At 31.5% G+C, this 72,089-nt stretch overlaps 5 protein-coding genes across 8 annotated transcripts; 2 read left to right on the forward strand and 3 right to left on the reverse strand.

Annotated features, from left to right (window-relative positions):
• The first annotated feature begins 25,811 nt into the window (after positions 1-25,811).
• LOC107628883 (glycine-rich RNA-binding, abscisic acid-inducible protein-like) lies at positions 25,812-27,236 on the forward strand. Its single transcript, XM_088508738.1, has 2 exons — positions 25,812-26,267; positions 26,579-27,236. The coding sequence occupies exons 1-2, from the start codon at positions 26,154-26,156 to the stop codon at positions 26,987-26,989; spliced, it is 525 nt and encodes a 174-aa protein (XP_088364864.1). The 5' UTR covers positions 25,812-26,153; the 3' UTR covers positions 26,990-27,236.
• Positions 27,237-28,155: 919 nt separating this feature from the next.
• Positions 28,156-31,780, reverse strand: LOC107628880 (Per1-like family protein). 4 transcript variants are annotated; one of them, XM_016331506.3, is made up of 7 exons: positions 31,430-31,780; positions 31,246-31,292; positions 30,848-30,942; positions 30,255-30,516; positions 29,957-30,153; positions 29,037-29,224; positions 28,156-28,640 (listed from the first exon to the last, which is right to left on the reverse strand). In XM_016331506.3, the coding sequence occupies exons 3-7, from the start codon at positions 30,940-30,942 to the stop codon at positions 28,354-28,356; spliced, it is 1,029 nt and encodes a 342-aa protein (XP_016186992.1). In that variant the 5' UTR covers positions 31,246-31,292; positions 31,430-31,780; the 3' UTR covers positions 28,156-28,353. The 4 variants fall into 4 exon arrangements, with proteins under 4 accessions (XP_016186992.1, XP_088364862.1, XP_016186991.1 ...); XM_088508736.1 differs by having other exon boundaries at positions 30,255-30,406; positions 31,430-31,680; XM_016331505.3 differs by lacking the exon at positions 31,246-31,292.
• Positions 31,781-33,793: 2,013 nt separating this feature from the next.
• Positions 33,794-36,653, forward strand: LOC107628881 (NmrA-like negative transcriptional regulator family protein). Its single transcript, XM_016331507.3, has 5 exons — positions 33,794-34,183; positions 34,266-34,400; positions 35,094-35,337; positions 35,428-35,631; positions 36,207-36,653. The coding sequence occupies exons 1-5, from the start codon at positions 34,004-34,006 to the stop codon at positions 36,371-36,373; spliced, it is 930 nt and encodes a 309-aa protein (XP_016186993.1). The 5' UTR covers positions 33,794-34,003; the 3' UTR covers positions 36,374-36,653.
• Positions 36,654-39,763: 3,110 nt separating this feature from the next.
• On the reverse strand, positions 39,764-42,829 carry LOC107628879 (transcription factor bHLH49). Its single transcript, XM_016331504.3, has 7 exons — positions 42,485-42,829; positions 42,056-42,283; positions 41,836-41,970; positions 41,667-41,738; positions 40,846-41,091; positions 40,644-40,755; positions 39,764-40,016 (listed from the first exon to the last, which is right to left on the reverse strand). Exons 1-7 carry the CDS (start codon positions 42,695-42,697, stop codon positions 39,973-39,975), a joined length of 1,050 nt encoding a protein of 349 aa, XP_016186990.1. The 5' UTR covers positions 42,698-42,829; the 3' UTR covers positions 39,764-39,972.
• Positions 42,830-69,956: 27,127 nt separating this feature from the next.
• LOC107632290 (uncharacterized) lies at positions 69,957-70,760 on the reverse strand. Its single transcript, XM_016335988.1, has 2 exons — positions 70,522-70,760; positions 69,957-70,422 (listed from the first exon to the last, which is right to left on the reverse strand). The coding sequence occupies exons 1-2, from the start codon at positions 70,758-70,760 to the stop codon at positions 69,957-69,959; spliced, it is 705 nt and encodes a 234-aa protein (XP_016191474.1).
• Between the last annotated feature and the right edge of the window lie 1,329 nt (positions 70,761-72,089).

Here is a 72,089-nt window from a genome sequence, read left to right on the forward strand (position 1 = left end):
GACTATATATATATACATTAAAAAATGGAAGGATTTTATAAAAAATAAATAAATAAAAGTTTTGAATATCATCATATAGTAAATACATATAATTTATTTTAAATAGAATCATCTCTTTTTTTTATACATTTTTAACAAGTATACTATATACTCAATGATCTATAAGATTTTGGAAAAATCATCCCCACAAAAACTAGCTCATGGTGTTGGTCTTCCCATATGTAGGATTTTTGTTCATATTTTAGTTCCAGCAGGCATATAACATAGCATCCCCTTTTAAGAGTTGGCGTTTCGATGGCTTCACTTCACTTTTTGTCCGTTAGAACCTTTCACCCTTAATTTGCAGATAACCCTTTTCAATGAAAGCACCAATTTAATAAGCTACAAAACATTGAGAGAATTATCCTCACAAAAATTAGCTCATATAATGGGAGAATTCAATATCTTATAAGACTCGTTTTAAGTACTGACTTCTCAACTTAAGACCTCTTTTAGGTATTAATTCTATGAAATTTGTAACATACTCATTAGTAAAAATTATAATTAATATTACACGTTGAACTTTTTGTTAAGCTAGACAGGGATATTAGTTTTGATTGACAATTCTGCTAGATAGACAACGAAAAAATTCTATTTAACCAAAAATTCTATCACAAATTATTCTTTAAAAAATTCTATTTTTACCTTTTACACTTTAACCATCCATCTTTTAACATTTTTAACGCTGCATATCCCCTCTCCAAATCCTCATTGCGCTATCGGTCCCTCCCTCACTAGCCAGCTTCAGTGCTGCCGAGCTTCTTCTCCATTAAACCGTCGGTTTAAAATGAAAATAATCATCTACATATCTAGTAAAATGAACATCCAGCAAAATTTATTGTATCTACTTAAATCCAATCCAAATTAAATAAACATCTACTTTAGAATGAAAATAACTATCCACATACCTAATAAAATGAACATCCAGCAAATTTCATTATATCTACTTAAATTCAATCTAAATTAAATAAACACCTACTTTAGAATGAAAATAACCATCTGCATACTTAATAAATTTTCATGGGTCCGAGTTCGAGTTCTTTGAAGCACACGTTTAAGTGGAGAGAAGTGGTGGATGAAGGAGGATCCAGAAGACGTGTTGTACAGTCAGTGTTTCTTCCGGTTGGAGAGGGACTTGACCTAACACATGTTTCCGGTGTTGGTAGAAGTCGTGGTGGTGCAAATAGGAAGAGATGGATTAAGCATGTTGATCAGAGATCTGGGGATGTTCACATTATTAGACGATGAATCAATGATGTTGGATTCGTGCACGTCAAATTTTCAATGCCGTTAGTTTTTCAAATAGGAAATATAGCATGAACATGGAAGGTATGGGTTTCGGCTACTGCTGGGTCTGCACAGGCTGCGAGGGGATAGCGGCGTCGGCGTGATGCGGCGGCATCGGACGGGTTGTGGGTTTCTACTGCGTCTAAACAGGGTGAGGGGAAACGGCGGCATTCTGCTACGTCTGAACGGTTGTCTCCAACGACGACGACTTGTGGGCGTGGACTGGAGAGAGACTGGATGGACTATGTCGCAGACATCAGAAATAAGGTTATGGTGAAATTGAAAGTAACCGTACGTAGTATGAATGTGTTTAATTACTAATCATAATTTTTTTAATTTTAAAATCTGATATTAATTAATTAATTAAAAATCTGAATTTTAATTTTAATTTTTTTAATTTATTATTCATATTGTTTATAATCGTTGTTTTCTGTACTTTCTCTTTGATTTATTTATTTACTACTCTGAAACATACATTTATAATTTATAAGAGGTTGAGAAATTTTATTTGGCCATCATTCAAAATCAAATTGATTGCCCTTTTTTTATACGAAATATTATGAAAATATCTAATTGATTTTATAAAGAGGAAAAACTCGAAGATGACTTTTCAAAGCAAGTGGATCAGAATTCTAAAACTGCAAGTTTGATATTTGTTCCTCAATTTATCTTTTTATTTAATTAAAAAGACAGCCGGAAAAACAAAAGATTATAGCAAATAGAAATTCTTTCCCATCTAATTAATTAAGGTCAAACAAACATATTATGTAGCTTTCAAAATGAAGGCCTTTCCCAAGATTTTAATTTTGTAGGCCTTTCCCAACATATTATGTAACCAATCTACGTCTTAGAAATGTAAAACTTATTTCTATTTTTAACATTTCATAATTAAGGTTCTTGAAAAAAACACTATTATTATTACTGTTTTTATATTTTTTTATATGAAATTATGAAAACGTGTATATATACCGAATTAATTAAAATATTAAAATAAAAAGTGAAAGCAAAAATCTATTTCTCTGGGTCAAATAATAGAAGATCAGATCATAAAAAATTCAGTCATCTATAAAAATTAATAAATTAGTGTAATTCAGCCTAGCCCGGGTTGATTGAGTATAAACAATAAACTTTGAAAACACATGCAAAAAGTCCAATATAATTAAGAGTTTAATCGCTAACAAGGGTCTTAAAATAGCTATTGCGTATACAATACATAGAAAAATTTAATAAAAATATAATATGTTTATATGTTCAAATGCATTAACATTGAATATCTCTAAACATTGTTTAACTAACTTCTATAATTAATATTGTTATGCTATTCGTTCTCAATCTCTCAGTCAACCACCAACTTTGGTCTTTCTTTTCTTAACCGTCTTTTTTTTTTTTTTTTGGTGTATGAAGATGGAAAGAAACAAAGCAAATACTATTTTATATTTGAGTGAATAATTTGTTGGAGATCAGCACAAAGTTCAAATCAAATAATATGATTAGAGTTATTTTTAGCATCATATCTAGCCATCTAATCATCAGCTCTATTTACTTCTCGAGACACCCACTCAACGTGAACAAGCCAAGAACAAGATAAAAACTCATAAATCTTGTGAATCAAATCTGTTACTTTAGATGAGTACATACCCACTTGTAAGCTCATGCATGATGGGCAGAATGTCAAGGCAATCTGTTTCACATATAATATCCATCAAACCGCAATCCCAAACTAAAACCAGCCCCCTCCAAGCAGCAAATAATTCACATCTGATGATAGACCAAAGAAAAATGCTTTCAAAGCAGCCCGAGATCCAATCTCCCTTAGAATCTCTAATTGTTTTGATATTATTTTTTAATTTTGTTATTAATTAATAAACTGATTGTATAACATATACCGTAAAAAATATTTTAATATTTATAATCAGGGACGGATCTATTTTTATAGATGTAGGACAAATATTCTCACTATAATTTGAAATTTTATTGAGTAGTATATAATAATAATATTTATTTGTCCCTATTAAATTATTAAATTTGATCCCACAATAATTTTTTATTCAACTTTCGACACTTGATAGTCAATTTGAGAACTTTATATTAGATATCCATTATAATGATCAATGTTCAAATTTAAATAAGATTAATGTTCTTTCTTATAAATCGACTCGAAAGAATATTATCCATCCATTTGTGTTTTTCTTTTGAAATTAGCTTTAATTTTTTTCATAATAATAACTACACTAATTGAATAAACTTTTTTAACTATGAATATCATCAAGAGCTAATTATATGAAAATTAAATTTTAAATGATTGTTTAATAACATATAAAGAAAAGAAGACATTTTGATTATATTGTCGAGATTTTAAAATATAAAATATAAAAAATTAAATTTTAAATTATATGTTATATTATTTAAATTACTATTTTAATATTTTAATTTGTAATTAGATATTTTGAAACCTAATCATATTTTACAATAACAAAATATAATTATAACAATAATTATGCTACGTATATATAAAATAATTATTTGTACAGAATAAATCTTAAAATACAAATTTTTAAATACAAAACACACATTAAAAATAAGTTAAATAATATATGTATTTATGCACAAATTTATAATAGATAATTTGATAACTAATTTTTTTTATAAACGTAATATTTTTATTATAAAAATTAATATTATGTTATATATATTTTGTCCCACTATCAAATTTTTTTGAATTCGTCACTGTTTAAAATGTTATTTATTAGTCACGGATAGAAATTCTATTTAAAAATTTGTCATTAACTAATAAATTGTTATATACATAAGACAAAATTTAAATTATTAATACTTATTCTTTTACGAATAATTTTTTACGAGGGGGCCGGGGATGCAGAAATGTAGAATTACAAGAAATCTTTGTTTTTCTGTCCAGATTTATTATTTTCAGTAATAATTATAAAAAGAAAAAGTTACATTTAATGTACATACTTATTATTCAAAATTCGTTGCTGAATGTTGGCTGACTTGGCTCCTAAGTCATTTTTTATTTTTCGAATAAATAATGTAACGAACTTTCAATTTTCAAATATTTATCCAATATCCATCTTCCTGCCAAAATAGACCAGGCATGCATGAAATAACATTTGTATTATCAACTATGTTAGGTATATATTAAAATTAATCATTATAATCAGCTATTAGTATAAAATATATATTAAAATATAAATATACATTAAAAATAAATTAAACTATATATGTATTTATACACAATATATTAATAACTGATTTTAATATGTAAAAAACATTTTTGTTGTACTATATATGTTTGTTTAAAGATAATATTAATTAGTGTAGGTATATCTTTAGAAGCCTCATACCGAAGCAATGTTCGAAATTCATATTCAACATTTAATTTTGTGTTGACTAATGAAAATTTATAGTTAGAAGCCTCTACCAGAAACAACGGCAGAGAACTGGTCCGAGTGGAAATGATTTGGGAACTTAAGTATGTGATTTTGTGTTTAATTAATTAGGGAAAATATTGTAATAGCAGTAAAAGTGACTTTTTAAAAAATCAACTGAATGATAATGTATTTTATATTATCAATTTGTTAAAATCAAAATACAAAATTAATTATGTATTGTCGTATTAACAAACTAACTAATTTCTAAACTTATTATTTAAAAAGTTATTTAATACATGAATATGATTGAATGATTATATAAAAAATTTCATTACGATCTATCAAAATTAAACTACTTAAAAATAAAAGAAATATGCCAAATGGGGTCAAAATTAAACTCTTACCATTAACAATTTCTAAAAAAAAAAAACACTTAAACAATATAGTGAATTGAATAAATTCTCTCAATTTTCTCTTTTTTTTAATATTTAATAAGGTTAATTGTGACTATATATATATATATATATATATTAGCAGATTGTTATTTATTTACTGCAGGCAATTAGTTAGCCTTATTTAGAGAATAATCTTTTTCATTAGATTAGGGATTTGTTAGTTTGTTAGCCTAGTCTATTAGTTTGTTAGACTGATGTGTGTATGTATATATATTCCACCCAAAGCTAATAGAGATGCAGCAGAAAATCATTTTTCAGTATCAATTTTGGTTTCAACATGGTATCAGAAGAATTTCTCATACTTCTATGCGTTCTTCTCTGATCTTCTTCCCTCTTTCTCGAACCTTCTTTTCCCCTTTCACTTTCCCTCTCTTCTCGAACCTTCTTCTATTTCTTCTCTTCTCTCCAACCTTCAATTTTCTTTCTGCAATGGCGGCGATCGATGAAGCCGATCCTTTTCTGCTCCATTCCTCCGATCAACCGAACCTTGCCTTGGTCTCGCAAGTGCTCACCGGTGACAATTATCCTTCATGGAAGAGATCGATGGAAATGGCGCTCAATGGCAAAAACAAACTTGGATTCGTTAACGGCACGATTCCACCGCCTGAGGAAGGTGCGTCTCACTCTTCCAAGCTCCGCTGGCGTCGTCTGAACGACATCGTCAGCACCTGGATTCTCAACTCTGTCTCCAAGGAGATCGCATCGAGCTTGATCTTTGCTGGTTCTGCTCATGAGATTTGGATAGATCTAGGTCACCGATTTCAGCAAAAGAACGGTCCTCGAATCTATGAACTGCGAAAAGAGTTAATCAATCTGAAACAGGATTCTCTCTCTGTCTCTCAGTTTTTTACTAAGCTGAAGTGTGTATGGGAGGAATTATGCCATTTTCGACCTTCAGTACGCTGTAATTGTGGTGGTGCTCGTGAATTTTTAGCTCATGCTGATGAGGAATATGTTCTTGTCTTCTTGATGGGGTTGAATGATGTGTACCATCAAGTTAGGAGCCAAATTCTGTTGATGAAGCCTTTGCCTAGCATCTCTGAAGTTTTCTCGCTAATCGTTCAAGAAGAGCGGCAACGAGGACTGACTCTTGCTCCTCCAACAAGCAATGAGACGCAACTGGCTTTTGCCGTGAAGAACACACAGTATAACTCCAAGATCCGTCTAGGGAAGAAAGATAAGCCGCTCTGTGCTCATTGCGGTTTACTCGGCCACACCAAGGATAAATGCTACAAGTTACATGGTTATCCACCTAATTACAAGAAGCAAAGTCCAGCCACAGTTCGGGTCAATCATGTGGACACAAGTCAGGACATTCCTCTTCAACTCACTTCTCAACAGTATCAACAATTAATATCACTCCTATCTATACAAGTTCCATCCACAATGCCCCCTATTATCACTGCTGAAGCTTCAAGCGCAGGGGAAGGTAAACTTTTCTCTGCTGCTTTAATTTCTGCACTTTGAGTTAAATCATGGATCTTGGATTTTGGCGCTACTTGTCATGTGACCTGTACTTTGGACAATTTCAAACCTTCAATTTGGTTTGCAAATAAGTTTGTGGTTCTGCCTGATCATACTCGCATACCTGTGCTTGCTTCTGGTTCTGTTTCTTTATCTCAAACCCTCACACTCACTGAAGTTTTGTATGTGCCTTCATTCAAAATTAACCTGATTTCAGTGAGTTCTTTGTTGTTAAAGCAACATTTTTATATTCTTCTTTCTGATGTTGATTTTGTGATTCAGGACCACCTGAACTCCAAGATGATTGGGAGAGGTGAATTGAAACACGGATTGTATGTTTACACACACACACACCAGTTGTCAATGTTAATGAACCTACATGTAGTAGTGCCGATTGTGCCAATACGTTAGTCATTTATGATTCTTGTAATGCAATAAGTGCAAAATTGTGGCACCATAGATTAGGCCACCTTTCTTTCCCTGTTTTGCAACATTTGCCCTTGAATTGTAATTCTTCATCTTCTAATAAAAATTTCCTTTGTGACATATGCCCTTTGTCCAAGCAAAAACGGTTGCCATTTTTTTCCAACAATAATCATGAGTCCGAATGCTTCTCATTGATACATTGCGATACTTGGGGTCCTTATCATGTTGCTACGCATTTGGGGGAGCGATATTTTCTCACTTTGGTAGATGATCATAGTCGATATACCTGGATTTATTTGTTGAAAGCCAAATCTGAAGCTACGACCATCATTAAAGAATTTTTTGCCATGGTTCACACTCAGTTTGGCGCTGTGATTAAGAAGATTTGGTCTGACAATGCACCTGAGTTATCTCTTACTGATTTCTTAAAATCAAAAGGTTCTCTTCACCAATTCAGTTGTGTTGAGCGACCACAACAAAACTCGGTGGTGGAACGGAAGCATCAACACCTTTTGAATGTGGCAAGGAGCTTGTATTATCAATCCGGTGTCCCAATTTATTTCTGGGGTGAATGTATTGCTACTGCAGCCTTTTTGATCAATAGATCTCCCTCCTCTACTCTTGGCTGGAAGTCCCCTTATCAATTACTTACAATAAGGCACCCACATATGAAGACTTGAAGGTGTTCGGATGCCTTGCCTATGCTTCGACTTTACCTTCCTCTAGGAACAAGTTCTCACCAAGAGCCATTCCAGCAGTTTTTCTTGGCTACCCACGAGGTTACAAAGGGTACAAACTCTATGATCTCAAGAATAGAAAGTTCTTTATTTCAAGGGATGTGATTTTTCATGAATTGAATTTTCCCTTCAAGCTTGGCAGCACTTATTCTTCCTTACCTGATCCTTTTGATGATCATGTCCTTCCTAAGCCAATTGAAGTTTCCCTTAATACACCTCAACTCGTTGCTCCGGCTACACCTGTCCCTATTGTGACACAGCCACGAGCTGAGAACCCACAGCCTTTGAGAAGAAGTCAGCGACTCCATAGGGTATCTACCTATCTTACAGACTACCATTGCAATAATGTGGTGAATCCTTTGGCGATGGTGCATTTTTGTTCTTACGAGAGATTGAGTCCAGCATATAAGGATTATTGTATGCAAGTTTCCGAATTTTATGAACCCCAATTTTATCACCAAGCTGCCAAGTATCCTCAATGGCAACAGGCTATGGCTGAGGAATTACAAGCTATGGAGAATAACCGTACATGGGAGGTAGTTCCGCTTCCGATCGGAAAACATTGTATTAGTTGTCGATGGGTATATAAGGTGAAGCGCAAGCAAGATGGGTCAGTTGATAGATGCAAGGCTCGTTTAGTTGCTAGAGGAAACACTCAACAATCTGGTGTAGACTATAAGGATACTTTTTCACCCGTTGCCAAACTCACCACTGTTCGTTTACTCCTTGCTGTTGTTGCTGTGAAGAATTGGAAATTGTTGCAGCTAGACATTAATAATGCCTTCTTGAATGAGGAGGTATATATGCAACTACCTCAGGGATATGCCAGCAAGGGGGAGAAGCTTGTATGCAAACTAAACAGGTCAATTTATGGCTTGAGACAGGCTTCGAGGCAATGGTTTACCAAGTCCTCCACTGCTTTACTTGGTGCTGGTTTCACTCAGTCCAAATCAGATTATTCTCTATTTCATAGAGGAACAGGTGATTCACTTGTTATGGTGCTTGTATATGTCGACGACATCATTGTTGCTAGTAAACTTGGTGACATGGTTGCCCAAACTCAGCAAACTTTGCAGGGTCTTTTCAAACTCAAGGTGCTTGGCCCCTTAAAGTACTTCCTTGGATTGGAGATAGCAAAATCTAAGGAAGGCATTTGTTTGTCTCAACGAAATTACACCCTTTCTTTGCTTGAAGACACTGGTTTTTCGGATTGTAAACCTGCCTCTGTACCCTTGGATCCAAACATAAAACTTACTGCCACTGATGAGGATTTGCTCGAGGATGCGGGACAATATAGGAGGTTGATTGGCAGGTTGCTTTACCTCACTATTTCAAGACCGGATATTTGCTTTGCTGTGAACAAGCTGAGCCAATACATGTCTTCTCCTCGCACTACCCATTTGGATGCTGTCTATCATGTTTTTAGGTATTTGAAGGCTGCACCTGGGCAGGGCTTGCTTTTTTTGGTTTCTTCCCCTTTATCGGTCAAGGCATATGGGGATGCTGATTGGGAAAGCTGTACCGAAACCAGACGATCCACTACCGGCTATTGCGTCTTCCTTGGCGATTCTCTAATCTCATGGAAGTCGAAGAAACAAGACACCGTTTCGAGGTCCATGGCTGAGGCAGAGTATCGAGCACTTGCCAATGTCACTGCTGAAGTTGTGTGGATTATGCGGATGCTTCAGGACTTTGAGATACAAGTTGATCCGCCTTTCATTTTCTGTGACAGCAAAGCTGCAATCCACATTGCAGAAAATCCCACCTTCCATGAGCATACCAAGCATATCGAAATGGATTGTCACTTTGCTCGAGAATGTGTACAGGACGGTACCGTGAAGCTGGTGCATGTGAAGTCAGGACATCAGCTTGCTGATGTTTTAACAAAAGCTGTACAGCCTACCTTGTTTAAGAACTTGATCAGCAAGTTGGGAATCATTAACATTTTTTCACCAACTTGAGGGGGAGTATTAGCAGATTGTTATTTATTTACTGCAGGCAATTAGTTAGCCTTATTTAGAGAATAATCTTTTCCATTAGATTAGGGGTTTGTTAGTTTGTTAGCCTAGTCTGTTAGTTTGTTAGACTGATGTGTGTATGTATATATATTTCACCCAAAGCTAATAGAGATACAGCAGAAAATCATTTTTCAGTATCAATTTTGGTTTCAACAATATATATATAATTTATTTTCTCACATATGTTTTTAGATTCTATTTAAAAGTTAAATAGACAATAAATTATTCTTACACCTTTTCTTTTAATATCAAGTTAAAAAGAGCAAATTCATTTCTGTAAAACCACAGATCAAATAAGATAACACTATATCATTGAATTGAGAAAGCTATTCATAAAGGTCTAGTGTATTAATCGGTTAATCCTATCAATTCAATTCATTTGTAAAATAATAATAATAATAATAATAATAATAATAATAATAATAATAATAATAATAATAATAATAATAATAATAATAATAATAACAACAAATTTAAGAGTAAATATATATATATGTATTAAAATAAAAGAATCATGAATTTAATTCTTGCTTAGAATTAACAACATGTTTTTTTTTTAATTATATAGATGAAAGGTATTCTTTTGGAAAAAAAAAATTTTAATTTTTTTCATATCTCTATGTTATAATAGATCTTATTATATTAATGTAAAATGTAAGATTTGGTAACTAATTTAAGTTGGTCTAGTAGTTAATTTACTGATATGCTTAACTCTTGAATAGAATTTTGATCGATAACAAATTAGTCTTTAGTTTTCAGGATAAAAGATAATGTGAAAAATAAAAAACATATATTTATTTATTGGTACCTCATGAAATTTCCATAATTAGTGCATGATGTAGGCTTAGTTATTATAAGTGGAAAATGAGACTACAAACACATATTCAGCGGCAAATCAGTTTATTGTAATAATAAATATTAAATAATATTACTGGGGCCATCAAACTAGTAGCAATAGTTTAATATTCCATTATTAGAGCCATCATGCATACATGTAAATTAAAATAATTAATTCCCTCATATGATCACAACTGTAGGTGTTTCATTTGTTTAATGATATAATTTGGACAACCCTTTTAGCCCGGTATGAACTTTGAAGATCTCATTTGTTTAATTCATAGTTAAGGATCAGGCCAATATCGTTGACTATATGTCACACATGCATGACACGTAATTATAGTTTGAATGATAGTAATATTACTTCTATTTTGATAATGTTACATTTTTTATTTTTATAAATTTATATAAATATTAACATAAAAAAATTATATGAAGAGTATTATTATAAAAAATAAAAATGATATTATTATTTTCCGTATATTATGTATTAATTAGTTTGTAAAATAAACTGAAATGATGAAGAGCAGTAATATTTATAGAACAACACATAATTAAAAGTAGTAAAGAAAAAAAAAATACCAAATTCATTCTTTAGCTCCTTCCTAATGGCTTGATGGCCGAGTTTGAAGAATTTTAAATTCTACAAAAAAAAAATTAAGTGAGACAATCTACAAAATAATAAAATAAAAAGATAATAATTATTAAATTTATAATATTTATCTTGTAAAATTTTCATAATTTTGATTTTTTTTGTGTGAACATAAATCTAAAAAATAGAAAAAATAAAAGGAAAAACTACCAAAAGTAACCATGAAGTTTATGAACACTGACAAAAGTACCCATAAATTAAGAAAATTAACGATGTACTCATGGAAGATGGTTTCTGTATGACAAAAGTATCCAAACCCTAATTTTTTGTTGATTTTTTAATAAAATTTCCAAACTACTCTCACCCTCAACTTCAACTCACTTTTTCAACATTCCATAACTCAACATGCACCTTTAAAACCCTTGTCATGGAGTCCAAACTACTCCAACAACAGACGAAATGAACCTTTATGGTGAGAGTTTTGGATAGTAACGCAACAGAGGATTGCAGCACCAAGATTAACAAAAGAATCAATCAATACCGATGAAGAATCAGAGAAAAAATCATAAAGGAGCAGTTTTTAATCGTTTTAGTTGTTTTCTCCTTTTTTTTTTCTTAATTTGGGGGCTTTCTTTGTGTGAAGGGATGTGGTAAAAAAAATGAAAAAGAGCTCACCATACTAAATTTATCTGCCAAGAACCGGTCGAAGTCCTCTACCACCACCACCATTGATTTCGGCCTGATCTATTATAGAAGTAATTTTGGACTCCATGACAAAGGTTTTAAAAGTGCAGGTTGGGTTATGGAAGGTTGGAAAAGTGAGTTGAGGTTGAGAGTGGGGGTAGTTTGAAAATTTTATTAAAAATTCAACAAAAAATTAGGGTTTGGATATTTTTGTCATACAAAACCCATCTTCCATAGGTACATCATTAATTTCCATAGTTTATGGGTACTTTTGTCAGCGTTCGTAAATTTCATGGGTACTCTTGGTAGTTTTTCCAAAATAAAATAAGAAAACATAACAAAGAAAACAAGAAACAATGATGAAACTCCTAAGTTATGTTATCTATGACCAGTTAAATCAGGATAGGTGATAGTTATAACCAATCTTTTATTTCGTAGTTACTATGAGCCTCAAATTTTGCCAACCAGTCATCTATGGTATTTAAATTTTGCTAGATCAGCACAAAACGAAACTCCCAACTTATGTTGTTTTTGAGCTCGAAAATCTTTTGAAGCAAAGTCTTCTCGTCATGTTCGACAGAAAAGTACCAATGACTAATAAGAAGAAATGCATTCATCGAGTCCAGTTCACATATAATATTTTTGGTAACAACTTCTGAAACCATCAACAAACCGTACCAAATCACCCAAATTTCTACATAAAGGACACTCACCCCAGACAGGTCCCTAACCTATGGTGAATCCAAATGTCATCTTCACCTCGGAGAAGGAGAACACATCCAAATTCCGTTAGTCCTTCTTCATTGAATACACTTTGTTGCAATTCAATTTCAGAAAACCATCCTCTAGACTAGACCAAGAGATGGGAGGCAATTTAACGAGTTTACATGTGTTAGAAATCTCCAAAATTCTAAAAGTTTCGGCATGGCTCGTACTTTGAAGCTCACCTAAATAGCAAAGGAGTCTTTGTTTGAAATGAATTCTTCATTTTGGTCCAAATCACTTTCTTAAAATGAAATTGACGAACAACTAATACCATTAATAGTGTTTATGAATGTCGAATAAAAAAAATGTCCAAATTCACCACAAACCCGCCACAAATATGTAAAAGTTGTTACTTCCGAACCTCGAAGGATCCAGTTCTTGAAAGTCTACTCATTGAAAAAAGTTAAATTGGCAAGTTCCAAGAGATTTCATATAGCTTTAGCCTTTGAACAGTCCCTTAAACAATAAATGGTAATTTCAGGGTGAGCTTGACATCTAAGATAAAGATCTGACAAAGCCAATCTCCTGTGAGGTCGAAAAGTAGCGGTAGGGAGCGCACTATGAAACCCCAACCAAAAAGTAAGCCTGAATTTTTTTGGAATCTGTAGCTTCCATAACCACCTCCAATATTCTCTAACATCCCAATCAACAAGCTTATTCAATAGCCAAATATCACTCTTTGCAGTATACGTCTCTTTGACCCATCTTCATCCATACTCAAATTCAGCATAAAAAAATGCCTGCTAATTCAAAATCTCATTTCTTAGCTTTTCTAACATATTGGGGAATATACGATTTAATTGTCAAAAGTTATCCATAATGACATCTTTTATCTTGAAACCAGTTTCAATTATCTCAATAACATCCATCTTCCTACCAACTATTCCAGATTTCATTCAATGATAAAACCAAAAAGAGTTATTCAAGGACTTAATTGACCAAGCAAGACCATCCTTTAGAGTAGCTGCTGCTTTAATAATAGCTTTTCAAATCTAGGATGATTGATTTCCTACTTCTATATCAAATATGTTTTTATTTGATAGATGCTCACTTCTCAAAATTTGAATCTAAAGTTTGTCTTGATTGTGAATAAGTTGTCAGATTAATTTTTCTAGCATTGTTAAATTAACAAGATGAGAATTTCAGAATGCAAGACCACCAAACGTCTTGGGAGTAATAAGAGTTTTTCATGAGCTTAGGTGTAGATCCCGGGTGTTGGCTACACCACTTCATACAAATTGTCGCACCAATTGATCAATCTCGTTACAAGTGGCGATGAGAAAATAACTCACTTGCATTCTATAATTAGGAATGGAGGCAATGATAGACTTTACAAGACAAGTTCAGCCAGCTATGTTGAGAAAACTGTCCTTCCATGAAGCTAGTCGCTTTCGTATTTTATCCAACACATCATTAAAATTAGCTTTAGATGGTCTAGAGTATCCGAGTACTATCCCAAGTATTTTCCAAAGGAGCTGAAAAATATTATAGAAGAAATGCTTGTGAAAATATCATTTCTCTGTCTAAAAATATTTTGTAAACAAATTGCTATAAATTTTTTAAAATTTATCTTCATTCCAGAAGTTTTACAAAAGGGGTTTAAGATCTGAAGTGCTTGTTGAACCTATATTCTGATTGCCTTACAAAAGAGAATCAAGTCATTAGAAAACATTAGGTGTGAGACAACTACTAGTTTTCACAGTCTTTGCTCTACCCATTGAGTAATATAACATCCTAGTCTTTCCATGTACATCCCAAAGAGATAAGTCTTTCCATGTACATCCCAAATAGATAAGGTAATAAGGGGTCTCTTTGGTGAAGTCCTTTTTTTGGCTGAAAGTTGTTCAACTTATTATTATTTCATATAATAGACAAAGAGGATGACTTGCCGCATGACATAATGAATCTAGTTATGACTCTGGAGAAACCAAACATAGCTAGAGTTAGCTCTAAAAAGTCTCAATTAACTCTATCATATGCTTTCTCCATGTCAACTTTGAAAGTTAGAGTTTTCTTTTTGGACTTAGTATTCTTTATAAAGTGTAGAGCTTCTTGTGTTAGGATGCTGTTATCTGGGGTACCCCTTCCCGAAATAAAGCTACCTTGTAGTGATGATAAAATGATCTCTATCAAATAAGGCTTCAACCTGTTCACAATCACTTTTATAACTACCTTGTATATAACATTGAAAAGATTGATTGGACGAAAATCTTTCATCCTGACAGGATTATTAGTCTTTAGAATCAGAATAATCAGAGTACCAAAAAGAGATACATCAATAAGGTCATTAGAAAAGGTTTGGCGCACAAAGCTGCTAGACTTTATTACCTACAATATCTCAATATTTCTTAAAGAAAAAATTCTGAAAGCCATCAGCTCCTGGAACCTTGAACGAGTTTATTCTTATTATTACATTATGGACTTCCTCTTTTGAAACTCTTTTCGTTAGCTCATAGCAAGCCTCTGGCGAAAGCTACGGAAAATGTTGAGTACCCATAACTTCAAAGTCCACATGAAGTTCATCGCAAAAAAGTTTATTGTAAAACCTTGGAGTCTCTGCTTCAAGTTTTTTTTTTTTTTGTCGGTGCACCAAGACTCATCTTCTAAAATTAGCCTGTTAACCTTGTTCCTCTTTTTAAATAACCGTCTGTATATGAAAGAATTTGGTGTTTTTATCGCCAAAATGAACTAATTTTTTTTTTATATTTTTTATACTAGAAAATCTCTTTTTGAAGAAGTATTTTTGAGTAATTCTCTTGCAGTTCTAGATTTTGTCGCTTTAAAAAATCTATAATTTTGATTTAAAAACAATTAAATTATTTTTTTATTTTATTAATTTTTTTTCACTTTAAAAGAATTTGATTCTTTCATTTTATTTCGAACCAAGCTTTTGGATAACTTTTTTGAAGGGGCTCATCTGAATTTTCTTAAAATAAAAATAAAAATAAATAAATAAATAAACAAATAATAGTTCAAATTTAGCTTTTAGAAGCAAGCAACCACATACAGCATACACAAATGAATGCAATGTGGATCTTCAACCGACCAAAAGTGCAGTCTTCAGGTGACCTCAACGGATTAAGGTTTGAATAAAAGATAATAATACTATTAATGGTTTTTTTGTGGTTTTGCTAAGGAATCAACTAGAAGAGTAGCCAATTAGAGTCAACTAATAGTTAAAAAATAAGAGGTCTGTTATTAAAAAAAATAACTGCTCGCTATCTTATTTTTTAAAATTTTAAAACTAAAAATACAAAAAATTAATTTAAGTTGACTTAGATTATAGTTAGTTCCTTAGATTTTTTTTTTTTTTTTTTAAGGACTATATATAATACTCGTGCACACATCAATTTAAGTTGTAAATGAGATATTAAATTTTCGGTTGGCAGTATATAGTTGAATCTTGAAAGCCAGCAAAGGGGAAGTTGCAAACTTGAAATGAGAAAAAGTAAAGTTTGAGGGCGACTCAAGTTAATAATTAATTAAATAATAATAGTATTAATAATAATAATAATATTCATTGAATGTTGAATCAAGATCGTTGGTAGTTTACCAAAATAATGCGGCTGTGGATGTGGTTGTCTAATCTAATCTAATCAAATCAATCATCTAAGTTGGAGTCAAATGCATTGCTTCGTTGACTTTTTACCTATTGAATAGGCCTACTTTTGACTTTCTATGTCAAATAATCCATAGATAGAAATTCATGCTTAACACGTAAAATATTAACTTGCGTACCTAAATACAAAAAATAATATAAGCAAATCTTGAAAAATTTTAAGATTATTGTATGAATCCTGAAAAAGTAAAATATAAAGTAAATCTTTGAGAAATATCTGTAATTAACTTATAAGCCCCTAAGAAAAAAGAGTATCTAATACATTCTTAAATGAATTGAAGTATTGATTTATAAGTCTCTCAAAAATTCAAACACAATTCATCTTTTCATTACATACTCATAATTTTACCGTTGAATTCTTTAAAAACGTAATTGGCGGAGTGCTTTTTTCTCTTAGAAATTTATCTTAAAAATTTAATTGATATGTTTTATTCAGTTATATCACAAACTTTAAGAATATATCTACTTATTACTCAAAAAATTAGTGATTACCTTATTCTACTAAAGGAAAAGGGAAATTACAATAATTTTTTCCTGACCTCCTATTTTTTATCAAGTTTTCTTCGTTAAAATTATATTTATCCATTTTTTTTGTCATGTCCACTCTGAATTTGATTTTACTTATTCTAATATTGTCTCTTAAAATATTGCATTTAAGATTGGAATTTGGTTGGGATGTATCAGTATATTTACGAACTAAATCTTAAAGTAGTTTCTGAAGTTACATTCGTACTTTATAATAGTCCATAAACTTAATAATTACCCATATTTATTCCTGAAATTGCACCCCAGGACTCAGACTCATCCTTCCGGCACATTCTGTCCATCTGGCGCCACCGGAAAGCTGATCTGGACTAGAGGCTGACATGCTGGTGAAGCTAAAACGACGTAGTATTAGTGGTGGCGCGTAAATGCCCTAAAACGACGTCGTTTCACTCTAAAATTGCTTTTTGAAGAATCCTCCCTCAAACGTTAATATAACATAGGGAAAGTATGAGGAGCCAATGGAATATTTATACAATGTGTACAATGGAGGTTTAGGGAGTATAAGAGATATAATCATTAGTGTTACCCTTTGTCATCAGTTGAAGCTTTTGGGATGAGTGGTATCATGCATGGTATTAGAACGCTAGATTCGAAAGGTCAAGAGTCCAATCCTTGATGAACCCAAAAATCAGTTTAAGTTTTTGAGAAGATGTTTATTATCGCTAGTATTCGGATGGTTATTCTAGATAGTATAGGGGATGTTCATTTTGTAACTCAATAACCCATTGTACACATTATACAAATAATTCATTGTCTCCCTAGCGGGATCCTATAACATATTGTCTCCCCTTCTCAAAACACAACACAAACAAAGTCTTTCATTCTCCCCTATACTCATCAATGGCGGTGGTGCTATTGTTGTAACTGCAGCGATTTCGTTGGAACACGACTGCTCTGGAGGATCGGTTTTGTCATCTGCATCAGACAAAGAGTGTACCGATGGCTGGTTTCTCTGAAAGAGGTAAGCAAGAAAAGAAAAAATTATGTGATAATAGGAGTGCTCTGTTTTTTGTTATTGTTGTTAGTTTGATATCTTCAGTAGTTAATTAGAAACAATTTGTTGGAGTGTTGTAATGTGTGGGTATGGATGTTTGTGTTTCGCAATATTTGTTAGGGTTTGATTGCAATTAGCTTTCTGAGTGGTTAGGCTAATGAAATTGTTGACTGGATAAAGGTTGTTTGTTATGGTGAAAACTTGTTTCTTATCTGTTAGGGTTTACTGCATTTACAGTTGAAAACATGATTTTATGTTTTAGTTTTGAAGTTGCCAATTTGTTAATGTGGTTGAAGATTATGAGTTTGATCATGAAATTTTATTTTTGAATTACAGATGGATGATCTTTTGATTACCATCATATTTCACCATGGAGGGTCATTTATCACAGAGCATGATGGAAGTGTGAAGTACAATGGTTGATAGATTTATGAGTTACCGGGAATTGACATCGACACACTGGATGTCTTTTTCGTCCAAGACTACCACAAAAACATTGGGTATGACAAGGTGACTCAATGTTGGTGGTTGGTGGCTGGTGCCTAATAAGCCTTTGCAAAATGGTCTTAGAGCTATGACACATGACAAGGAGCTCATGGAAATGTGTTACCTTGCTCAGAAGAACAAGGGAGTTATCCATGTATACTATGAATATGGAGTCTCTGAACTTGTGCTTAATGAGAAAGCAGAACCAGTATCATCCAAAGGCAAAGAGTTAATAATGTTATAAGACCTTATTCCCCACCCATACTCCACCATCAATGTCACAACTAAAACAATTTTTACCACATCACCATCAACTCCAATTTTAGAACCAACTCACACCACTAGCCCCAAAACAATTCCCATTCCCACCACATCACCACCAACTCCAATTTCAGAACTAATACACAACACCATCCCTACTCCAAAAACAATTTTCACAACTAAGCCTCCTAGTAAATTCATTTCAGGACCAAAATATAAGACTCAACCTACTGCAATTTCTATTAGTAATCCCAAATTACCACAAAAAAGAATCGCAGCACCCACTGCTGATCCTAGTACTAAGCCCAACCCACCACAAAAAACAATGGCCCAATCCACTGCTGCTCCTAGTACTAAGCCCAACCCACCACCAAAATTAATGGTCCAGCTCATTGCAAAATCTCTAACTAGGTTTAAATCTAAATTTAAAGAAATAAAAAAAAAACTCTTATCTACCAAAGAGAGGCTATCAAAAAGTCAAAAATGCAGCATCACATGCAAGGAGACCTTTAACAAGAGCAGCTGCAACTAGAACTTTTGGAAGAGCATCTGTTAAGGGAAAGGAGCTCCAAACTGTATTTTTGACATTGTCTAGTAAGAAAGAATCCTCAGATAGCCATGAAAGTTATGATAGTATAGAGGACGAACCATATAGGCCTGGTGGTGATGAGGTCTTTAGTGAGGAAGAAGAAGTGATTGTGAAGAGATCAGTTGGGAAGAAGAATGATGTTAAACTGAGGACTACAACAGATGAAAAACAAGTTTAAAAAAAGAGAGTTGTTATGGTTGAGGATGATGATGGGCTTGTATGTGCAGACTCAGGGTCTGAAGATGATGAATTATTTTTTGGACCGATTCCTAACATTGGTGAAATGGCACCATATTATGATGCTCAAGATGGAGCTTATGATGAATCTGATGGTGGAGAGAGTCTTGGCATTTCGAAGAAATGAAGACTCCTCCGAACTCTGAGGATAGGTTAGAGGAGGTTGATTCAAATGAGGTGTTTTCTGTGATCAAGGAGGCTATTCATGAGTACTGTATCCAAGAGGGAAGGCAGATCTGGTTTAAGAAGAATGACAGTGTAAGGATGAGGGCTGTGTGTAAAGGTGAGGGCTGGCTTGTATATGCTTTCCGGGACAGTGAGGATAATTGTTGGCAGATCAAGATTTTTATGAACGATCACACTTGTCCTAGAGAGACTAAGAACAGGCTAGTTAACAGGAAATGGCTAGGTTGCAAACTGGTTAAGAAATTAAGAAAATACACTAATCTTAAACATTTTGAGGCTGCACAGTACTTTAAGAGTAAGTGTGACTTGGACCTGAACAAGTCCTCATTAACAAAGGCTCTAGGAGATGCAAGGGCGTAGTGTACGGAGATGCTGCTACCCAATATGGTATGGTTAGGGATTATGGGTTGATATTGCTGAAAAGTAATCCTGGCTCTACTGTTAGTATTGGTGTTAGACCTCATCCCAATCCTAATGAAGATCCAAATTTTGAAAAGATGTACATTTGTCTTTATGGGTGTAAAAGAGGGTTCAAGGTTGGCTGCAGATTACTTATAGGCTTGGATGGAGCATTTCTGAAAATACAATATGGTGGTCAAATTCTCTCTGCTATTGATCAAGATGCAAACAATCACATTTATGTGATTGCTTATGCAATTGTGTCCATTGAAAATACGGAGAATTGGCGATGGTTTTTGGAATTACTGCATCAAGACTTGGGTGATTATAAACAACATGGTTGGTGTTTTATTTCAGACATGTAAAAGGTATTGTTGTTGTTTATTGCTAGATATCTTAATTAATGGTAGTAATTGAAGATTGCTATATATAACTGTTGAGTAGTAAATCCCTTTATTGTTGTTTATTGTTAGATATATTAATTATTGTTATTTATTGCTATATATGTGTGCTGAGTAGTAAATCTGTTTATTGCTATTTAGAACAATTGAGTGATTGATGTATAAAATTGGAGGTTGCATAGTTGATGGTTGCTATATACTCGTAGTATATGTTTATTCTATTGAGGAGCCAATGTGATGTCACTTACACAATTTTAGGGACCATTCTGAGTTCATTAATATAACATGAGGGACCTTTTTGAGGTTCGATTAGAAACTTTAGTACTGACTTTTTGGTTATGCAGGGACTTGTCCATGCAGTTCAGGATATTTTTCCAAACGTCCATCACAGATTCTGTATTTGGCATTTATAGAAGAACTTCAACAAACAGTGAAAGGATAATTAGCTTAGAGGTTTGCTTTGGGAGTGTGCAAGGTGTACTACTCAAGAAGAGTTCATTGAAGGGATGAAAAAATTGGAGAGGCTAAATAAGGATGCATAGACTTATCTCTGCAAATGACCAAAGGACTCATGGAGCAGGACATTCTTTAGTAATGCACCTAAAATGGATAACATCTGCAATAATGTGTGTGAGGTTTTTAACTCACGGATCAAAGAACCTAGAGGCAAGCCTATTATCACACTGTTGGAGGAGGTCAGGATGTATGCCATGAGATCTATAGCTAGAAACAAGGTGAATTTGAGGAATAACATTGGGATCCTACCTCCAATACAGCAAAGCAGGTTGGAAAAGATAAGAAAAGAATAAAAAAATTGGGTTTCCATGTAGTCTGGTGATGCAGATTATGAGGAATTTGAAGTTCATGACTGGCTGACCAATATGGTTGTGGACTTAGGCAAGAGATTATGCACATGTGATTTTTGGCAACTAAGTGGTATGGTCTTTTATACATATTTTTTGGTTGTTTTATTCATGATTTGTAGTTGGAATTTTGTTTATTTATGGTTGTAAATTTTTGTGTAGGGATACCATGTGTGCATGCATGTGCCACATTGGTAAAGGCTGGTAAAAAGCCAGATGAATTTTGTCATCACTGGTTGACCATGGAAGCATACAACAACACTTATGCCTTCCATATAAATCCACTTCCTGGTTAGGCACTATGAAAAAATCACCACATAACAGACCTCAAGCACCAAAGTTCAAGAAGAAGCCAGGATCAATTAAGAAAAAAAGAAGAAAGGATGTTAATAAGAAGCCAAGTATAGGCAAGAAGCAGAAGACCTTCCTAAAAAGAAATTATAAAAAAGGACATTATTGCTATTGTGGTGAAACATGTCACACCAAAAAGAATTGTAGTAAGAGGGTTGTTGACGAAGAATCAGCTGCTGTAGCTACTGCTGATACTGATGCTAATGGAGGTGAGGTCAACAATTCTGCTCCAACTACTGTCGTAAATGGTGGTGATGGCACACTTGTGCCACATGCTCAGGTCGAAATTCAGCTTGATCTTAGTCAACCCTGTTTTATCAGAAACTGATGACTCTCAACAGGTTTATATTATTAGTTTCTCATATATACGTATATATAAGAAAAAAAACCCTAAACGACCCCTGACAATTACCTCGAAAGACAATGAGACCCTTAACAAAAAAAAAATCCAATCCGACCCTTGAGCTTTACTTTTATGGGATTAATTAGCCCATGTGCCAAAAAAAGTCAATGTTATTTTTTGGCACAGGGGCTAATCAGTCCCTAAAAAAAAAGATCAGGGACCGGGTTGGATGTTATTTTTTTGGGAGGGTCTCGTAGTCCTTTCGAGATAATTGTCAGAGATTGGGTGGGGTATTCACTCTATATATAATTATGTAAATACTTTTTTAGCTTTTCTTAGTCAATGCAAATGTTTCATACATAGGTGCAACCCACTTCTATTCGGCCAACCAAACTGCCTCCTAAAAAAAAGTTGTCCACACCCAAAAACAGCACTCTATCAACAAGCATATCAGCTGCCACCACCCAATTAGCTAGCACCCCACCTTCAAGCACTCCATTTGCAAGCATTCTACTAGCAAGCATTAATCCACCTAATCCAATACAAGGTGCAACATAGAAAACTGTATCAAGGCTTGCAAGCATAATGAGATTTGTGCCTAATCCTGAATTCAAGCCACCCAGAACTAAGAATTAATTACTTAGATTATTATGTTTAGAGACAGATGGTGTCTTTATTTATTTGTTTTGGTAAAGTAATTTACTTTGTATGCTTTCTTAATTAGGATCCAAGTGTTAGAAATTTTAGTGTTGGAAACTTATGAGACCTATATTTTGACAATTTTGATATACTTCGTGATTATTGTTCTGACTTTATAATGCCTTCTTTGGATGTATTTTCTACATTATAAATATGAATTATGACTTTCTTGAATTGATATGTGTCAAATTTTTACTTTTATTTTGTCCTCTTATATATACTTAAGATGCATTCTAAACACTATTCATTTCCATTTTATTGCAAAACAGAAATTAGGATCCTATGATTATGTAAGGCCTTAATCATGAAAACTTTGACAAGAATTATATTATGGATGGAAATATTAGTAGTTCATATTGTTTTTCTAATTTCCAAAATATGCAAGCACATTAGTGTCAAACACTTTAATTTGCATTTCTTTTAAATAAACAGACAGGTACAAGTACAGGAATAACATATGCATGTCATTTGTTTTTTGCCAGATATAATTGGCCAAATTGCCTATCCAACTTTAAGAGAAGAACAACTACTGTAATCAGCAGCATAGATACAAACACCAAAATTCTACCTATTTTTAGAACCCTAACTTCAGACTCTAATCTTCCAAGTTTCTAAGCAATCTTCATCTTCCATTCTTCATTGTCAATTAAAGGGCTTGTTTTACCATCACATGTTATCACATCTTCTTCCAGAATTTTATCTACCCACAAAAACAACCCACACCACCTCTTACCTACAATCTGCACCCAAGAAAGTGAATCAACCAAGTTTATATTCAGAATTACAGCAAACAACAAGTCACTACTTTAGGGACCACTTTAAAGTTTAGCTCGTATATTCACTTTTTTTTTTGTTTTGGGTCTGATCAATCTATTCATCTTAATTTCAACCACAAGTCATTACTTTTTTTTTTTACGGTATCCTTCAACCCGACAGGTCAAGGATTAATCCACTGCAGTACTGAGCTCTATTTAAGGGTTTGTCACTGGCTAATAAGTTGCTGCATGCACAAAGCGAGATTTAAATTTCCGACACTTACTTAAGCAAACTAATGAGATAACCACTAGACCAACCCAACTTGGTTCATTATATTTTTTTTGGACATGAACCACAAGTCATTATGAAGCAACCACTTGAACAATAGCAACTCAAATGGCCAAATATTGGATGGAATTTTTTAACAAAAAAGAGATCAATTTTTCTTTACCAGTGATTTTGGTTTTAAATTTTTGGTTTGGGTCAAAGGATATCTTTCTTTTTGGTCGGAGGTCAAAGGATATCTATCTTGTTTTTGGTCATGAAAGGATATCTATCTTTACATTGCATGTTTGCTATTACATAAGATGGTCTAAGCTGGGCTCAGTGAACACTCTGCCCATATTTCCAAGTTGGAAGAACAAGGGAGATCAACCGAAAACATTAACTTGACCTAAATGGTTTTTGAAAAATATTAATATATCATGTATTGGCTATGGCCCATGGGTTTCCGTTCCACAAAGATAGGCCCAACGTCTAATATGAATAAAAATCTTAAACCATGAGGTCCAACTCTAACACAACCGAAGTAATAATGATCAGGGCAGCAACCGGCAAAGCAACTTGGATTGGTCGAGTATTTAACTCACTGATTTACTTAAATAAATGTTAGAGTTCGAATCCCGTCTTATGCATGTCTGTCGGACTAGAAGATACTGTAAACAAAAAAAAAATAATTATTAGGATAGCATGTATCTAATAATATTTCATAACTAATTTTCTATCTACTAAGGCAATGTTTGTTTAAAGAAAAAATGAAAAGAAAGAAAAGAGAAAAAAAATTAAAAAAATAATTATTTTTTATTATTTAGTTAAGAAAAAAAATTAAAAAAAATAAAAAAATTAGTGGAACCCAATAATTTTTTCTCTCTCCAATATTAGAAAAAAAAATTTATTTTCTCTCTTTACTTCTAATATTATTCATTTACTTTTTAAATATATTTTATAATATAAAAATAAAATTATTTTTTTTATAATATTTTTTTTTATTTTCTTTTTATTCAAATACATCTAAAAAAAATAAAAATCCATTTATTTTTTTTCTTTCTTTCCTTTCTCTTTATTTCTTTCTTTCCAAATCACACTAGCCTAAAAGTTTAACTTCAACGGGACTAGAAATTAGTCATTGTTTACAGGCTAATGATATACCAGAGTTTAAGACTTGGTGAATGAATAGTGACACAAAAAATCAATGCTTTCACAAGGAGAAATTATCTCACAGTAGCCTCTAACTCGAACCTTGATAATTGTTGTCATTAAATTTTAAGCTAGGTATATCATATAGGCTAAAATACGAAATATAAAAGAAAAATATGTAAAACACATATATGGTAGGTAATTTACATAGCATTTTTCTAAATTATTTTATACTTCTAAAAAATGCTTATCTTTTTTCTATGCATGTTCGTGTATTACAAAAGGATGAGACAAGATATAATTTTCAAAGTTATAAAATTTAAGAAATCGAAGGCATCGATATTTTTTTGCTGTTCAATAATATCTAAAAATTATATCTATCTATTTATATTGTTTAATTTTTTTTAAAAGAAATTACAAATCAGACTGTTTAATTTTTATTTTTAAAAATCAAAATCGAACTTTTACATTTATTCCCTCTTCAAACAAATTGAACAATCTGATTTAATTAATATCATTTAAAAAAATAACTTCATATCAAACAAATATACCTAAGCTTTCAATTAATATAATCCATAAGAAAAAAATTAGCACTAACCCTAAGAAAAGGAGGGAGTTTTTTTGTTAGGTAGATAGTGTTAAAACTTGAAAGATTGCAGTCCGTAATATTGTGGAGGACAAATCCGTCACTGCACATATGAGATATTTTCAAGGTTGCAACTGACACCCGAGATATTTTGGATGCATTATTCTTCGTTCCGTGAATCCAGCCGCTGCAGCTTTATCACGTGATATCGGGTCCCACCTCTTTAACCGTATTACCCTTTTAAAACACCACACGTGCACTTCCTTCACTCTCTTATCCTTACACCTGTTTGGTTACTATCCCATCCCTATTCCGATCCAATCAATCATCACTCCTAATCCCAATTCCCCTTATAAAAATCTTATTAACGACTATTTTCTTTGTATGGAGTAGGACTAAAATATCTATAGTACCCAGTCAAAACTACGAAACAGGCATAGATATTTTCTAAAATTATGGAAAAGATTAGCCATACACAATAATTAAAGAGCAGGGGTAAAATGGAAACTACGCACTATTGTTAGCTACAAGCTGTAACCAATCAATCCATACCCGTCCGTCCACATAACCCTAATTTTAACCCAGATTCAACCCACAAACCCTAACCCTAGTTAACCTCACCACCTATAAAATAACCCCTTGGGTACGCTGATATTCCTCGTGCTCACTTTTCTCCTTATTCTATCTAATATCCCATATTTTTAGGGTTTCTTTATCTAGATATTTCAATGGCTGCCGCAGATGTTGAGTTCCGGTGCTTCGTTGGTGGGCTTGCATGGGCCACCGATAACGACGCTCTAGAGAAGGCCTTCTCTGCCTACGGAGAAATCGTTGAATCGAAGGTCCGTTTATTGCAGGCATCATCGATCGGGATCTGAACACCGATTCGGATATGGATTTGTTACCGCTATCCATCTGATCTGTGATCTGTGATCTCTCTGATCTCTGATCTGTTCTGTGATCTGTTTTCCCGTTACTTGATCTCTGTGTTACTCTTGTTACTATTATGATTCTTATTATCCGCCAATAGGTACGTTCCTTCTTCATCTTTGATTCAAAGGCGAAGATCGATCGGTTTCTATTCGGTTCTCAAATATGTTAATTATCTTTGTTCTTACTCAGATCTGATGTGAATTCTCGTGGTTTTGTTCAGGTTATCAACGATCGCGAAACTGGAAGATCCAGAGGTTTCGGATTTGTGACCTTTGCTTCTGAGCAAGCCATGAGGGATGCGATTGATGGCATGAACGGATCCAACCTTGACGGCCGTAACATCACTGTCAACGAGGCTCAGTCCCGTGGAGGTGGAGGAGGTGGTGGAGGTGGCTTCAGAAGCGGAGGCGGCGGTGGATATGGTGGTGGCGGATTTAGCCGTGGCGGCGGTGGTGGTGGATACGGAGGCGGCGGGGGTCGTCGTGAAGGTGGATACAACAGAAACGGTGGTGGCGGCGGTGGCTACGGAGGTGGCGGTTATGGCGGTGGTAGGGACCGTGGCTATGGTGATGGTGGCTCCCGTTACTCCAGAGGCGGTGGTGACTCCGATGGCAGCAGCTGGAGGAACTGATTTGTGATCTGCATGGGTTTGGGGGTTGTGTGGGGTTTATGATTGTAATCGTGTTGAGAGAAGTTTACTTTTTAGGTGCCTGAAATGTAGGTGGTTCTCTTTAGTTTTAGAGTGGTACTGGTATCTGGTTATGATTTCGTGGTGTTGCTATGGTTCTATCTAGTTTTTGACCTCTGAATCTGGTTGTTTGTTCATAGAACGATCGATTGTATGATAGTCAGAAATCAAGAGATTTAAAGTTTCTACATATCTTCCCGTTTCTTCTGTTTTGCTGATTTCTCGAATTAAATTTTGCTTAAAGAACCAAATCCAAAAACTATGGTAATGTCGACCGAACAATATATTATTTGTTTTGCGAATTAGTATTTTTTATTCTGGTGGTGCTACTAAAATAATTACTTGATTAAATTTATAATACACGAACGATTGAATATGTGTATGAAAATTGTTGTATCATTTGAAAGTGGAAGCGGAGTTCCTCTCGCTCTTGTATTTTCACTTTTTGAGACCTTTGTTTTTGTTCCATAGTCACCATTTTTGTAACTTTGGTAGATACGCTGAATACTTGAGAACCATTTAGAATAATTTAGTTATACAAAAATAACGAAGCATTTTCAATTGGCCCTAAGCTGGATCTAATTGTCGAGAATTTTTATACAAATCGTGTGGCAGGTCTGGTTGTTTACTTGTACATGGATTACTACTAATAGCAGCATTGCGAATAGAACAAGAGTGACCAAAAATCAAATTCTTTTAAATACGTGTAACATTTCAAATAACAATACAATACTGCATTCACGTGTATTTGAAAAATACTTTTGTATTCGAAGGTTATACCACTTCACCAATAGACCGCTACAACTAGAAGGGCTAACGTCAATAGCGATGTGATAAGCAAATTGGACTTGATCTAAGTAAAAGCCCACCATGCTGCATGCAAGCACGGACAAACATAGTATAAAATAGGGACAAGGAGGGCTAAGTTCAGCATAAGAGAGAAAGCAAAATGGGCCGTGCCGAAATTAAAAGGCCAGTATGCTAGATCCTGCATGCATTCTAGCCATATTTTTGGATATCGATTTTCTGCTGTTGTCTCCTTGGGTAGCCTCATTCTTAAGGAGAAATTAGGAATAGGTTTTGTGTGTGAGATTGGAATGGGCTTCTAGTGTCTCGAAATCGATGGAGATCAATGGTAAATTAATTTTCATAATTCTGTCCAAAAAAAAAATTCATAATAAAACATGTATGCGCTTCAGTCAAATCATGAACCTTTCAAAACTGAGTACAAAGCTCAGCATACAAAATCTTCAATGACAATAGAGATGTGCAAATTCAAGTACTTGACGTGGCATGTCACATAGAATCTACTTGGCCTTCTTAACAAGGTTAGAGGTTCGAAATTCAGCATCGTCCCTTACGAAGCTCCACCAAATGTAGGTCAGAGGAATTGTTGTTGCATGCCAAAGAGCATGAGCATCCAGAAGTCCTTGATACGGAGGGAAATCGTATATTTCTAGGAGCATCGCAAGACCACCCGAGAAAACAACCAGCCAGACCTTCCACCGTGAAGGATGGCAACTAACACCTGCCCAAACTGCCCAAATGACAAGCTGTGTTACACCCATCATTACGCAAACCATCATATTCCAGCCTGTGCAATAAGAATGAAAATGCTGTCAAAATTACCAGACAAAGGGAGGGTATATATGAAATGATAGAAAACATTACAAACATAACAGAGAAATATACATAACAAGCCAAGTTCTCAAGTGCACAAGGTGGATCCAATCTATCCACTTCCGAAAACTAAGCGTCACTTCCACCACAATAAATTGACAAATACAAATTTAAGCCTAAAGAACAAGTCGGAAGAAAACTCAGAATATAAGATCACTGTCAATAATTTTGTAACAATAGCAGAAGCCACAAGAAGAAAATAGAAACAAATAATTATCAGTCTGTTCAAGCAACGATTTTATCAAAGAACGCATGAGTCCCACATTTGACCTGAGTTAACAATATAAAGATTACATGATATAGGACATACCATAATCTAATGTATAGAAGTTGATGTACATTACATGAGTGACTACAAAGGCTATCAATGGAGCAGAAACCATAACTCTGGTAGCTTCATCCTTAACATTGAAGCCACGTAATATGGCTAAAATGAGAGAATATCCAAGGAGAACCACTGCAGATGAGTAGTCCAGTTTCTCTGTCAGATCAACATCTCTGCAGTTCATTGACGCCAGAAACAATGAAATATAGGCAAAAGAGAGAAAGGAAAAGAGTTGTGGAATACTTAAAGAGACCTATTTTCCTATACTCAACCGTAAGCAAGACTTTTTAAGATTGTAAGTCCAACCCTACCATATGCAAGCTTGGGGGGATGGGCTGGCTGACCAAGTGATTCCAAAGAAAATAATGAGCATATTCTAAAGCAACATGGAATATAACATATTACCACATGCAAAACTAAACAATGTAGGGTGGCATTTACAGGAATCAGTATATGTAAATCATTATGAATCACGACAAGCTATTATGCCATCTCGGTGTTGTGGATCTATTTTCATCCTAAAATACTACACATGGAGAGTGGACAGTCAAATGACAATAGAAGCAATATTAGCATGTATTATGTGGGATTTAGAAATAAGCGACATATTTTCTTGAAAGACAATGGGATCATCAACAAATTCAGAATGCTACTGTCAATAGCATTAATTCAACTTCATTACATATCTTATGGTATGCTCCAAATAATTTTAAGTCAGGCTTGCAATTTCACAGTTAAAACAGCCATTCATAAAATTTATGTGTCTTAATGATAGAATTTTCATATACTATACAGAAAAAATAATATTAATATTCATATCTTGTGATTGAATTTGACCTGCATCATTGACTAAGTGTCCAGGTGATTAAAAATAAGTACTGAAAGTATCTGAATAAGCAACTTACCGACTGTGGAAAACAGCACTCCAGAACCAAGAGTTTAGTGATAAGAGTGCATAGATATGCCACAAACCAGAATATTCATAATATGGCTTTTTTCCATATTTTAGAGGCAATTTATAGTAAAGAAGAATGAAGAAGGAGATCCAACCATGAAAATGCATTGCAAGATTGAGAGCAGAGAAAGCCACAGATGCAGGCTCCTAAAACAAAAAGTGACATATCAGAGATATAAACGAGTTTTGGGGTAATCAGACACCAACTCCAATTGAAATGAAAGACACATGGCTTTTGCGAGAGAAACCTGCATCCCATAAATACGCTTGAAAGGCCATTTGCCATGATATTTGACGGGGCCGAGGCTATGTAATTCTTTTTCTTTCTCTCTCTCAAGCATGCAGTAGTACCGACAGTCACTTTGACAGTCCCATTTTTTCCATTGTATGTAAAGTGAATCTTGCATGTACCAAGGACGATCAATAAGAACTCCATCCGAAGAAAATTTACAATTTGGAAAGCATTTTTTACCAACACATCCATTTTCTTGACATTGGGTTACACAACTCCTAATATTCAAACAAAACATGGATGAAATGGTCAGGTATAATCCAATAAAATATTTAACTTAAATCATAAGCACTTAGTAACATAGAACACCTGGAAGTATGGAAAATGGTCAGGTATAATCCAATAAAATATTTAACTTAAATCATAAGCACTTAGTAACATAGAACACCTGTAAGTATGGAAGATTTTCCTATGTACTACCGATAAGAAAAATAAAAGTAGAAACAAAGTACCATTTCTTACAGTTATACTCAATGAATACAAAAATGCTGAACTTATTTCCATATGGAGAAGAAAAATAGAGAAGTTATGTAAGGATAGATTATGCACCTATAATGTGGATCAGCATCACCAAGACTTGCATCTACTACCAAGACAGACCACAGAAGCCCCAGAAGGAAAGCAACCACATAACGAACTAACATCTGGTTACAGCAATAACTGATGGTTAAACAAAATAACACAAGGTTCTGAACAAACGGACCAGCCATTGAACCATTCAAACTACCAGGTCAAAGATTCAGACGACTAACAGATTCAACCAAAGTTCCACCTAAATAACCGAATTGTACTAAAATAAGAAAAATACAAAATCATCTAACTAAACCAAAATTTCAAGTAACTAATCTCAAGCAACAGATCCAAAACCAAATAACAAAGCTATGACTAAGTTTATTATCAATAACATATAACATAAGCATAGATTAAGTAAAAATAAAAAAACTAACCTAATTTGATCAAGAATTTAATCAGCAATTTCATCAACAATGAGCAACTGCAATACATTGATAGCAAAATTCACTTATAGCAGCAGCAACATTAGCACTAAATCAACAATAACACATTGATCAACGATAAAAATCAAAACATAAATAGCGAAAAAAACATAGCACTGGCAGATGCGGAGCAGACCGGAGGAGAAGAGAGGCGCAGTAGAGGAGGCAGCGGAGCAGAAAAAAGAGGAAACCGCCGCGGAGAAGAAGCAAAAGCAGAGAGAGCGCCGCGGCGGAGCAGAGTCACCGCAGGTCAAACTCAACCGACGGAGCAGAGCACGCAGAAGTCAGAGAGGAGATGCAACGTGCGACAGCGGTGATCTTTGATTGAGTCCAGTGAAGAAGAAGAAGAAGAAAAAGAAGAAAAGCAGAAGAGAAATAAGGGAGCCTAGGGTTCTGTTTTTGCCATTTGGGTGTTTTCTACTTTTCCAGTTTCTGATAAAAAAGCGAAAGGATTAAGTTTGATTCTATGCAAAAACTTCAATTTTTAGGTGAATTATACGGTAAAAATGTAAGTTTAAAGATCTTTTTTTGTATGAGATGAAAGAGAAATTAAAAAAGATAAATTCTACACTTTAAATAACAATAAAATAATAAAAAATAACTATAAAAAAAATTTATTATACATAAACTCTCAGATTTAGCTAACACATATTCTTTAAAATTTGGTAAAAAGAGTGAATTTTTTAATATGTTAATGTATAAAAATTTACAATTCTAACATTTAATTATCTATCCGAATTCAACTAAATTAAACAATAAGACTTGAAATAATATTAGTTATAACTAATTTTTGTTATATTAAATTAATTTTTTTTATGATTTAAAAGAAAATACACAAAAAAAATAAATAAGAAACTGCTTAAAAAAGATAGTACCATTGAATACTACTCTCAAACTCCTTCCAAGGCAACGGAAGCTCCATTTGGGGAGAAAGGGTCCTCATTGCAGTCTTTGCCATGATGTCTGCTACTATATTTGCATCTCTCAAGATGAACCGAAAGATCAGCACGCTATTTCTAAGACATGATATTTCGGATTTTTAACATCAAAGGATCGATAAACCCAGAGCAATCCTGTAAATTATTGACAATAGTAAAAGCCTCCACACAATTTGTCTCACATATAACGTCTCTTTGTCCCGAGTCTCATACTAAAAGAAAGCATCTCCAAATAGCAAACAACTCTCCTTGTAAAATACTACGACTCTCAATTGTTCCAGTCAGTGTCGTTGCTACCTTCTCTTCCAATCTCTGCTAATACAAGCAAAACCAACTCGAGCACCGTTACTAGGATAGCTAGCATCACAATTAATTTTAAAGGTACCCACTGAGAGGGGAATCCAAGAGCCACTAATCGTGGACAGATGGAGGGGATAGACAGTCGTTGCAACTCAAAAATATTTCGGAGCTCCTTTTCCAAGGACAAAGCCATACCAATTACCTTGTCTATGGTCCAATGCTCGCGAGGATAAAAGATCTCGTTATTCCTCGAACGCCAAATCCACCAGAGACCAGAAAAGAATCTAAAGGGGCGTTGTTTGCTGTTATGTAAGAACCAACTCATCAAATCCACTGGTTGATCGGAGATCCCTAAAACTTGCCAAACTAGTTGGGCTTTTGGATAATCCCGAATACAATATAAAACCGATTTCTAATCTGAGAAACATCGTGGACACAGCTATCCGTGTGCAAAATGTCCCTCATAAAACGAAATGCAGCAATAGGAAGAACTTCCAGAAGACATAGTCAGGCCAAAAATTTATATTTTTCTGAAACATGTTGACGCCAAAGCCAAAGCCAATTATCTATATCCTTCCAACTAAACATCTTTTTACTGAACCACAAATAATTCTACAAAAAAAAGCTAATTTAATAACCTAGCTCTCATACCATAACAAAAAAACTTAAATATATAATATTATATTAATTTTTATGATAAATACTTAAATATAATTGTTACATATATTATTTTATTATTTTTTATATAAAATTAATAATTAAAAAATATTAAATTATTTAACCGTCTTTGCATAAAGATATTTGCATATAAATTTTTATTATTTTTATATATAATATTATTATAAATTAACTTTTACAAATAAAAAAAAACACGAATAAAGATACTTATATATTTTAATACAAGCAATATTTTACTTATTAAGGCAAATTTAGTCAAATTCAAACTTGACTCTAAACAAACTCGGCTCGATATATAATAAACATGTGTAATTCTAGAACTAAATTATTCATAATAAATTAACAAAATCTTGCTCTTAAAAATTAACTTTAATAAATATTATATAATATTTATATCAAAATAAATTATTGAAAAATAAAACCAATATTATGTACTGTAAAAAAAGTATTAATTAAAACAAAAAACCATGATACTTTGTTACAAATTTTATTAAACATTATATATTTTAGTTATGAGACCTGAATTAGATCTATCCAAATCCAAAATATAATCTAAACTCAGTCTAAAAATAATATCAAATAAAAAAGAAAAAAGAAAAAAACTCAAACCAATTAAAATATGATTTGGGTTGGGGGTAGGGTTTGCAACTCTTAAAATTTAGTAATTGAATAACTTTCTGATGGATCTCACGAACTTAGTTGTAACACTAAATTAATTAGCACGTGCTGCATTAAGTGCACTTTGGTTACTGAACCCTAATCAGTTGAGTTCAGAATTTTTCTTTTTTTGAAAAATGGGAAAGAGCAAAATTTTGATAATTGGAGCAAGTGGGAACCTGGGTTTTCACTTAGCAGAAGCAAGCCTCAAGTTTGATCATCCAACATTTGCACTTGTTAGGGATTCTGCTTTCTCTGACCCCATCAAAGCACAGAAGCTTCACTCTCTCTCTCATGCTGGTGCCACCCTCCTCAAAGTATGTTCTTCAATTCCACCTCCCTTACATTGCAATCTCGAATCTTTGTTTTTGTGGCTTACATTTTCTTTTTCATGCTTAGGGTTCCCTCCAAGATGAAGCCAGCATTGTTGAAGCTGTCAAGTTAGTGGATGTTGTTATTTCTGCTGTTTCAGCTAAGCAAACTCTTGATCAGAAGCTTCTTATCCGAGTTATCAAACAATCTGGCTCCATTAAGGTCCACTTTAAACTTCCTGTCTTAAGAATTTGGATTTTTGGATATGATGCAAGTATGGAGTACCTCATAAAATTGTCTAGGGTAGAACAATATGGTTGGTTTGACAAGTTTGAAGGAGTGGATTTGTTGAGCATTGAATTGAATCAGATTGGGTATATTTTGAAATAGACTCTGTTGAAAGAGTTTGTTGCATGCATTCTACCTGTTTGTTGTTTTGTCTATTTCTGACTTTCTGTTGTTGTTGTCTCTTTGGGGTTAGCCTCATTCTTCAGCAGAAATTAGGAATAGATTTTATGAGTGTGAAAGTGGAATGGGCTTGTTGGGTCTTGAAATCCATGGAGATCAATGGTAAATTAATTTGGCATAAGAAAACATGCATGCGCTTTTCAGTCAAATAATGAGCCTTTCAACCTTCAAGTCCTTGTGGTTATTTGTTAACATTCGCTTAAAATGCTGATTCTTAGGCCATTTCTAATGTTCTGCTTCAATTTCTTGTGGAATTGGTTAATTTGGTTTTGGAGCATCCATTTCTAAAGCTGTTACCAACAGTCTTACTATTTTCATTTATTAAGATATATGCTCCCACCATTTCTGATCTGCATGTGTGTATGTATTGCCAATGGTCCTTGTATTATTGAATATTTGAATTGTAAGATATGTTCAATGATGTGTTGTTTATTTTGGTCTCTTCAGAGATTCATCCCAGCTGAATTTGGAGCAGACCCTACCAAGGTTCAAATATATGACCTGGAGGATGGTCACAATTTCTACGCACCCAAACTCGAAATTCGCCAGATGGTTGAGGCCGAAGGAATTCCATATACCTGCATTTGCTGCAATTTCTTCATGAAGATTTTGCTCCCTTCTCTTGTTCAGCCAGGCTTAAATGCTCCTCCTAGGGACAAGGTTACCATATTTGGTGATGGGAACACAAAAGGTCTGTTTGATCGAAGACGATTGCTAATTTCTTGTCACGTAATTGTTATTCTTTTTGTTTGGTGCTTATTCATGAAGGGTTTCTTTGCAGGCGTATTTGTTAAGGAAAATGACGTCGCTGCCTTCACTATTAGCACAGTTGATGACCCCCGCACCTTGAACAAAGTGTTGTACTTGAGACCCCCAGGAAACGTTTGTTCTCTGAATGAACTAGTCGAGATGTGGGAAACTAAAATCGGGAAGAAGCTTGAGAAATCACACGTCTCAGAAGAAGAGCTGGTCAAGAAAATCAAAGGTAATACTTTGACTTCAAATTGATTGTGACTATGTTGCTGCTTCTTGTCACTTTTGTCAACTAAGCATCAAGATTGTAGACAGCATGAAAAATCATCTCATGTTAAGACTGACAGGGATATGAAGTTTCTACTCAAATAGAGAGAAATGTAAGGAAAATTTCTAATTCAATGCATTAGGTGAGTGCTTGATGTGTTGTGCAACCTTAGGTCAATTTCTCTTGACTAGTTTTGCTTGTTTTATGAGTACCAAAATGGCAAAATCATTGTGGTATCTATTTGGTGTATTTGGTTGGCTTGAACACAATTCACACACCTTCAATTATAAATTCTTGGACCGGCAAGTTTTATGGGATATGATTAGATGCTTGGTATCTATTTGGTGTATAGCTCATGATCCTTTTTGAGAACTAACCTTTCTCATACATGTTAATAGATCGAAAATCTACACTTCATAGATAAATATTTTTATTACCCCTTTTTCTTGTATTTTTTCTTCTCTCCATCTTAATGATATTCTTTGATCCTAAAATAGTAAAATCCAATTAAAAATTGTGCAAATTATTTTATTTCACAGGTACTTCTTATCCTGCCAACTTTGAACAGCTTTTCATATATTCTGCTTTCATAAAGAAAGATCACACCTACTTTGACATTGAGTCTTCCAATGGAGTGAATGGCACAGAACTGTATCCACAACTGAAATATACCACAGTCAGTGAATTCTTAGACACACTAGTTTAGTTTGAGGCATTTTTAAATATCGGCTGCAAAGGTGACCTAAGAAGATTCTGAATGAAGTGGTCAAGACAGATCTAAATATAAATAGACTTACAGAAGACATCATATATGATAGGACGCAATGTAGCCGACTCCACCTAATGGGACGAAGATTTGTTGTTGTTGTATCATTTTTTGAAGGTGTAAAATAAGTAGCCTGTTAGAATTTGGTGATGCTACATGAGGGAATGAATAGTTCTATTCAAGTAACTATTTCAAAAGTAAAAGCTACAGATAAATTATATAACTTTGCACTTCCCAATTTTCTATTACAAAAATTCATATTCATGACTATTAGAATGGGTTCTTTTTTTCCCCCAAAAATAAAGTTACAATGAGATCAAATTAAATCCGGTAAGATTTACAATTTTGTTGAAAAGGAACAAGACACAAACATGGAAGGTTAGTTTAAAAAGTCTTGCTTTTTAAAATCTGACTAATGTTTTATTCTAGATAGCTAAATGTTAGGGAATCTTATAATGGCTTGGTGCCTTAATAGTTAATATCTTGGAACCAACCCCCCATGTGAGTAGTGTAAGGGATAGAGAGTGTGACTTGTGAGATAGACACAAGTCTAATACCTCATTATCAAACTTACTTACAACAAAGTAAATTGCCTCACTTTATTTAAAATATTCTCACTTATCATGGATTTAATCAACATTTATGAGAATATATCTGACTACATGCTATAGTAAATTAGTGTTTATACTAATATATTTTTTTTCCCCCACATAAGATGAAGGTGTGGGGCAATGAAAGGAAAATCCAAGATCATGTTTCACCATCAACAGAAACAAAGAGAATCAACAAGATCTTTGGCTATGGATGAGACAGGTCCACAAATCTCACCATTATATATGGCTTCAAAGTGAAGAAATTCTGAGGCTCTCATAACTCCAAGATAAAATATACTACTAAACTAGCTACCCCATGCAGCCCTTGGCAAAAACCCTTTCAAGTGGTCCCCTTTTTTTAACCATTGATGCAACCTAACACCGAACAGCACCTTTCATGCATATTAAGACATGATTTTATGCCAGATATAGTTATTATTTATACATATATACATACAAGATGTGTCCCTCAATTTTTTTGTTAACATATGTTATGTATGAAAATCCAAGGGGTCTTTCTTATAAGAATGAAAAGCATAGGTACATCAAGTGACATTGATATCAATATGCGCAATGTAGCATTGTTGCTTAATTATTTTAAGATAATTATCTTTGTTAATGAGGATTAGCACATGGCATGTAATAAGATTATACCCCACATAGTTCAATTTTTGCTATCAATGTGAGAAATAAATATTGATTGGTCATCTCCATCTTTTTTAATAGGTCATGTCATAAGTTTTGGCAACCAGATAACTCAAATGTAACATCTTGTTCATTTTCATGTGAGTTGTAACTGTGGTTTGTCCATATAATTCCAAACATTAATGACCATCTATCCTTTTTAAGTTTTAACCACAAATATGAGTTAGATGTCCATTTTTATTTTATTTTATTTTATTTTATTTTCGGGTATAGTAAACAGTTTAGATGTCCATTTTGATTGAACTGGATCATAACTGTTAGGGACAGAAAAATCATTCTAATTAATTGAAATGTGTGACCATCCACCTTCCTTTCCCTCCCATAATAACATAAGGCAATGTAATGTATTCATCAATCTTAGCTTGTGGCCTAATTTATGAGTGTCTCAATCAAGAAGACTATTATTTTGTCCCCAATGGCGGCTTTGAGAAGGTCCACTATCAGGCGCATGACTACCTTTGTCTCTCTCAACCATGTTCAATGTTGTCTTCCTGTTTTCATCCACAACCAAATGGCAAAGGTTTATTAAATCCAATACAATTTCACACATATGCTACTTCTGCATTATTAGTTACACCTTTTGTTTTATATTCATTCGTCTTTTCTGTTACAAGTTTATTATCATGTAACTTCTACTGTCACGTAATGGTAATTACTAATACTTCATGATCGCATTAGATTAAAGAGATACACATGCATGCAGTTCATTAGTTCGCTTAAGCAAGCCACCTTGTGCAAGCAGCAACCCATTATCTAGCGGCAAACCCTTAAATAGAACTTTGATCCTTTACGGATTAGTCATTGATCTGCCGAGTTGGAAAATATCATGGAAAACCAAAAAAAGAGATATACATGCAAAGATGATTCTCTACCTATATTTTTCGGTTTGCCACGTTATTCTTCGGTCCAATAGGTCAAATAATTCGTCGCGAATCAGAGTTCTATTTAAAGATTTGTTGTTGGTCAATAGATTATTGCTGTATATACAAAACAAAATTCGAACATCTGATACTTACTTAAATGAACGAATGGATCGAAACTCTATCTAATATCTTATTTAATTTAAGACTTTCGCTTAAGATTTTTAACGGTTTTAACTTTTATATATGATACATTTACAAGTGAAAGTACCTAAAGTCTTTAAATATAATTTTTATTAAGAAATACTAGTATATATTAATTTATGATTATATGAAGGAAAAAGAAAAAAGGCGAAAATGAAAATCAGGTTGATGAAGTAGAGAATTATTGGAAGAATACTTTTTGATCGCACGAGATTGATCAAATTCAAACAAAAATTAACTGAAAACTACAAAACCAGCAATGCTTGATGGTAGTGCATGTTGGGGTGTTAAGTATATCAACCAAAACAAAACTACAAAAGTAATCAAATGATAATTTGACTAGTGTGATTTTATATTTTTATGAGATGCTCAAGTGGATGAGAAAATGACAAGAAGCTTTAATATTTGTGGTGATTTAATCATGAAAAAAGCGATTGATAGAGACTTCAAATTTAAAAGTTTCCATTAAGATAATTAATGAGGAATAATTTTAATGCATAATTTTACATAGTTATTTAATTGCGTCAATATTATTTTTACTATATACTATTTTTTTTTAAGGACCTTAAACATCACCCTCGTATCCTTTTGGAAAACCACTTGATGTTTGTTGTTAGGTTTGATTATGTTGCAAACTCATTAAGAACTATTATATCCTATAAACAATTAATTGAAAATCAAGATTATAAATACTATCAATTATTGTCCTTATCATATAATTGGTATTAAGCTTTAATTTGCATCCAGCTGCTTATGTTACCTTTATTTTACTAAATAATAATCTCATCATAAAGAGAAGGGAAATTAAAAAGGAAAAAGCAGTGATAGGTTGCCATCAACTTCTTATTTTACATTGGATTAGGTGCCCAGTCACATATATGCTCAATTCAATTCAATTCTCATCGCTATCAAACTTTTTCTTTTTGGATGGTATAATAAATAATTAAATAGTACTTGAAACGTGCAAATGAAGGCGACCCAAAAGTTAACGGGGTATTAATATTAATAATAATAAATCTTATTTTTATAGTCATACTATATACTTAGAAGTATACAACCAATATTATGTTATATTTACTTCAAAAGAAAAATTAAGAATCTTCATGATAGCCATTCCCATGTGGAGTGACCTCATCCAAAATAAATTGCAAATTTAAGATATTATCATCATCATCATCTACATATCCATCTCCATCTTTAGATTACTAGCTTCCACTAAACCTGCACAAATATAATAAAAAAAAATAGAAATTCAAATTAACTACTTTTTCAAAAGGGTAACTAAATCACAAGGGTAATAGTGGAGTGTTTAACAAGTCTTTAGAGAAAATGATTGATCCAAAAGCCTCATCATCCAAATTTCCTAAAAAACCTAGAATTTCAAAAAGGAAGCTTCCTACCTTGCTACACCATTTCTTTTTAACCACAATATAAATAAATCGGTAACCTCATATAAGTTATTTTTTGTGGAATTTAACTTTCAATATTTTAATTTTTACACAAATATTCAATAATATTATATTATTAAATCAACAAAAATATTTGACTTAATTATTTATTATCTTAACATTTATAAATACAAAAATATTTAGTAACAAAAAATAATCAAAACTTATTTTACTTAACATTCATTAATTATTACAATAATTAATAAAATACTAAATAAAACAAATACTAATTATTTTTTTTTTATTCTTAACATTACCCTTATAAATAATAACTATTGCTATGGGCTAAAATGTCCCTATCATGTTTCATGATGAAAAATTATTCCACTCTGCTATGCTTCCACTTTCTGCATTTTGGAAAAATAAAAAGGTCACTAGGAAAATCATAATTCGTAGGTACCTGTAAATGGGTGAGAAGGTGGAAAAGATGATGTTCTAGGTTGATCAAAAGCCACATTGTAAAGGTTTTGGATTTGGAATTCGCCTTCCCAAATTGAAGGAGGTAAAACTTGCTGCAATGAACAACAGAAAAGGATCAATTATAGAAAACTAAAAATCATTGAAACATAGTAACATAGAAAAGGGTAATTAATTAAGCATACATTGAAACAAGATGATGAGTCAAGAAATGTTTCTGGTAAAGACACAGAGAGGGGTGCAGCAATGGTTTTCCTAAGACCCATGTCTGGTGAAGGGGTCATATTCATGCCAATGTTGTTGATTAATCCATTGGAACATGATACAAGTTGTTGAACTGAATTGAAGTCAAGATATGCAGCAGGGTTATTAGTCATCTCTGATGATCCCATTCCAATGCCTTCAAAATTTGGAGCACAAGCAGGAAATACCTGTCATTATCAAATTTTAATAAGCCTTTCTTACATACATGTGGATGCTTATGTTAGATCTAAGTACATTTATTTACTTATATAAGTGAAATAACAAAAAAAAAAATTAAAATATGATTTTTAAAAAAAGAACACATTTTTTTTATATTTTTTTGTATTTTTTTAAGAGTTTAATTTTGATATTTTAAAACATTTTATACAGTGTGCAATTACAATTATTTTTTTGGATGACTATTCTATTCACGTGGTCAATATAAAAAATAGTTGTTTTATTAATATGACGATATGTAATTGAATATATGTAAAACGATTTTACACTAAAAGTACTTCAAAATTATTTTTTTTATAATATAAAATACAAATTTTTTTTTATCTTTTTTCATTTTTTATTGATCACTTTTATTACTAAAAAATGAAATATTGTACAGAAATCACTATTAATGAACATAATTGAAGGACAATATGGGAATGCATGGTTGATTAATCCTTGTTGTTTAGTGTGTAATTAAGCTAAAATGAAAGATGAAGAGGGGTAAAGTTGTAATATGTGCATTTTCTTTTCTTGTTTGTTTTACCTCTTTGGCAAAGAGATCATCAACGTTGAGTTCAAGTCTTGGGTTTACAGCAGCTAATTTCATAGACAAGAACTGCAAGCAAGAAGTGATCATGACAATAATAATAAGCCACGTGTACATCTAAATACTTCAATTTCCCGTTAACAAATTAAATTAATTAATTAATTACCTCAACTTGTCTTTGAAGAGACTGAACATAGTTTATGATTTCATCAAGCATTCCAGCTTTTCCTGTAATCTTGTTGCATCCCGGAACCAAATCTTGCAAATACTTCATTCTCTCGCTAATCTTTTCCCTTCTAACCTGCATACATTAGTTAGTTAGTTACTTAGAATTCGTTGAATATAAAACAGTTTAGTCAAACATGTCAAATTATTTGACGACTCACTCTTTCTGCAAGGCTGTGACTATCAGTGGCTTGGCCGCGGCGAGCTCGGACATGAATGTAGTCAGGTTTGTTATTGTGAGGCTCCGAAGTAGATCCTTTAATGGAATTCTCAGCAGAAGCTACTTCGTCCTTGTTCGTAATTTGCTCACTCATTTTGGATGAGTCTTCTTCCGCACTCACTTTCACTCTTTTCTCCTTCTTCGTATGACTTTGTTGAGCAACAACCACCTAAAAGAAAAGAATTGAGTAAAGAGATAAAACAAGATAAGATTGATAAGAAAAATGTAAAAAAATATTTGCAGTTATAATAGAAAATTATTAGGTGATAATTTAGTCAAATTATTTAACGATTCTTAGCTATTAACTTCACGTGAAGACAACTGCATATGAATTTTAACTTAAAAAAAAGTTGAGTTTCGTTGAAGGAACCTTGTGGCTTTCAGACTTTCTCTTCTTGGGAGAGACAAAGGAGGAAATGGCGGAAGAAGAAGAAGGAGCAGGAGGCATGTGAATTAGGGAGGAATAATCATCAGAGAAGACGTCAAATAACGAGGATCCATTGTCTTGAAGATCTTGTTGAATGCATTTCTTGGTTCTTGCTTGCTGCCTCTCCAACACTGTCATGTTTACACAATGCAACATCTTCTTCTTCTTCTTCTTCTTTAAACAGAGTAGAGTATGTAGTTGTTGTTAACCGTTTTAGTTTCTTAGAAAGTTGAAGAAAGAGATCGAGGATGACCATGGCAATATGTGTGTGTATATATAATCAGAAAGAAAATAATATTAATATTAATATCAATTTTAATTAAAATGAAAATGAAAATAATTAGAATTGGGGGAGAGGAGAGTGTGCCGGCGGAGGAATATTAAGAGAGAGAGTGTGTGTGTGAGTGTGTGAGTGTGTGAGGTCCCACTGATATGACCGCCACGTGGGACTGTTTCAACACTCTTAAACGGTTAAACCCAAACGCTGTCGTTTCCGCATTACTCTTTACTATTTAGTATTTATCCATCCTTTACATTACCAACACTATTAAATATTTTTATTTTAACAAATATATTCTTTTGGACTTGTATGTAATAAAAAATTTAAAAATAAATATTATAGACTAAATTTCTTTCATTTTCTATATATATAATAAATATTGATCTTTTTGAGAAAAAAATTATTTAATGAACCTATCTACTTGCGCCACATGAAAACTGACAAATTTTTAAATAAAGAAAAATTGGGCGGCTTGAATATTCTGTTGAAAAACAGCTTACTATTTGTGTGTATATATTATATATTTTCTTACTTACTCTAATGATATATATTGCATTGGGGGGAGAATTAACTCTTATAGTTTGGTTGTGAATGAGTAGAAAAGGAGAAGATTTAAAAAAAATAGACATATGAAAAGTCCTTTTCGAATAGAGAAATTTCCTCTTCTGTACACAGTATCATCAGCATTCATTTTTCTTCAGCTTCACTATTTTAAGATCCTTTAAACTTCTTCGATTTCTGTACACATGTTTATAATACGTATCAATTAATTATTATATTTTTGTATGTTAAAATAGTACTACATCATTATTATATTTTTAGAAAAATTCAATGACCAATAAATTTATCATTTCTAATTATCAGTTTAATTTTTTTAATTTAATAATGTAATAATATATTTTTAAATATTATTAATTAAATACGATAAAAAACAATATATTTTGCTGACCTTTTAGTATTATCCTTGTATTTTTATACAGCATTCTTTTTACTCTCTAAACCAGATAACATCCTACCTTAATGAGTTTGTGAATAACTGAGTTCTTAAAATTAAAGGATGATCTTGCTTCTCATTAGAGTATTACTATTACCACGTGATATTTTTGGAACATTGGATTTGATATGATATCTTCTTATTATTATATAATGACTGTCATGTTGTGGCGTAAAGAAACCGATTGCTTGTCAATAATAATTAATGGACATGTTATACTTGTATTTATTAATTAAATTCAAAGTAAATTAATTTTAGTTGTTCAAGTAATCACTTTATTTTTCTATCTAATTAAATAAATGTTAGAGGTTGACATTTTATTTTATAAATTTTTATGTAGAGTATAATTCGAATCACCATATAATTTATGAGTACTATAAAAATTTGTAATATCCTAATGACTTCGGACATTAAAGACTCTACATAGTTAATAATAATTTAGAAATTAAAGAAAAAATATTTTTATCATGTATTTACCTAAATCACTAGAATATTACAAACTTTTATAGTACTCATAACATCTTTTAAGCAATTTTTTTAAAATTATTTTGTATTAGAATAAAATATATTTTTTAATTATTTTGTATGGAATAAAATATTTTCTTTCATTTCTAAATTATTATTGACTATGTAGAATATTTTATTTAAAATTTGAGTATATGCATGTATTTACCTAAGTTATTAGAACATTACAAATTTTTATAGTACTCCTAACATTTTTTAAGCCATTTTTTTAAAATTGTTTTGCATAGGATAAAATATTTTTTTGTAGTATAATTTAAATAAATTTATAAAAAAAAATTATTAAAAAATATTCATGAGCTATTAAAAATAGACAAAAGAGTATTGTATGAAATTCGAATTGATAGATCACAAATATTGTAAAGAAGTCTCGTAATTAAATATTTTGTTAGCTTTTTTTAATGTATGAAATAAAATATATATTTTTTATTAAATTATTATTAATTTACTGTGTGTGTAATTCGAACCCAGCTGGTTCGAATTAGTGTGTGTGTTTGTGTATAATTTGAATCCACCTTGTTCAAATTATGTAGAAATGGAGTTCGAATTTAGCTGGTTCCAACTACATATAAACGTGTATTGGTGGATTCATGAAGCAATTTTCGTTTTGACTGATTTGTGTAATTTTAGTCTGCGATTAGCTTATATGTATTTTTTACCCTAAATTAGATGAGAATATTCCTTATAGGGGGAAAATGAAAAATTGAATAAAATTGTAGAGCAGATGAGAAAGTTCTAGCAATTTCCTACTGTTGAATTTTATATGGATGAAGGTCTATTTCAACGAATTATATATATGTGTGTGTTTGATTAATCAGCAAGAAAGGGATTGATGGATTAGTAGTGCACTTGATAAGAATAAAGATAGGCTATTAGAGAATTAGATAAATATCCTAGGTTAGGAATTGACCTTCTACTTATTAGTTGCTAAACCTCGTTTATTTTTTTCTTCTTCTTGTTAGTTAGTTCACTTAGTTGTCATTGACTATTGTATTAGTTTAGTCTAATTAATAACGGGACAAATCAGACAGTAATAGTCAAGGGTATTAAATCAACATCTAATATACTCTTGTTAGTTATTAGTTAGTTATACTAATTTATTAATTTCTTGCCTTGTAACCTTGTATAAGTTATTGGGTAATTTACATAGATAAATTGAATAAAAAAAATTTATACAAATGTTATAAAATAAATTTAGTTATATGCATGTTTTTTTTAATTTTTTATATAAATCGAATCACATAAATTTGATTTACATTTTTTTAATGTAAATTGAATTAAGTTGATTCGATTTACCATGTATATGTATGTATTGTATAGTAATTGATTCGATTTATTATTGGTATAGCATATACATGGTAAATTGAGTTAACCATTAAAAAAATATAAATCAAATTTATTTAATTCGACTTATATAAAAAATCAAACGAAATATACATGTAACTAAATTTAGTTTAGAATATCTGTATAATTTTTTTCCTCGTTCAATTTATCCATCTAAATTACCCTAAGTTATGCTTCTATTGTGATGTGATTAAAGCCTAAGTATTAATTTATTAACATGATGTTTTGATGCAAGATTATTGGTATTGTGTCACTTCCATGCAGGCACTTAGCTTGTGACTTGACATTAAAATCTGAAATTCTCAATGGTCTAAATCATGCTTTGCTTGCAAATTGGACCTGCCATTTGAAGCTTAAAGCAATATCGGAAGGTAAAAGCTTACCAAATTAAATCTAATTTCAGATTTGTAGCAAAGAGTCCAGAGAGGATGAAGGCAACTTCCATTATCACCTAATGGGCCCTCTCACATATATTATTCCTTTTTCAAATTTGTTATTATTGCTGGAAAAAAAAAAACTTTTAAGAATTTCAATAGCAAGTAGCTCTTGTTTTAATTTATTATACGTCATATCAATCCCCAATTTTTATTTTCTTTTAAAACTAATTTTATTTTTCAGTCTTTCTATAAAAATTGAACCAATAATAATTAATATTTTAGATAGACAACCAAAAATTAAATTTTGACAAATTTATTATCAAAATATAGAACTTACTATTTCACATACTATCCATTATTTTTTAAAATTTATATTTTTCACTAGATGTATATAAAATTGTTAATTTTTTATTTGTCAAACATATAAAAAAAATAATAAATAAAGTCTCAATCTAGTCCCCTCTTGTCTCTATAGGTCCCCTCATTCCCTAAACTAGTTGCATACACTTAAAAATGACCCCATACCACAGCTAAAGGCAAATGGGTCCTCCTTTCTCCCATCACTTTCTTTGTGGTATGCATCAACAGAAAACTACTATCATGTCAACCTCTTTAATTTATATATAAATATTTTCTTTCTTTCTTTTAGTATCTCACAAGTGCTTTCCACCTTATATATTCTCTTTGACTAACCCTCCATTTATTCACTCATTTATATATATTTATATATATATCCTCAACAATTACACCCTGTATAAACACATAAATAAATATTTTATATGTTTATTAGGTAATTATTAGGCAAATACCACATCCTAATAACATGTCTATTTTTCCTCAAAATGTCTTCCATATATTTTTCATAACTTTATAACTCTATAAATTACGCGTTAAATAAGTTAAAGCTCTAAGGTAGCGTTTGTTTTGAGGTACTGAGATAGAGACTGAGAAATTGAGATTCAGTATCATGTTTGTTGGTTCAGAGATTTGTACTAAAATTTATGTCTCTGTCTCTGAAATTTTAGTATTTCAGTACCTCCAAAAGTAGGAACACAGGGGACTAAAATTTTTAGAGATGAAGACTGAAACTTTAATAACATTTTATACCTAAAATACCCTCATTTCAATTAATTAATTTCAATTTTACTTTTTGAGCAAATTAAATTAGAGTTTCATTCTTGTTTCAATTTCTGCCTTCCATTTTGCACCAAACAGAATACTGAGACTTATTTCAATCTCTATCTCTTAGTCTCTGTCTCAGAATTTCAGTCTTTCCATCTCTGTCTCTCCACCAAACGCTACCTAATAACTCACCTCCTTAATTAGCTTCATATATATTGAGACCAGAACACAATATATAGGTAAAGTTGCACTAATTAAGTTAATTGAACAAAAAATAAAAAATAAAAAATAAACTACCTATTATTTGTTAAAAAAATATTTAAAAAGTAAAAACTACAAGAAGAAATTTATTAGTCATTAAATATGCATGCATGCACTTGCTATACGTGCTAAACCATTATTATTATTATTGTAGATAACTAGATATAGAATATGCTATTCTTTTCTTCTCCTTTATATATATTTCATGTCCCATGCATTCAGGACTCCAAAACCAAAACTGTCCCATCCGCTAATATATATATTGGAAGAAATAAAAAAAGATTATTGGACTGCCTTCTTATCTTATCTATTTAAATAATTAAACCAAAATAATAATTTATATATGGGATTATTATGGAAGATGAGATGGAGGAGATAATAAAGCAGCAGATCCAATGTGCAGGGTATCCTAGTTCTTGAAATTAAGGGCCCCCTCTTATATATATTAGTACTTCACTTGGAACTTGCAAAAAGAAACACTATTATTAATGCACAAACATCATCAAAGCCTGTATACTTGGTTGGTTTTCTATTTTTTAAGGAGAAATGTTAGAAAGTTGTCAAAATTTATTATTTTTACTTATCAGTTAATTATTAATTAATATTTAAAAGTATAAATTAAAATATATTATTAAATTATTAAATTAAAAAAATTGAATTAATAATTAAAAATAATAACAAAAAATAATAAATTTTAACGATTCTTTAATATTTATCTGCTTTAATTTCTCACGATATCAAACAATGAAATGCAGTTTCATTTTTCACATGTTCTTATATATGTGTGATAGATAATTAATATATAAATAAATAGAAACATTATTCTTTTTAGAATTTAATTTCTAAGATGATACTTACTTAAGTGATGCTTTATATATGTATAAAAAAAATAAAGTTTCTTTTTGACATAATTAACAAATGTAAAAATTAAATTAACAATTTTTTTTTCTCTATGTAACAAGTAGCACCACTAATTGACTTCTTTTTTCTTCCTTTTATTTCATCGAAGTATTTTATATTATTAAAAAAAGTAATAAATAAATAAGAAGGCTATGAAGAGGTTATAATTAAAAAGGAAAGTATGTCTAATTAGATTGGTGGTAGTGAAGACAATTAAAAGACATAGATAATGGTAAAGTGAGTCTCAATCGTAAAATTTATTTGTGATGTTTAAAGATGAAGTATGAAGAAACAGTGTCCCAAACTTGTACGAGCAACGAAAAAGATATAGAGAGGTATCTTTCAATTTTGTGATAACAGACATTGCAAATTTAAAGCATTAGAAAGTGAAAGCAATGTATCATCACAGACCTGGCTGGAACCGATTCTATATATATATACTTTTTATTTCATTTTATACTTTATTTGGACCCATTACACATGGAATAATATATATATTTCTTGGATAAAGAACATCCACCAATATTAATTGAAAAACCCTAATTTATCAAAAAGGAAAAAGAAAAGTTGTAACCTCATCACTACTCATCAATTGGATCAAATATTTTTGAAGATTTCTATGTTGGAACCTTGTATGTTTTCAGTTGCTCCATTATATATGCTTCCTTTAGCCATCTCCATAACTAATTATTATGATCTTGTGGCCATAACCATGAGGAATAAAAACAAAATTTATTTATTAAAAAATTTTGAAACAGTAATTTTTAGTAATTTTTATTATTATTTAGTCAGCATAAATGTTAAATTATCTTTAACAAATAAATTTTATTAATTTATATGTGTAAATTTTAAAAAACGTAAGTGTAAATTGTATATGCAAAATTCAGGTAAATATAAGTATAAATTATTACTCATCAAATACGGACAAAAACTAATAATATTTACTAATAATATATTATTTTTCATATTTATTTGTCCTGTTCCAGCTGCACTGCCAGATTTGAGATTTGACCACTCCCCACACCTCCTCTCCTCTTCCCTTCTCCAAAAGAAATAAAGAAAAATTCCCGCATACACCATAAAGATCATTTTATGAGGAACGTAACAAACAATTTTATTTCCAAAGTTTATATTGAAAAATAGATTATTATTGTTACAGATCAACTCTTCAATTTGACCTAAGGTTGTATTCGACCCAAAAATATTTTTTTTAGAGATATGTTAGTTTATAAAGAACACAATTTAGATCATATTTAAATAGAATATATATATCCTGTACGAATTTATTTGGATCATTCTTAGTTTTACCTTTGCATACTATAAATAAAAGGTTTATGTGTCAAGGAGAGTAATAATTCCCTTAAATTTTAATTTTTTTTTATAAGTGAGGTATAAATTTTGGTTTAGTCTCTTTTAAAATTTTTATTTTAATTTTTTTATATTTAAAAATTAAATTTTATCTCTTTTTAAATTTTATGCAAGCTCCACCCCTATTTATTTCTACTCTTCATTCTTAAATACTTCTTAAAGTAATGACTTGAGCATCGAAATTTTTTATATACATACTTTTACTCTTGTAAAAATACCAACTTAAATTAAGAAATTCAAAATCTATTACAATTGTATTTCAATTATACAAATTCATATTCTATAACTAGGGTTGGAAGTGAGTCAACACAATTTATGAGTTAGTTCGAGTTCGACTCGTTAATAGCTCGATAAGTTGAACTTATGAGCTGATGAGTTGAGTTTAAACCTGGAATTGAGTTCATAAATTAAATGAGTTAAGTTTAAGTTTGGATATAAGCTCAGCTTATTAACCTGTAAGCTAACTCGATTTTATATATATATATATTAAATTATTAATATACATACTCTATATACATTTAGTTTATACTTTTAATATTATATATATATATAATAGTAATATTTATAATTTTATATATATTAATGTTCTTATTTAAAATTTTATAATTATTTTTTATATAATTTTGATGTAAAACATAAATAAAAAATTCATAATTAATAGATATATAATATATAAAATTAATATTTTTTAATATATATATGTTATAATTTATTGATATAGAATTATAAATTATGTTATTGTTATTTAACTCAACTTGTGAGTTCGAGTCGACTCATGAGCTTTCGATGAGTCAAGGTTGAACCTAGAATTAGGCTCAATTGTTAATGAGTTGACAAACCATGAGCCAAGCTTAATTTTCGTGAGTCGAGCTTGAACTTAGTTTAATTCGACTCAACTCGACTCACTTCTAATCCTATCTATAACTATAAAAGATAATTCTAAATTTTTCGCCGGAACAAGTACCGATAACTCTAATAAAAAATGTAATTTTTATGTGTTAATATATGATATATTTAATAATAAGATTCACTTTTAAGAATTATTTAATTAAAGAATGTGAAAGATAATTAGTTTTAGTAACATAATACTAAATACTTATATATCTAATATGTAAAAGTTTATTACATTAATGATGTAAGCCGGTTAAATTCATAAATAAATTATTGTGATTTAATTAGTTGTGTAAAAAGAGGTAATAAAAGGAGAAGAAAGAAAGAATAATTATAGTGAACAGTATAAGGATAAGAAGAGACATTAATGCGGCTCTAGCTAATAAGCTTTTGTTGAAGGGAATCTGCATGCATGCATTTATATTATAGTCAAAAAGGCAGAGAAATGGTCAATGAGAAATTGACAAATATTCACCAATAACCATTATTGTTAATTCAAACTTCAAAGGTTTCAGTGAATAGAGACAATTCCCTCTATATATATGTCTCTCTATATATGCCACCTCTCTAGCTACTCAAATCACCAACTTAGGTAACTATACATACCTTCCATATATATGCATTGCAATTCCAATAACCTATTTATTTCATTTCATCATTCTCAACATATATTCAATTCCTTTTAATTTTCTTTTAAATAATTTGTGCAGTGCTTTTTTAAAAATTAATTTATTTTTAAAAATAAAAAATAAAATATTTATAAATTTAAATTTTAAATTTTAAACATTTAATTTTGAATTTAAATTAGTAAGAGTTAATATTTATTTAATTATTGTTTAGTAATGATCAAAGTTATAATTTGTGGTGAATATAATGGTGATGGTGAATCCAAATTCTGACATGATACCTTTGTTGTCGTTGATAGCAATGGCATAATATTTTGAATGATATAGTATAAGGTGCATATATTCCTAAGTCCAATAAGAAGAGTAATTATTGTTGGATAAATTGAATTGAATTGGTGTGGCAGCTATGGAACGTGAAAAACCTGGCACAATGTCTGGTAGAGGGAGAGAGGTTGAATTGAACTGAAAAGGGTCATTGGATATGGCAGAGTATAGTACTCACCTTTGTTTCGCAATCAATGCTCTCATCTCACTCACACCTTCCCTCAACGGAATCATACTTCCAACTATTTAAGTTTTCGAAAAATTTTAAATATATCGAAAATATGTCGGTGTTTTAATTATTTTAACTGTTAATTTTAATTAATATGTATTATATATATATTTTATAATTTAGATAAACGGTTAAAATAATTGAAATATTGATATTTTTGGTACACTTAAAACTCTTAAATTTTAGTCCATCATGTTCACAATATTTGTTTTGCTTATTATTATTATTATTATTATTATTATGATTATTATTATTATTATTATTATTATTATTATTTGTTTTAAAAATTCAACTAAAATTTAAATAAATTAATTTAAATATAATAAAATAATATATTAATGTATAATATATATTTTTTAAAATAATTTTTATATTTTATTATTTTAAACTAGTTGACAACTAAAAAAATACTAATTCAATCGGTTAATTAATTTTTTTACTAATTTTTTCACTAATTTTTTTTGTTTATTTAATACTGAATTTTTATTTTAAGATTCATAAGAATTGATTTTAGACTAACTATAGTAAAAATTTTGATAATATGTTATAAAATCACTTTTTTTTTTAAATTTAAGTTGATATTAAGAGATACGTAAAAGATTGTCTATCTCCAACGTATAATATTTTATATGATTATTATAATTATTGTATTAAGTTAAAAAACCAAAATGATCCTTTTAAAATGTGTAATACTAGCTAAAATTAATTAATTAATTAATGATGCACATAATAATAAATTCGATGCCTTTGTGTATGTCTATGATTCCAAGTCTCAACCGACCAATCTTAACAAGCAATACACCTAAGAATAGGAATGAGATGCATAACATATCTATTGTACTATGGTCCCAAGAAATAAGAAGATATTTATTTTAGGACTTTATACCATAGAATAGATTCATATTTTATTATTTTTTACTCCGATTATTCCAGCATATAATCATAAATCACCTTAACCTAAAATTGTCTTTAGAATAATTGATAGGTTGAGAACGACACTATCATCATTCATATTTCAAATTATGTGAAGAACTGTTTCCCTAATTAACAATGTAATAATGGGAGGGAGATATATATACACTGTTTGTTGGGCCGCCGTGAGAAGCTCTTGACCACTGGAGAGATTTCGGGGAGAAATCAAGCAAGAGAACATAAGATGAGAAAACACCACATACAACTCAAAACCTTAAGGTGTCAAGTTAATTGATCTCTCATCTTATAAACTCCTCACTCTTCCTTACTTTCTTTAATATGAGACTAACTTCAACATTCTTCACACTTGCAACATTAACACTGTTATCATACAAGTACAACTTTAATGAATGCTCCCAAAATAAGGAAAAAGCTCATATAGCTTGACATGGTAATAACATGAGAGAAGTATAGAAGGAACATAATTAAAGATGTAAATGAATTGACGAGAGAAATCAAATTAAATAGAGACAATAACACATGAAGGTTTTGGAACCAACTACTAGGAACAAGGACATGAAAGGACTAGGATATATTTATATGTTTGAAGATATTGGATCAGCAAAGTAAGGGACTCCTTGAGAAGGTTATGGAACTAGCTAGAGGGGCCATGTGATCTCAAGGTCCATTTTATACAGTATCTTTGATACACTTAAAAAATTCATATTGGGTAACAAATTAATAAAACTAATTTATGTCATTGTGTTCCTACTATTATTTTATGAATGAGTAGAGAATCAACTTTTAATTAATCATATTATAATTTTTTATTGTAATCATTAACGATGAAGAATGAAATTGTGATGTTGAAAAGAATTGAACGAAGAATGAGAAATAAGTGAGAAAAGATTAAAGAGATGAATATAAAAGTGAAGAGATAATTTTAAAAAAGTTAGTTGATGATATTAGGTGAAAAATAATTAATTTTTTTAATTTTATTCCCATTTTATTTTCTACACCATATATATTTGCGTTTCCCTCCGAATTAAACCCTTATTAGTGTATATGTAACTCTGAACTATTAAGATGTTACTTAATCATACATGCAAGGGTTGAAAGTAGACAAAGATTAAAATATAAGGTTAAGCTCAATAAGTTATGAGTTTGACTTATGGCTCTACTCACACTACCACAAAAACGGAATTTAGCCACCAAATTTTAACTACAAATACTAAATCGTGATGAAAATAAATGAGCATGTTCATTTAATATATATGAAACTATAATAATAGTTGAGTCGTGAAATTTGATTACTTATAAATTTAACTTATCGAATTATTAATAAATTATATAGTTTGTTCAAATATATATGTCAAACTATTGATAATATTATTTTCACATCATAAATATATCTTGGTAAAAGTAATTAACTAGCAAGAAATAAATATATACATGTTGAGTTGGATTCAATAAATAAAAGAAGTAGGTAATATAGAGCAGCATGAGATTTGTAGCATATGTTGTTCTATATAGCAATAAGAAATCATTTATGTTTGAGGCAAAATCATTGTTCTTCACTCGAAATTAAAGTTCAAATATAGATGCACATGTTCACTGGCCACCCATCATAATCAAATTCCAAATTGTCAATTGACTAAGGATTCTTAAGAATGGGTGTCACTATTACAAGTCGTCATCATTCTAAGAACAATCAAAAATAATAAATCACCTTCTCTTCTTCTTCTCTCTTCTCTCAAGTAGTAGTTAGTTTTTTCTTCTTTAACTTGGACCCCATTCCCAACAAACACACATGTAATGTTTTATTCATTTGCCTTGCAACAAACATTGTCTCAACTAAGTGTACCTTCTTAAGTAATTGGACAGTAAGAAGTTGATATAGTCCTCAGAACCAACCAAGGATAAAACCTAATCCATAATGTCACATATGTGGTCCATATTCTACCTGTTACCATCTCAGTCAAATGACATTATTACCCCACCCCCTCCTTAGGTTAATATTAACAATAAGAATACGTATTTGTATTTATCTGGTTAGATATTTTAGAAAAATGATAGAGAACTATGAGAATTTATTTTTTTTTATTATTAATTAGTCATTAATATTTAAAAATACGGACCGAAATAAAGTATATTGTTAGATTATTAGACTAAAAGAATTGAGTTAATAGATAAATAATAGTTAAAATTAATAAATTCTGATGGTTCCTAGTATTTTTCGCTATTTTAATTATTTTTACATTTTTTTAAATGATTAATAGTTGAATATTATTATTGTATAATAAACATGTAAATTAAAAAGTAAATCATAATATTATTATTGTATATTGGTACATAATATATTCCAAAATTATTCTAAGAGTTCCGTTAGGGAGCCAATGGAGTATTTGTACAATGTGTACAATAGGCTATTTATTTGGCCAATTAAAAAATGAACATTCAGAATAAAATACTACTAATTTTTCAAACACAATATACCCATACTATCCAGAATAACCATCCGGGTATCAGAAATAATAAACATCTGATATCCTATTGAATCGAACATCTCTATACCCCTATTATACACATTGTATAGATACTCTATAGGCTCCCTGTACTTCTTCTTATTGTAAAGATTATGTAGAATTGTGATGAGCATGTCCCTCTAAGGCAAATTATTGTGGATGGGGGAAGAGAAAAAGTATTGAAGTATGTGTACTTGAAAGAAAGATGGTGGGGAATGCATAAGTCTTTCAATAATATGATTATGCCTGGTTAGGTATAAGCAAAGTCAATATGATTTTTTAGAGGGCCAGCTGTACTTTTTGTGTTTTTTTATTTTTATAATTAATATTAATTAATTAATTAATATATGTATGTATAAGTATGGGGAAGAGATAGGTTATGTACACCACTCCTATTAGTGGGAGTACATTTGATATTATTATTCTTGCAGATGCTCATTTTCAGTTTGAAATAATAGTTAGAAAAGATTGGCCACAAAGCTTTTTGAAACTTTAAGAGCATGAAATGATTAGTGCCATAGAAAAACTCTCTATCTGTTTAAGTCTACAAATATAAAAGATGAATTAATTATGTAATAAGCATATATAAATTTTGAAAATAAAAGTTTGACACATTTAAAGAAAGTTCGTCATTCTAAATGAACCGGTTTATTTTTTTATTTTTCTCTAAATAATTCATTTTTTATTTAAGAAATAAAAAATAAAAAATCAAATTCTGGATTAAATTATCAATTTTGGACTATTTTTTAAATTTTTTTATAAGTTTTTAAGTTAGAATTTGAAATATTTATATTTGATTGTTAAAAATATTTTAAAAAAGTTTTAAAAAGAATGGAAAAAGAATAAATAAATCAAGCGGGTTAAATGGATCAGCCCAAATACGTTAGATATGAGTCTGTTTTTGGAGTAAAAAATTTGTTCATTTAAAATGATTAATTAGACTAATCCAAGGAACTCAATCCTTTTTTTTTCACCAAAACAATCCTATTTTTTTATTGCTACAAATGTTTATGGACTTCACACCTTAAAGTCAAGCCCAATTTTTATTGTTATGAACAGATCAAAGAATCAACGCAGAGGTCCAAAAATATACATCAAAATAAATAAATAAATTACAATCACATAAGTATAGTCTCGTATCTTGTTACTTACCGAAGCAATGAATACTGTTGAAAAAAAAAAATTGACAACATAATGAATCTTGTACAGGTGTACTTATACTTTACATGTACAAGAAAGGATTTGAACACCGGACACTTATTTAAGTAGACGAATGAGTTTGATCACTTGTCCAACTCAAGTTGGTTGAAACTTTGACTTTTATTCTCCCTTTTTTTTGGGATTAATGTTTTTAAAAAAATTAGAATCTAAATTGGGCTCTTATCAATAGCAAGTGGCTGGACCCAAATCAAGTGGCATGACTCCGAAGCCATATTCCCATGTTGTGCAAAAGCAGCATATCTCATCTTTAGGAATCAATGTAAACCTCAAATACATTATCAATGCCAACATTCCTTTTTTTTTTTTTGTTTGTTTTTTCTTTTCATTTCAAATATATATTTGACACTCCTTTAGTTCTTTTTCCTACTACCTTTTAGCATTCTACCTTTTACCCTTTTTTTTATGTAAGAAATAAAAGAGTTATCATATTATATGATTCTAATTTGATTGGTTACCAAATTGGAACCTTTTATCTACTTATCACCAAAGCTCTTTATGACATAAAGTAGAACGGTCAAATGGACCTGGTCTGTTTAGATTTAGCCTGCTTAAGTTTATAGGTTAAACGAATTAATTCATTCAAATTTATTTTATTTATGAATGATAAATTTTTAGCTCAAATTATTTATGGTCAATTTAACGGATTAAATAAACTAATTTATTTATTATTTTTTTTAAAAATATTTTGATAAAAAATATTATTTTCAGATCAAAAAATCTTAAACAAATAGTATTTTTTAATCAATGAATTGAATTTTCGAATCAAATCATAGAAAATGTCAGCTAAAAATATTAATTTTTATTTAAAAATACAAAAAAAATTCCCCCATTTAATTTGTGAATTAACCCATTTAATCTTATTTTTAGTTAATTGGATTTAGTCTGATTAACCTAAATTTTAAAGATAAAATTTACTTGAAAATGAGTAAACAAATTAGTGCGATTTACGCGGTAGCATAAAGAACACCCTTCTTGTATGTCAATTCTTTAAGATTCTGTATGGCAAGAGAAGAGATTGCAGTGGACCATGTTTTGAGTGGTGAACTACAAATTAATTAATGGTATTGAAGAATCAAAGTTCCTCTTTAATGCTCCCAAGGATTTGGGACCTTGGCTCTTGGACAGAAATCTATTACTTACACATATTCACAATGCAATTTAATCATATATCTTTTGGCCTTTTATTAGGACCACCTTATCATAGTTGATAATCCCATTAATGGGAATAACAACTAACGTAATAATTTATGGATAAAACTTTTCAAGAAAATGATGCTTTGGTGGGTCTAGAGATATATCACATTACCAGCAGCTGCATCACTCACTCACACACACATAGGAGTTAAGTATTTCACTTTTTTTTTTAATGTTAAGATGAGTAATTTAACTAAATGTTACACTAATGCACTTGCCTCAGACTTGTTAAATATAGGGTAAATAAACATCTAATATTAAGTACATTTGAAAAATTTTGAACTAAAATTAAATTTGAGACAACATTAAAATTCGAATAAAGTGTTTAGAATAAAGAGTACTTACTTTTAAATTTATCAAATATGAGAAATTATAGGGTCAGTAATTTTTAGTATTTTTAATAATTATTTAATCAACATAAATACTAAATTATTTTAAAAAAATAAATTTTATTAATTTATGTGTACAAATTCTAAAATATAAGTATAAACTATAAACTATATTAATTTATATATGTAAATTTTAGAAAATATAAATACAAATTATATATTTTTTATATATAAAATTTCTATAAATATAAATATAAATATAAATATTACTAATTAAATATTAGTAAAAAAAAAATAATATTTACCGACTATATATGATTACTCTATTAAATATATATAATCCATTGATAGTGGTGTGTGAGATATTTATTTTGGTGAAGAGTAAAACAAGGTGCTGGGGAAAGCTTATCACTCTATCAGCTTATCTCTTTGTCATTGACTAATGAAAATGGTACTTCAGGACACTTTAGCCAATGGCCTGACACAAAATCTCTCAGGTACACAACTAGGTAAATAATTGAAGAGAAATCAAGTTTTTTTTTTTAACATTTTGTGTATACTTTTTTAATCATGTTTCATATATATAAAAAATAGTTATTAAATAAGTTATTTATATAAAATATATATTTAAAATAAACTCAATAAGATATATATTTATAATGATTAATTTAATAATTCATTTTTTATATATAAATAATATTTATTTATTTTCTGAATCTTAAGCTTTAAATATTTTTTGATCTTTTTATTTTACTTCTTATTAATTATTTTTATTAAATGTGGAAGATATAAAAAGATATACATAAATATAGTACAAAAATAACTATTTTTTATATACTTATTATTTTATCACTATAGAAGAAGATATGAGCATCACTTTTTAGTCTTTTAATTTACGCTCTATCCTTTGCTAATAAATTGATAAATTACACAAATATGTTTTTTTTTTCTATTTTGATGTAGTAGTAGTAGGACACTTTGGAATCCTACAGAAAGATGCAGAGCACAAACAAACAATGTGCTGTGGTGGTGATACCATGGTACTGGGTTTCAGATAGCCAGCTATAACTTTTTGGATTGTTGCTCATTACCTAGATTGGAAAAATCAAATTCCCAAAAATAACACGAGAATGGAATATTATATTATAATATAATAATAAATAAAACAATTAGTAATATAAAATTTAAAACTTACCCTCTTAAATTTCTTTGGCATGTTGTTGCCAGTAGTCCAACATCAATGAGGACTTATTGTGACCACTACTTTTCTAGATACTTGTTGTTGTTGAACATTATATTTATCTTTGAAGCCAAATATTTGAGTCTAACTTGGAGTCAATACCCAAATAGAGTCTCATCCAATCAATTTATCTGATGCCCACTGCCATGAATGAATTGCTAACTTAAATTACCTAGGTTTCTGTTGTTTTCATATTCGCCTAACTTCACATCATATCATGCCTTTGGGTGAGTGATCATAAACTGAGAGTTTAGGCAAAAGGATCAAAATTCATGTTATAATTGAGATCAAAATAATCTTAGTGTCATTGAGTAATAATAAAATGGGCTAAACCCATGGAATAAGTCTATTTATTCGTTTAAATCGAGTGACTTCGATTAACTTAGAAGAAAAATAATGGATTAAATGGGCGGTTGATTTATTTTTTAATATTTAAAAAAAATGGCCAATATTTTTTTTTATCTATTCAAAAAATTTAACTCTTCAACTAAAAAATATTTTTCAAAAAATAAAATGAAAGAATAAACTAACAGGCTAAATTGTTTAACTCATCAAGCTGGCCATAAGTAATCCAGGCCGTAAACAAAACAAATTTAAATTGGACAGCCCGTTTAACCCACGAGTTTAGGCGAGCTAACCCTAAACTGACCGAGCTAACCCATTTGATAGTCCTAAGACAGCGTTTATTTATAGACACGAGACATTGAGATAGAAACACAAAAACAACGTAAAATCATATTTGACAAATGAGACATAGATACAAATTTTGCATTTAGAGACATTATATGACACAAACACTAACAATAATTACAACTTAATTTTTTATTTTTTATTATTTTTATTAATTTTTTATAATTATATATTTTATCATTATATTTTTTTTCTAAAGTTTTTGTATGAAAAAAATAAATAAATTAAAATTTTATATTTATTCTTTAATCACTAAATAAAATATAAAAATATTAATTTTTGTATCTTTATTTTTTATATTTTGTTTTTAGTGTTCTATTTTGTTATATTGTCGTAACGAAACACAACCTAAGTAATGTTATTTGTACTTGTAATATAGACACAATTGAGAACTAACAAGGAAAGAAAAAATATATTAAAAATGTTAAAAAAATCTTTCTAAATTTTCCACTTTGTGTTTTCGTTTTGAAAGTAAATTATAGGATAAGTAAAAAAAATCGAAATTTTACATAAAATCAGAAGAGTAAATTAAATATGTAAAATATAAGAATTAAATCGTGAAATTATTAATTTAATATAATTCTTAAGTCAATCTAACAAAACCAAATAGACAAACATGTTAATTCTTAGTTACACATTTATAATGAAGTTTTCATGTAAATTATACAAATAACAAAGATCACTAAAATAAAAATGCAAAACCACTTGTGAGTAAAAGAATAAAATGTGATGCAATGAAAACAAACACAAAATGACAGCAACGATTCCCCAAGTGTTCACCCAGCAAGGCTTACTTGAGTCCTTTTTGTTTTTTCATAAATATAGAAATGTTCTGTGTCAACATCACCTTCAGATGCACCCCATTAAAGTATAACTGGAGATTAAAATTTTGCATGAGTTTCCCCCAGCTAGGTGAATTGACCAATCAGAATATACTATATCGCTTTCTCCTTTCTATTTTTTTAATTTTATAACATACACTAAATATTTAGAAAAATATAACTCACATTTTGTCCATATTGAATTATTGATTTCAAGTAACTCATAGGTGCTATTGCCTACGGGAATAAAAGGATGATGTAAGGGACCTCTTTGCTTTATACCATAAAGTGTCTACTCTCTAGCCTTTCTTAAAAAATTATTTGTTTTTTGAATTCATCTTTAATTTTTTTAATTAAATTGTATTTTAAAAAATTTAAATTGATTGCATTAATTCTTTTATTATTTCTGTAGCTCATAATATTAGAATATCAAATTGATATGGCACCTTAAATAATACCATAACACACTTGACAATCTTAATTTGGTGTTAATATGATATGTTTATAAAATTAGATCAAATTAATTTTGAATTGAGAAATTTTAATGCCTCAATATTTTTTTTAATTTGAGATTAATTTGATTTAATTGTATAAACTTATCATACTAACAGCCAATTAAAACTGTTAAGAGTGTGCTGTAGTTAGGATGGTGTCACTTAATAAGTAATTAACATGTCACATTAATAAATTTTGACGCTATCAATAACAGAAGTTACAAAAGGACTAACATGATTAACTTAAAATATTTGAAAGATAAATTTAATTAAAATATCTTTCAGAAATCAATTTAAAAAATAAATAATATTTTAAGGACAGATTTGATAATTTATTCACATAATTAATTATAGAGTAAAGTATCGTTTTTGTCCCAACGTTTGGGGTAAGTCCTATTTGTGTCCCTAATGTTTAAATCGTCCTATTTGTATCCTTAACATTTATAAAAGTGATTCAATGTTATCCTACTATTAATAACACTAACAAATCAGATTATATTTTTCAATTATTCTCACTTGGATGTATTCATTCTCAATTAGATCTCACTTGAATGTGTTCGATTTTAATATTATATCCACTATTTGTGTTTAGATTCAATTATATCCCTAGAAAAGTGAATTATGTAAATGTTGTAGGAATTAGTTTCAACATTTGATGAGTTATTTTTCGGAGTAGATCATCGATTTTATCCTAGACATTTGTATTCTAACTTCAAGAAGAGATTTTTAAAACTCAAACTAAAGCGCTCATGATGTGTAATTGACGGCAGGATAACATTGAATCACTTTTACAAACGTTGGGGATACAAATAGGACGATTTAAACGTTAGGGACACAAATAGGATTTACCCCAAACATTAGGGACAAAAACGATACCTTACTCTTAATTATATTATCTCTCATCACTTTAAGTATAGGTGATGGTTATGATGCTTAAATTTTGGTACTTAATTTGTAAAAAAAAAAATTAAAAGTCAATATTTATTTAATAATATAAAAATAACTAATTTTTAATATATTAAAATTTATCTTAAAAAAAAGTTAGGCAAAATCAGCACTAAAATTATCGACATTAGAAAATTAGCCTTAAATATATTCCTTAATTAGCTAGAAGTTGAGTCATTAGAAGAATGTGGTCTTTAACTTTAAAATGAACAAGTGATATTGTTTCATCTTGAAATATATATAATAAAAATACTTATTATTATTATGCTAATAGGATTTAATGATATCATTTAATCTATGAAGTTAATTTCATTTAGTGAGATAAAATTTTATTGTTATTATTGTATGCTAAAAACTATTGTAACATACACTAATTTGGTCATATAATATCAATAATTTCTCTTAATAAATGACTTTACTTTTTATCAGTTATGTTACTTGTATATTAAAAATAGTTATTGGTATAAAATATTTATTAAAATATAAAATACATATTAAACATAAATTAAAATGTATATGTATTTATATAAAAATATATAATAATTAATTTTGATAACTGATTTTAAGGACAATTTATTAAAATAAAATATTTGAGTTTTAATATTATCGAAATACAACTTTTACAGTTTAGATACCAAAATGTAATTTTTTATAAATCTATGCAAATGGAGGGGTCTCACGGATTATGATTACATGTAAACCGTGGGTGGGGTTCCACAGTTTACGTTCAAACGTTATTTGCATAGAAACTGTGGTAGGGGTTCTATGATTTCTGTAGAGTGTGCAATTAGGCATAAATCGCGGCAGGAATTTAGCGGTTTATGCCTGGACCTATTTGCCTATAAATACCCACCCAGGGGAAGCAGTGTGATGTAGAGAGTCATTTTCACATCTTCAAAAATGAGTGAGGAGAGTTTTTTGGTCCTAGTCCACCGCTCTGGAAAAAAAAAAACAAAAGGCATGGCGTTAAGTTCACTGACAAAGAACCAGTCAGTGTTTTTGTACGTTCGACGAATACTCTGTCAGAACTAAAGATGAGCATATTGCAAAAGGGGGTTGTGTGGGTCCAAGTGGGTGAAGAAGCTGCTCTACAAGATTTCAATTGCGGTTGTTTCACTGGGGTGTAGTATGAAACATTTGTGATAGGGTCGGATGAAGACATGCAGGTTTTGTTTCATTGTCGGCGCAGTTTTCCGGATGTGAGAATACACGAGCTGTATGCCAAGTTGGAAGATGATTTTGATAGTTCTGGTGCATCAGCACCGAATCCTCAGTCGATGACGGTGGGGGTGCATCAACTTCGATGCCTGTTGTTGCAGCTGGTGGTCCTTTGGCTGAACCTCCATCTGTTCCACGAGCGGCAACTAGGTCACCTGGTTTGATTCCTGGACTGTTTGGTGAGGGTGAGCCGGATCATGTTGAGAATGCGATGCAAGAGGATGATCTGGACGATGAGCCAAATCACATATTGGGAGACAGTAAAGAGGATATTCCGAGGAAGCCACCAGCACGTCGGGGGCCATCTGGTTCAAGCCAACAACCGCCACATTTCTCGACCTTGAACTTGGAAGCAATCGGCCAGAACCCGGACATAGATCCCACCTCCGGAAGCCAGGGGTTACAGGAGGGAAATCCTTCTGGAGACTTTCAGATTGGCCAATCTTTCCAGACTAAGGAGGAAGCTGTGTTGAGTGTTAAGGATTATAGCATCCGTCGTGGAGTTCAGTATTGGGTGATGGAGTCAGATCATCTGAAGTTTCATGGGAGATGCAAGGAGTTTGGGAATGGCTGCACGTGGTTGATTCGCATCACACTTTGGCAGCGTAAGGGTACTTGGGAGGTTAGAAGGTACAACGGACCTCACACTTGCTTGGCGACTTCGATTTTGAGCGACCATTGACAACTCGATCACCATGTCATTTGTGCCAGGATATTTCCATTGGTTAGGGAGGATGCAGTGGTTACGATAAAGGTGTTGCAAGAAGCTACGGAGGCAACGTATGGATTCAGGCCTAGTTATAGGAAGGCGTGGATGGCAAAACAGAAGGCAGTTGCACAGATATACGGGGATTGGGAGGAGTCATATGCCGAGTTGCCACGTTGGATCCTAGGGGAACAAGCCACGATCTCCAATGCGTGTTGGTGATCAGGTTGATGAGTTTACGAGGTACTTTTATCGTCTTTTATGGACATTCCCTTCATCCATTGAAGCATTTAGGCATTGCAAGCCACTAGTTAGCATCAACGGGACTCATCTATATGGAAAGTATGGCGGGACTTTGCTCCTGGAAATCGCGCAAGATGGAAACTCGAATATCTTGCTCGTTGCCTTTGCACTCGTGGAAGGGGAGAATGCCGAGTCTTGGGCTTTTTTCTTATCCCACTTGCGTCAACATGTGACCCCACACGAAGGCATTCTGGTGATTTCTGACAGGCACAATGGCATTAAGGCTGCATTGGAGGCAACTAAGAGTCCGTGGCGACCGCCTCATGCGTATCGAGCATATTGCATTCGACATGTTGTCGCTAACTTTGCCCTCAGTTTCAAGGGCCAGGATGCGAGGCGGCTGCTAGTGAGACTAGGGAACCGCCAAAAAATCCACGACTACAGTAACTGGAGCGGGCCGGCCAAGTTCGTCCCATTTCTGTTGGCAACCCGACACATACATCGATATAGGCAGGCTAGTGCTGTCGAAGCCCAACCGTAACTGCCCATCTCATCAAGTCTCGCCACAAAGGACAACCACCGAATATGAACCCGATTTCCACTCTTATCACCGAACAACTGAGTGGATAGCAGCATCATAATATATGCCTGTGCATATATCCGTACAATATCCTCAGTGGCATCCTGCGGCAGCACTCTGAATCTCTCATGGAACCAGGTAAAGTTAACCGTAAACTGCTTCACCTTATTTGGCGTAGGAAGCTCGCCAAAGAGTTTCTGAAACCACTCCCAAGCAGGTCGGCCATCCTCCATCAGCTTCTCAAAATCTATCAGGCACCCGGATACAGGTAAACCATCCACGAACAACCCCAGCTGGTATGCGACATCCTGCGTCGTGATGATACTATACACTCCCCGAATGGCATGTGAAAGGTGTGCGTCCCACGACGCCACCTCTCAATGAATGCGCTGACGAGGAGTTCATCCAACCAGAACCACCTCGTGTTGAGCCTCGACAAGTGGTAAAGACCTGCCCTCTCCTGATAGGGTATGATTCTGTCATGCAGAGGCATGTTCTGTTGCCTCCAAACACTAGTGATACACCTACTAAGTTGTAACATGTGAGATGAATAACCAAAACCAAGTGAGATTGCACCACTCACAACCATTCTAAGTTCAAATTAATAAGGCTTTAATATAAGACACAAATCTTTAATTCAACATAAGCAAATACTAAACATAACATGGTACAATCTAAATCTTACGTTCAAGAAAGCTAAAATACAAAACTTATAATTTTTAAAATTAAAGAATGCAAATATAACCATTAGGTTTAACTTACAAAATTTACTCTTTAAACTTACTTGTTTAAAAGTTCAAATTTCAAAAATTAGTTTTCAAACATGAACGCTTAGGAAACAACAAATTTGAGTTTGAACCCTATGTCTTAAATACAAGAGAAACATCACTCTACTTAAATATTTGGACCTATCTCCTAATTTCAAAATCCTAATCCTAAATAACCCTAATCCTAATCCTAAATAATCCTAACCCTATACTACATTTCTTTGTTATATGAAATACAATAAATAAAAAATAGCAGGCTTACCTCTTCGTTGATGCTACTGGCTACGTGTGCAACACCATTCAGACGGTAAAGACTGCGTTCATCTGCCATGATCCCGGCCCAAGAAAAATCCGAATTACTCCATTTTTCCTCCTCCTCCTCTCTCTAGACGTCACTTTCTCTCTCTAGAAACTTGGAAGTGTTTCGAGATGAATAATCCGCTGCACCCCTTCCGCGTATTTATAGTAGAGCATAAACCGCTGGACCCCAGCTTTCACGGTTTATGCTCATTTTAGCTTCAGAAATCGTGGAATCCCTACCACGACTTCTATACAAATAACGTTTGAACGTAAACCGTGGAACCCCACCCACGATTTACATGTAATCAGAATTCGTGGGACTCCTCTCGCAGTTTACATAGATTTTTAAAAAATTGTATTTTGGTATTTAAACTGCAAAAATTGTATTTCAGTAATAATAAAACTCAAATATTTTATTTTAGTAAATTTTTTTAATTTTAATGTATAAATAATATTTTTTATTTTTTAACCCGTTTAAAGAGATTTTTTATTTAAACAAATAAAAATTTTAATATTTCAATTCTAAACTTTTGGAAGAGATTATATATGTAAATACACAACAAATTATATTTAATACCAACGTATTACAATATTTGTTTTTTTTTTTATTTATTTCGTACAATAGAATATTAGAAAATGAATATCAATCATATTCATAAAAATTATTTTACATTAAAATAAAGTAAAATCAATTATAATATTTATTTAAATAAATAAATAAGTTAACTATTCGACGAGCTCAAATTATTTATGAATCCAAATGAAAAAGCACTTAGAAGTTAATGCCACAACGTCGCAAGCTAAGTGTATGACGTTCTTTAGTTGTTTGTGCTCATTATAATATTATTATAGACGAGTCGAATTTTAAACGAATTTGTTAATTGTTTTTATTATATTTTTTTACTCCATAAAAATAATTTGGACATAATATATAGTGATTGAGTTAATTTTTTAAAGAGTTTATCAATATATATTTAAAAATTATATAATTTTTTTTTTACAATTTTTTTAGCATAACGACTACATAAAAAACATAACAATATCAATAGTATATTATAAAATTATAAAATATTAATAATTTATAATGTGTATAATTAAAAATTATTACATCTTATTAATTAAAATTATTTCTTTTAAAAATTTTCAAAGCAAATTATAATTTATTAATTATGTAAAAACACAATATTCTTATAGAATATAAGATACAAAATATCTTTATAACTTTTTTTAACAACGTAAATTTTAAAAAAATAATTTTTTTTTTGAAAAAGATATCTAAAGTAAATAATGTAATGAGATATGTGTTTAAATATGCTAATATTAAAACTAATTTAAAAAATACTTGAAAATATAATATTAAATTGGTTAAATAAAAATTATTAGTAAACTAAATAATTGAGATATAAATTTATTATATAGTGAAAATAATATATATAAAACTATTAAATTATACAATATTTTTTATTTTTTTAAACACATATCTTATATATAAGTATAATTAGTTAAAATTTTTTATTTTTCAAAGTATTATCACATATTTAAATCAGATTTTTTTATTAAAGGATCTTGGTGAGTTTAGTTATTTTTTAGGCATTGAAGTTCATAAATCACATACTGGTTCTTATCATTTATCACAAACAAAATACATTCAGGATGTGTTATTGAAGGCTGGCATAGTAGACTCTAAAGGAGTGCCAACGCCTATGGTAACTACAATGAAATTAACAAAACAAGGCACTGATTATTTTCATAACCCAACTTTATATCGATCTATTGTTGGTTCCCTGCAATATGCTACTATTACACGCCATGATATTGCTTATTCAGTGAACAAGGTTAGCCAATATATGCAAGGTCCTCTTATGTCACATTGGAAGTGTGTAAAGAGGATCCTAAGGTACCTTGCTGGAACAGCAAATCAGGGGATTCTATTTCATCCTAGTACTGATTTAAGGTTATTTGCTTTCTCAGATTCTGATTGGGAGTCAGACTTGGATGATCGACGATCCACTTGCGGTTTTTGCATTTATCTTGGCTCAAATGTGATCTCCTGGTCTAGTAGAAAGCAAGCTTCAGTGAGTAGAAGTAGTACAGAGGCAGAATATCGGGGTCTTGCAGCATGTGATTCTGAGCTTATTTGGTGCTTCACTTGCTTGAGGAACTTCAAGTCAAAATCTCAGCCACTCCAATACTATATTGTGACAATATTAGTGCAGTTTTGTTAGCTGAAAATCCAATTCTCCACAGTAGGACTAAGCATTTTGAGTTAGACCTTCACTTCGTGAGAGAAAGGGTGAACCGTAAGCAGCTTAGTGTTGTTCATATCAGTGCCACTGATCAAGTGGCTGATATCTTTACTAAGCCATTATCTTTAAAATTCTTTCACAAATTTAAAAATAAACTTAAAGTAACTCCTCAATGGTGACTTTAAGTTTGAGGGGGGCTAATAGAGTATAGAGATATTAGTGTATAATAGTGAGTTAGTTAAGTTGTGAACTGAATAAGAAGAATTGGTTATTCTATTATCTTGTTACTGCAACTGTATTGTTATTGCTATAAATGGCATAATGCAGTACTCTTGTAGAGAAGCGGAATACACTTTTCAATTTGATATTCTTTTGTTTCTATGATTACTCTGAGTCTTCTCTCAATCCTTTCAGCATACAATCCTCTTTCATAGGGGACAATCCTCCTTAAAGAACCGCCACCACCATTTAAACAATAATGCCGTATTTCGAACCACCGCATCACACACCCCCAACCCTCCTAATTTCTTTGGTGCCTGGATCATCTCCCATTTCACTAGTGCCATACCAGGTCGTCCATCATCCTTTCCCCAGAAGAATTTCCTCTGCAAAGAGTTAATTCTCTGTGCAACCACATTTGGCATCTTGTACAAACTCAGGTAATAAATAGGCAGGCTGTTGATAACTGACTTGATGAGTACCAGCTTTACGGCCTTGCTAAGAACATTTGCTTTCCACAAGCTGAGTTTCTCTTCCACCTTATCAATCACCGGCTTCAAAGTTTTTACCAACCGGGGATTCGCTCCTAGGTTAATGCCAAGGTACTGCACCGGCAGAGCTGCCTCCTGACAATCTAGTAGCTGACACATCCGGTTGACCCACTCCTGGCTGCAGTTCACTAGTATCAAGTTAGACTTCTCGAAGTTGATGCTCAACCTAGACATCATTTCAAAACACTTCAGAAGCCTTTTATAGTTCCTGACAGTCTCCTCCTCTGGCGGACAGAATAAAATAGTGTCATCAGCAAATTGTAGGCGTGATAGCTCTATTTTATCCCTACCGACTAGCAGAGGAGATATCCGGCTGTTTCTAACTGCCTCCCCAATCATCCTGTTCAGCACATCCACCACCAGTACAAACAAAAACGGCGATAAAGGGTCTCCTTGACGTAGCCCCCTCTCCATTTTGAATGGTTTCGACGGTGATCCATTAATTAGAATATATATAGATGCCGATGTAACACACTCCCTCACCCACGCCCTCCATGTTCTTCCGAAACCCATCTTCTCTAGCACAGTGTCAACAAAGCACCATTTAACTCTGTCATAGGCTTTTTGGAAGTCCAGTTTAATAATCGCTGAAGCCTTCTTCTTCAGTTTTAACCATTGCACGGTTTCACATGCTATTAGAGCTCCATCGTGTATCTTTCTCCTCTTCACAAAAGCACTTTGTGATTTCCCAACTAAGCCTGGCATAACACCCCTCATTCTTCGTGTCAATATTTTAGAAATAACTTTATAGACACATACAACCATGCTGATAAGTCTAAGGTCTTTTATCTCCTTAGCCCTAACAAATTTCGGAGCCAATGCTACCCAAGTGACATTAGCGTCTGCTGGCAATCTTGCATTCTCAAAAAAGTTCATCACATCTGCAGTGAACTCCGTGCCAATCTCATCCCAACACTTTTTTTATAAAATTCATGTTGTATCCATCATTCTCCGGAACCTTAGAAGATTCACAGTTTCATACTGTCTCTTTTACTTTCTCTACTGATGGTAGCGCCTTTAAGGTTTCCGCTTCCTCCCTCTCTAGGCGGTTAACCAATCCATCCCTAGAAGTCACCCTTGGGGACGCTTCCTGGTGGTACAGACGTTTATAAAATTCCCGGATCGCAATCTTGATTCTTGCTTGATTCCTCACTAGCCTCCCATTAATCACCAAAGCCTCAATCCGATTATTCCTTCTCCTCGCTGAAGCAATATTATGGAAGTACCTTGTGTTTCTATCCATCTCTGTGGCATATCTAGATCTTGACATTTGCTTCCAGTGTATATCCTGCCTTATATACCACTTCTCACAGCATCTCACTGAAGCCCTTCTCTTTGCCTCTATTGTATCATCGTACTGTCCACTACTAACCATATCATCCACCTTAAGTATTTCTTCCTCAAACCTCTTTATCCTCTCAATCATATTCCCAAAATGCTGCCTATGCCATGAACGTAAAGGTTCTGACAGTGCTTTCATCTTCTCTAGGAATTGTACGTCTCCTAATTCCCTCTATTTTTCCTTCACCATTCTCAAGAACCCTTCATGCGTGAACCACGAGTCCAGGCTACGGAACGGTCTTGGACCATCAAATCTTCTGAAGTCTTCCATGATCAAAGGGTAGTGATCCGATAAATCTCTAGGCCCACTTCTTAGACGCATCTCCGGGTACATATCAAGCCACCCTAAAGAAACCAAGCTCCTATCAATACGACTGCACGACTGTCCCCTAAACCATGTATACCTACAATCATTAAGTTCCAAATTGACCAACTCCATATCATTTATCCATGTTCTAAACTCTACTACAGACGCTGGTAATGTGGTTACTCCTTTCCTTTCCTCCAAAAGCAAAATTTCATTAAAGTCTCCCAAAAAGCAGAACGGCACCTGACACAATCCTGCAATATAACTCAACTCCTCTCACATGGAGATTTTTTCAGCTCTCTCATGTGGTCCCTACACCAAACAGGTAGCACAATGAAAGTTATCTTTTACCACAGTCCCTTCTAAACACAATCATCTATCCCTTTTATAATAATTATACATTTTTAAGGTCGGTTCATTCCATATTAACAACAGTCCTCCAGAAGACCTAAACGAGCCTATGAACTCCCAACACGCTCTGTCACTTCCCTAAATACGAACAACATCAAATTTAGTGATGACCTCCTTCTTTGTTTCTCCCAAAATACAATTTATTCTATATTTTCGTAACACCTTCTAAAATTATATATGTTTGAAAATATTAAAATTTTTTGTTTATTTAAATAAAAAAAAACCACTCAAAGAATTAAAGTGTTTGTTATTATAACAAAAAATTATAAATATAAAAATATAATTTTTATTTTTAAATATCGGCATTTAGTATAATTAATTAAAAGTTTACTACCTTCCTAACATTGGTCAACACATATCATACAACGGTTGAATTTTTTGACTAAGATATTATATTAAATCATTAAATGAATTGAATCTTAAGAATGCATTGGTCAAATACAATGAACACATCTAATCCAACCACACTAGCATATCTTTATTGAGGAATCTCACATAAATGTGACAACGTTTAGTTTTGATGGTAAACAACTAATTAAACATCGAATAGTACGTAGTACTACAATAGAATATAGAATACTTAAAGTTTGATTTTATTTCTTGACTCATCAAGTGAAAAAGATTATAAAAAACAATTTAAGTAGGACATTAATTTTACATATACATATTACATTATAGTGATACATCAATTTTTTTTAGATCGTTGCTACAAAATTCCACCCAAGTTGGAGAGAGAAAATTTAATTTATGAATTATCTTTTTGGTAATATAATTAAGGATAAATTCAAATTAAATAAAATACACATAACACTAAAAACGTTTAGACACTAACAACTAAAATATAACAGACCTTTAAATAAATAAATAATGAGTAACATTATATGATAAAATACAAATAAATCTCTTCATATCTATTGTTGAACATTCTAAATATTGTATTTGTCTTATTTTAATTTCTTTCTAAATAATTTCACTATGCTATTGCAAACCACTCGTATCATTTTAATTTCGCATATTCATTTCATTCATTTCACTTTTATGGTCATACAC

This window comes from Arachis ipaensis, chromosome B3 (assembly GCF_059453495.1).
Source record: "Arachis ipaensis isolate K30076 ecotype BB chromosome B3, ASM5945349v1, whole genome shotgun sequence".
NCBI lineage: Eukaryota > Viridiplantae > Streptophyta > Magnoliopsida > Fabales > Fabaceae > Arachis > Arachis ipaensis.

Excerpts from the sequence above, each read along its gene's own strand:
- LOC107628883 (XM_088508738.1), top strand. The coding sequence starts at position 26,154 with ATGGCTGCCGCAGATGTTGAGTTCCGGTGCTTCGTTGGTGGGCTTGCA. Across the intron at positions 26,268-26,578 it reads GAGAAATCGTTGAATCGAAG|GTTATCAACGATCGCGAAAC; the intron begins GTCCGTTTATTG and ends GGTTTTGTTCAG.
- LOC107628880 (XM_016331505.3), bottom strand. The coding sequence starts at position 30,942 with ATGTTAGTTCGTTATGTGGTTGCTTTCCTTCTGGGGCTTCTGTGGTCT. Across the intron at positions 30,517-30,847 it reads GATGCTGATCCACATTATAG|GAGTTGTGTAACCCAATGTC; the intron begins GTGCATAATCTA and ends TTTGAATATTAG. Across the intron at positions 30,154-30,254 it reads AGCGTATTTATGGGATGCAG|GAGCCTGCATCTGTGGCTTT; the intron begins GTTTCTCTCGCA and ends TTTTTGTTTTAG.
- LOC107628879 (XM_016331504.3), bottom strand. The coding sequence starts at position 42,697 with ATGTTGCATTGTGTAAACATGACAGTGTTGGAGAGGCAGCAAGCAAGA. Across the intron at positions 41,092-41,666 it reads ATGATCTCTTTGCCAAAGAG|GTATTTCCTGCTTGTGCTCC; the intron begins GTAAAACAAACA and ends TGATAATGACAG. Across the intron at positions 40,017-40,643 it reads ACCTTCTCACCCATTTACAG|GTTTAGTGGAAGCTAGTAAT; the intron begins GTACCTACGAAT and ends ATATTTGTGCAG.
- LOC107632290 (XM_016335988.1), bottom strand. The coding sequence starts at position 70,760 with ATGGAGTTGGTCAATTTGGAACTTAATGATTGTAGGTATACATGGTTT. Across the intron at positions 70,423-70,521 it reads TCGTGGTTCACGCATGAAGG|GCAGCATTTTGGGAATATGA; the intron begins GTTCTTGAGAAT and ends TTCATGGCATAG.
- LOC107628881 (XM_016331507.3), top strand. The coding sequence starts at position 34,004 with ATGGGAAAGAGCAAAATTTTGATAATTGGAGCAAGTGGGAACCTGGGT. Across the intron at positions 34,184-34,265 it reads CTGGTGCCACCCTCCTCAAA|GGTTCCCTCCAAGATGAAGC; the intron begins GTATGTTCTTCA and ends TTTCATGCTTAG. Across the intron at positions 35,338-35,427 it reads TGGTGATGGGAACACAAAAG|GCGTATTTGTTAAGGAAAAT; the intron begins GTCTGTTTGATC and ends GTTTCTTTGCAG.